Genomic DNA, 72089 nt, shown 5'->3' on the forward strand with positions numbered 1-72089 from the left:
CGAGTCTATATTCTTAGACTCGATGAGTCTACTAGTCTGGATAAAACCCTAATTTCAAGGGTTTGCGCCCTATTTAACAACCTTATGAGCCCTAAACCAGCCTCCATCACCTTCAGAACATCCCTTGTCAAACCTTAGCATTTCCTTTAGCATTTTTGAACTATTTTTCACCTTGTGAATGATTTTGGTGCATTTTGGGGGTTAGAAGAAGAAGAAAAAAAAAGGAGGTATTTAAAGAGCGCAAAGAGGATCCGAGTTTCTGGTCACATTTCAATTCCCATTGAGGTATGAAACTCGAATCTTTACTTCCTAGCTTTTAGATCTCCTTAAAATCTTGTTATTATTAATTTGAGTCATTTCTGGACCTTGATGTCGATTTGAGAAGTAGTTGAGATGAATGGGCTTCAGATCTAGGCGTTTCAGAGTTCAATGAGCTAAAGATTTCCACCTTTATTGAGCCATGTTCCCATTCCAAACCTAGAACTCCACTTTTAGCTTATTTTGGGTATTTAAGCTCTATTTGATCTTGCTTGCACGTAAAGTTGGAAACTTTACGTGTAAAACCAACCCTAAGGATCCAAATCTATGGATTGGATGCACTGAAATCGACTATATAGTATTAGCATGCATGATACTCGACGGGTCGTCCTTAGGACTCGACGTGTTCATATGATGAAGGAGCACTCGACGAGTTGTTCATACAACTCGGTGAGTCGGATGAAGTTAGACTCGATGTTAGTATCGAAGAAGATCTCGTCGAGTCTTTGCCAAACTCGATGAGTGGAAGCAGGTAGAGGATTGGAATGGATGATAGTGTAACGACCCAATTTTCACGTCCAAAAAATTCATTTTTGATTAAGTGATTTACAAACCATTTGTAACAAAATATCATCCGATCATATCATTTGATGAAACATGTCTCGTATCTGAAAATCGAATCGTAAAAACATAATAAGGTCAGAGTACAAATCCTAGAATAACTCATGGTGCGGAAAACAAAGAGTGTGTGTTTGATGTGCCGCTACCGCGCCAGCTCCTTCCCCTTCGCTTAAGAGGTACCTGAAACCAAAGCTATAAACTATAAACACGAGGCTTAGTGAGTTCCCCCATCGTACCATATAACATGCAATCACATAGGATACATACTGTTGGACAATTATGGGGTGCCCGACCTACCCGATACGGTCATTCTGGGGTGCCGACCTACCCATGCGGCCATTCTGGGGTGCTGTACTACCTATGCGGCCATTATGGGGTGCCGTCCTACCCATGTCAAACCATTATGGGGTGCTGACCTACCTGTAGGTCCTAATAACCGACCCCCGGGGACTATTCCCCTCCTACTACCGCTATCACATATAACAAATCATGCCAGCACATAAACATATTAGGTAGTAGCAAACCTAGATGATATCACAAAGACAATCATTTAATCATACAACTCCTACTGGTGGGTCAACATTGTGTCCATAGACCCACCGCTACTGGAAGGTAACTCACCTTGTAGTAGCTGTTGATCTGTGCGGGAATCCTCTGACTGCTATCGCTGCTGCTCCGGAAATCCTCTGACTATAATCCCCACAAAACATTTAGTCAAACACTGTTAACTGTTCTTAGGTAAAATGACCATTTTATCCCTGACCAAGTCAAAGTCAAAGTCAACTTCTAGTTGACTTGACTCGCTGAGTTGGCTCGCCAACTCGTCGAGTCCATATGCTTCCATTTGTCCTTATACTCGTCTCTAATCATTGAGTTAGGCGGTGACTCGACGAGTTTTCCTTCTAAATGAACATCGACTGAATCCTCATCCGACTTGTCGAGTTGTCTGAACAACTCGTTAAGTTCATCTTCAACTGATACACAGGTCCTGTCCTTGACTCGCCGAGTTGTATGAATAACTCGTCGAGTTCATCATCATTCTTAAGAAGTTTGCCTTGGACTCGCCGAGTCTGCTCATGCACTCGCCGAGTCCTATGAACTTTCAAAACAATGGCTTAGTCCATAACGTTGGGTCACTCCCCGGGACTCCTTAGAACCTTTCCACACTCAACTGGGTTCTTTTGACCCTCAACTGATATGGGACAGCAACCTTGGACTCGCCGAGTCCAAGAATGGACTCGTCGAGTTGGTTACATCCACTCACTAAATCTTCGATTTCTGACGTACAACCCTTGATCAAAAGGTAGATCTATGCTTCTACAATCGATCTAACACGTAAAGTTACAAACTTTACGTGCATGCATGTGACTTTGAGCTCAAAAGGTCCTAAAACAATCTCTTACAATGCATGGGGCCTTCTTTGAGTGCAAAAGACACTCCTTTATGCCTTGTAACCCCTCTAAGGACTTAGATCTGAAATATCAACTCCTAACCATGATTGCAATCATGGTTGGTGACCAAAATGGATTCGAAAAGCCCTAAAACTCCACAAAATGGGATTTATCAAAAGAACAAACAAGGTATAGACTTTATACATTCTGAAGACTGCAAATGATGCTCAAAATCGGATCCTTCTAGCCTCCTCTTGACCCTTTAAGCTTTTCCTTCCTTCCTTGGGACACAAATTACCAAAATCACACCAAATGCTTTAGATTGCTTCAATAACGGCAAGGGTTTGCTATGGGGGGTCTTTTGGGAACAAATGGTACGAAGGAGGCCGAGTTAAGGTGTTTAAATAGGGTGAAAACCCTCGAGTTAGGGTTTTTGTCCAGATAGGGCCTACTCGTCGAGTCCGGGACCCGACTCGTCGAGTCCACACCTTAAACCCTACGTCTCATCCCGCTTCTACTCAGCGAGTTAGTCCCTCAACTCGCCGAGTCCAAGGCCAAAATGCAAAATATAGATAGAAGAATACATACCAAGAACCATGTGCTACAGATAGGGACTTGGCAAGTCCGGTCAACTGAAAGTTGACTTTGACCTGGATGTTGACTTTAACCAGGGGTAAAATAGTCTCTTTACCATGAGAATAGTTATCAATATTTGATTTGGTGTTTATAGGATTTGTAGCCGGGGAGTTTCGGAGCAACAGTCAGGCAGTTTCAGATTTAGCATCTCAATAGCAAGCATCACAAGGTGAGTTTTCTTTCCAATATGAACGAGTCTACAGCCACAATGGCGGCCCGTTTAGTCAGTACTAGTTCCGGACTTCGATCTGATGCAATAGTTCAGTGTGCTTGATGTCTTTGTGATTCAAGTATGTCTTTGTGTTATGTGTTCCGGACTTCGGTCCGATGCACTTTGCAGTATATGTCTTTATGCTAGTAGTTATGATTATGCAATGCTATGTTCAGTCAGCTTCTGGACTTCGATCCGATGTAGAGGGCAAGGCCCTGTTTAGTTCCGTACTTCGGTTCGATCCAGTTTTCCGGACTACGGTCCGATGCAGAGGGAAAGACCCTGGTTAGTTCCGGACTTCGATCCGATGCAGTTTCTGCACTATGGTTTGATGCAGAGGGCAAGGTCCTGGTTAGTTCCGGAGTTTGGTCTGATGCAGTTCCCGGACTTCGGTCTGATGCAGTGGGCAAGGCCCAATATGTGTTTATATGTTTTTGTATGGTATGTGGTAGATTGGGCGAGCTCACTAAGCTTTGTGCCTACAGTTTCAGTTTTTCGTTTCAGGTACTTCCGCAAGTAAAGGGAAGAGATCAGGTTGATGGCATAGCATACACCACAGTTACAGTTTTATCCTGGGGGTTTATTCAGATGTTTCGATATGATATTAACTTTAGTTTTTGATTTGATACATTAGTATGGCATTTTGAGACATAAGATGCATGGTCTTATTATATAACATTCAATTTTGTGGTTTTTAATAATGTTAAAACAAAAATTTTTGGATTGTATTTTTGGGATATTTCAAGTTAGGCCAACTTGCATTACAAATAAATGAGAGGCAACCAGGTGGATTTCCTAGTAATACTGAAAATAATCTGAAAGGCACACATATAAACATTGTGACAACTAGGAGTGGGAAGATTATAACTCCTCTGGCCCTATTCAGAAAGAAGATCCTAAGATAGTGCATGAGGAAGAAGCAGAAACTGAAAAATTACAAATTCCCGATCTGACTCGCTGAGTCCCAGATATGGACTCGATGAGTCCCCCACTTAAATTGAAAGACAAGCCTCCTGTTAAGCCATATCAACCTCCACTGCCATTTCTAGCTCGAGTCAGACAAGAAAAGCATGATGTTGATTACCAAAAGTTCCAGGAGCACATAAAGGCCCTTCAAATCAATATGTCATTCATCGAGGCGGATGCATGATATGTGCATATTTAGTGTGTATTAAGTGTAGTTTAGTATTCATATATTAGCTAAATTGTTTCATATTATGGACAAAAGGTACTTAAAAGTGTTAAATTATGTTTTTCAGTCCAAAGATGAAGCTCGGAAGCGAAAGGAAGCAAGAGAAGCGGTTTAGGAGCTCAAGAGTGGAAAGAAGAAAGAAAACACCCATAAAAAGCTTCTACTCGTCGAGTTGTCCCTTGACTCGACGAGTCCGGTCGCGGATTCAGAAAGATAAGCATTCGGAAGTCAAGATAGTTATCGGATTACGACTAATGTGAGAGGGACTCGACGAGTCACCATATGACTCGACGAGTCGGGATGCATATATAAAGATAACTCTATAATGCGAGAGAAAAGAATTCTGGGAAGTTTCAGAAGTGCTTAGCTGCGAATAAGAAGCCAGAAGAACCCTAGAAGTCGACCAAGGAAGCTAGAATCCAATCCCGGGAGTAATTAAGGCGTAATTTCACCATTCTACTTAATTCTTTTGTTTTGTCAACATGATTAAGCAACTTGAACTTATTTGTTTGCTGTTATTTACCTTAGTTATGAACTAATTTCTTTAGACTTCTGTTTGGGGATACAAAGTTGACAATATGGTTTGATTGATTGGTAGGATTAATTCTAAGTTGGTGATTAATTGTTATTTTAGCTTGCTAAAGAACCTTGTGTATGAATGATAATTAATTTTCTGTTAATAGGAAGATAATTGATTAGTATGAACATCTATTGATTATCAACCTCATGTGATATGTGACCACTATATCATATGTCTAGGATTAATGAATATGAAACTAGGATTAATAAGGAAATTAAGTAAATTCATGTACAAGCTTGTAAGATGACCATCGAACAAGAGGTTAATTAAGAGTAACGAATTAATTAGCTATTGCAAGTCTAACTTAACCCGAATAATTAATCTAGTAAATATAATTAAATTAAGCAATTGGCCACTGTTTGAATTAGTTTATTTGCTAAGGATTAGGGTAGTGAACACAAACTTAATCACTTGAATCGGTAACCAACGAAAGAATTAATCCATTGCACTATTACCTTAAAATCAACCATAAAGTTAACCGAGTTGAACTAAACAGAAGTTTCTTTCCCATTATTGAATCTAGTTAATTTGTTCTTTTCTAGTCTTGCATTAGTTTTAGTTAGTAAGTTTCTAGTCTTGTAAAACTAGAGAAAAACCCCTATTTGCTAAAGTAACTTAGATAGAATTAGTTTTTAATTTAATTTGCCGTTCCCTGTGTTTGATACCCTGCTTATTTAGCTATACCACAATTGATAGGTTCACTGCCTTTTGTGTGTTATTTGATAATTAAAGTAGGATTAAAACTAAGTGAGTTTTACACACATCAAGTTTTTGGCGCCGTTGCTGGGGAACGGTTCTAAAATTAGCATTAAAATTCTAATTCAATCGATCCTTTGTGTAAGATTCATCTTACACAAAGTTAATTTATGTTTCATTTTTTTTTAAGTTTTAGTTTAAAAAAAAAAATAATAATAATAATAATCGCTGATTTTAACTTGAACTCGCCGAGTGCATTCGCCCCGACTCGGCGAGTCTGACGCTAAATCAGGTTTAATTTTTGTTCTTTTTTACGCGCTTTGTTTTGTTTTAGTTTGCAGTTGGTTCATGACCCGAGGATCTGCTACGCCTCTAGTTCCCCCTCTTGAAGATCCGGAAACCGCATTAAGAAGAAACAAGGGCAAAACCGTTGGAGAAACCGCTTCTTCAAAGAACTCACCACTCAAAAACCTCAAATCCGTTTTTAAGAAGAGGAGCAGCAAAGCAGGAGCATCCAGTGCATCGTTGACAACCGAAGATCCGATCCCAAAAGACACCGATTACGAGACCGAAGAAGAAAGCGAGCACACATCCGAGTTTGAAGACGACTTAGCCACCGCTATGGCTAATATTGACGAAATCCCCATGGGGGAGTGGAAGAAAAGGATGCGTGATGACACCGGCTCGGGACTTGTGCAACCCGCAATCCCCGCTACCGCTACGTTTGAACTAAAGGGCCATATTCTCGCTCAACTCAAGGAGATACCGTTTCACGGGAGAGATCATGAAGACGCCTATAGGCACTTAGATGAAGTAAATGACGTGGCGGATTACTTCAATGTACCTAATGTGCCCCGCGAGATCCAGCTACTACGCATGCTTCCTGTCACATTTAAAGGAGCTGCAAAGGATTGGTTGAAGTCACTCCCTCCCGGATCAGTTACCACGTGGGCCAAAATGAAAGAAGAGTTCATAGATCACTTCTGCCCACCTTCCAAGATAGCCAAGCTAAAGAAAGCCATTGCCAACTTCGAGCAACAACCCGGCGAATCCCTATATGAAGCTTGGGAAAGATACAAGAGCCTACTTCGAAATTGCCCCCACCATGATCTCAATAGCCAACAAGAGGTCTCTATCTTTTATGATGGAGTAAATGTCACCACGAGGCAACTACTCGATTCACAAGGCCCACTCACCCGAAAGCCACCTCCGGAAATAAAAGAGTTAATTGAAGAATTCTCCAGGCACTCGAGAGAATACCACAACCCGAGAAATGAAGTGAGTCGCGGAGCAGTAAATTCGGTAAACGATGGTATGGCGGCGGTGATAGCTAAACTCGATAGCCTAGACCGAAGAATGACAAAAATGGATCAAACAATCCATGCTATTCGAGTTGGATGTGAAAATTGTGGCGGTCCCCATCTTACCAAGGAATGTGATCGAGACGAGAATGGAAATAAAAAGGCTCAAGTATTTTACTCCAGCGACGATAGATACGATGAAGACTGGAGGAAACCGAAGAAGGAATGGCTCCCATACGAAGAGTACAGAAAGGCTAAGGAAGAGAAATATAAACAGAGGGAGAGAGGATATTATCAAAAGGAAGAACCGGTGACGGACAAGAAGACGAATTTAGAAGAAATACTTACAAAATTCATAGCCGCGTCCGAGAAAAGACATAATGATCATGATGTGGCAATGCAAGAAACCAGAAACATGTTGAGGAATCAGCAAGCTTCTATTCTCAACATTGAGAAACATCTGGGCCAACTTGCACATCAAGTAAACAAAAGAAGACCGGGCCAACTTCCGAGTGACACCCAATCCAATCCAAGAAATGAGAACGTGAGCGTAATAACCTCCAGCGGTGAAGAAGAATTGGCAGAAACACTAAGAGTTTCCAAGAAGAAGGCAGAAAAGGAAGAAAAACCATAACAAGAAAAACTCGATCCGACTCGCCGAGTCACCAAAATGGACTCGACGAGTCCAGTCAGGAATGAAGAAAATGCCAGTTTTCTGAAGCCATACAATCCTCCTTTGCCATACCCATCCAGAGCCATGCCGTCAGAAAAAGTTCAAGCCTATAGAACCTTCATGGAGCATGTTAAAGCTTTACAAGTCAATATGCCATTCGTCGACACAATGCTCCAAACTCCTAAATACTTTAACCTGCTTAAGGGTCTGTTTGCTGCTAGGAAAGATCTTGCTGAAGTCGCGGAGATACTGATGAGTGAGCTGCCTGAGAAGAAGGGTGATCCGGGTAACATAGTAATTCCGTGCCAATTTGGTAATGAAGTTTCTACACAAGCATTGGCTGATTCAGGGGCAAGCATTAATTTGATGCTCTATTCATTCTTTAAGAAGCTGAATTTGCCAGCACCAAAGCCGGTAAATATGAGAATCCATTTGGCAAATAAAACAATAATTCATCCACAAGGCATATGTGAAAATCTCCTTATCAAGGTAGACAAGTTTATTTTCTTAGTAGACTTCGTGGTGGTGGAGATGAAAGAAGACCCCGAAATACCAATTGTTTTGGGAAGAACATTTTTAAACACCGCAGGTGCCCTAATAGACATATGTGAGTCCACTTTGACATTAAGAGTGGGTGATGAGTCGGTGATGTTTAAAGCTAATCCAGAGGTCAAGCAAGAAGAAGTAAAAGGAATGGAGGTCCAACACGCTGATGTGGCATGCCTTGATACAATGCCAATTGGAGAAGAGTCGAGCATAAAAGAGGATGAGGACATAAATGGAAGCAGAGCGGAAGCTGATCACCAATTCACTACTAAACCTAGAGCATGGACCGCTATGAAATATGAAGTTATCAAATTTAAAGAAAAGGAGGTTCAAAAGTTGGTGAAAAAGCATGGGTTGAAAAGGAGGAAGAGGAAAAGAGAGGCCCAACCAGCTGAGGATGATACAGAGAAAAAGAGAAGAGACGAATTGAAAAGGGCTTACAAGAAGAAGATTCACGCCTACAAGACTAAGTATAAACCACAAAAAGTGAGGCGTACATTCCCGATGCTTGAAGACGACAAAATGTAAATGGGAAGGAGTCTAGCTAATGACTCCTCAAAAAGAAGCGCTTGGCGGGAGGCAACCCGTCGTTAGAGTTTGCTTTCTTTTACTCTTTATTTTTTATTTTTGTTTTGTGTTTCAATTTTAATCTTTCAAATCATCGGACTTGTCTGCTTAAGGGAGCGCCTAGCTTAAGAGTGGGGTGAAAAGATTTTGAATAAATAACAAAATTTTAAAAATTAGTAATGTTTTACAAGAGACTCGCCGAGTCTGACCCTGACTCGACGAGTATATACTGATTTCAGAAAAAAATTGTAACTGCGCGATTGGACTCGCCGAGTCTGACCCTGACTCGACGAGTCGATTTTATTTACAGAAAAAAATAAACATTTTCGAAATTACTTTTACATCTAATAGGGTTTTAACCCTAAAAATTCAGTTTCCACACCACACTCGCCGGGTACAACTCTCTCCCAAGCATTCAAGAGTTCCTTCAACTTTTCTTCCAAATTCTCAAGGTTTAAACTCAAAAGGTAACAACTTTCTTCTTGATTTCTAGATAGAATGTGATTATAAGGTCATCTACACTTGCAATTTCATGAAAAAAACCCGTTTTTGAAAAAGTGACTAAATTCTAGGTTTTCGATTTTGTCATGAATATTGTTGTTTTGAACGTTTATTGTGGCCTTATTACTTAGTAGGAAGTCCCTGAACAAAACCCTTGCAAGAATTTAAAGGTTACATGGTTCAATTTTGTGAGACCCGTCGACCGACTCGTACAGGTCGCGCGACTCGCCGAGTCGGGCATGGACTCGACGAGTCCAGTCGATTTGCAGAAACAATTCGTTTTTTTTTTACATTCTGTGTTTTCTGGGTATGGTTTATATGTTTTGCAGGAATCATGTTTAGAAGAGGACAATCTTCAAGTGGTAGCCAAGGGGAATTTCCGTGGTTAAATTTCCCACAAATCGAATCCGCTTCAACAATGCGGAAGTGGAAGAAGAAGCTTTCCGATATCAAAAAGAAGGAGGTCTATGTACCGAACAGAATTGATTGGGAGTGGTTGCAAAATGTGCGATATGAAGAAGAATTAGCTCCGTACCTTTTAAAGGAGTTTCAACATAACGGCGAGTCAATGATATGTGATGGGTGGAGTCGGGTCTTCCGCATACAAGAGCCGGTATATTTGGAGCTTTGCTTGGAGTTCTTCTCCACGGTATCATTTACCGGTGGAGTGGATTTATATCATCCGGCAAGCTTCACTTTTTGTCTTGGGGGCGAGTATCGTCAATGCTCGGTGGTGGATCTTGCTTGCCGACTAGGGATTTATGATCAACCTTTGGTTTCAACAAACCTCTTTCGGGCCTTTTTGGCAACCACTCACATGGTGTTTCCCGATGGGGTTACTAGCACGGGTTGGTGGAATACTATAGGGAATAAAGTTTATATCCCGAAGTCAGCACAAGAAGGGAGCATCCGATCCCCGACTCACCGCCTCATTCACCGCCTTATTTCCTCCACCATCAACCAAAGGAAGGACGATGACAAGGTTTCCAACCTTGATGTTTTCTACCTTTGGAGCATTATCACGCCCGGAATCTTTTGCAACATCCCGTGGTGCATTGCTTCATACCTCTCCGCGGGTGCGGTCAAAGATCGCAAAACATCGCGTATCAATGGAGGCATGTTTGTCACTCGATTGGCTAATTCATTCGGGTTGATGAACCGTGGTGCCTGGAACCTCTTGACATTGATCCCGACACCCCCATTTAATCCCATTCTTTTCCGCAGAGCACGAATCATTGAAGACTATGGTGGTGGCCATTATGCCATCCCAAATGATGACCCAGTTGTAGGTCCCGAAGCACCGGGAAGGAGGGTGAGATCGCGAAGGGAAAGGGATGTGGAGGATGAACCGCCAGTGATTCCGGTAGAGACTGAAGACGTACCAATGGACTGGTACAATATAGAGATGAGGCGGATGCAAGACCAAATGGCTAGGGGGCTAAATTTTAGCAACCAATCCCACATAAGACTTTTTGACCACTTCAATATCCCACATATTGATGGTGGGAATTACCCATACATTCCATCGTGGGACGAGAGGATTAGTGCACGCCAAAGCGGAGCTGGGGGAAGTGGAGCCAACGATGATGAGGAGGAAGATGAAGATTGATTTTTTTTTTGTTTTTGTGTTCAAACAATTTCAATTTTTATTTTGTTTTGTTTTTTGGTGTGTATGCTTTTTGATATTATTTTGTTTAATAGTTGTTTGCTTTAGTTATTTTCAGGATTGCATTTTGATTGCTTAGGATGAGGTAAAGCATGGATGTTTTTGCGTGTGAGAGCGAGTTAAGGAAGCGAGTTTTTAACGTCAAAGTGTCAAGTCCGGTCTTAGGGGTATGAGCGATTGAGTCCGCATGTGAGGAAGGGTTAACGGAGTTGTGAGAGGCTAAAACAGTTGCCACATACCAAGATTTTTCATTCAGGTGCCAACTCGTCGAGTGCACTAAGCTGACTCGACGAGTCGCTTTGTATTTCCAGATATTTTGAGACGGCGCGCTGCTACTCGGCGAGTCCATCATCAGACTCGACGAGTCATTCATTTTTTGAGCCGAACGACTGCTGATTTGATGCTAATACTTATACCACTTGCATCCTTCTACTTCCATATCCATTCTTCAAGATCTTACGCCGATTTTCGCATATTAGAGTGACCCACACGAGGGATGGATGAGATTTTTCCATGTATGAAGTTTATTGAAGATGGAGCTTAAATGAGAGTGATCAACCTATCCACTGCTATCCCAGGGGAGTTTGTTCCAATTCCCTCTTTATTTTTCTGTTTTTATGCATAATATGCAATGAGGGCATTGCATCACATTAGTGTGGGGTAGGGGTTGGTTACATAATAGTCAAATTTTTAAAAATTTTGCATACCAAAAGGATTATTTAGGATTTAATTTAGAAAATTTTGGTAAAAAATTAGGATTCCATGTTAGAATTGTGTTGATAATTGCATGACAACCCAAATGTTTAGTTGAGCCTATACACGTTCTAGTGCATTTGTGGCTTCCTTATTTCAGTGAAATCATGAGACAAAAACACGACTTTGCTCAGCCTGAGGGATGTAATATGTTTAGCAGCCTAAACCTGAAATGTATCCAGGAAGATTTTTATCATTAGCCAATAAAGGTTGAGATTGAGCGCCCCTGCTTAAGCATGTAGGGATTTGAGTGAAAAAAGTGAGTTACATGTTAAAAAAAAGAGAGAGAATTACAAGAAAAAATTTGAAGGATTTTTGGAGCGTCAAAGTTAAGTATCAAATTTGAAGATCGAAAATTCCGAAGAATTCAAAAAGTTGAAGATACCAAAAATCGAACAACAAAGGTGGTGAATTCAAAGATATCCAAGATCAAATTATCAAAGAAGTGAAGAATTCCAAAGAGCTCCAATGTGGTATCATAAATTGTAATTGTCTAGATTATGTATGCTTGGGTTGCTCAATTAAAAATACCTTGAGGGTAAAGAGGTTTTCTGAGGATGGATTCGGAGGGTTGCATAAAATGAGCATAGTTCGGGGTGAGTGGGCGAATGTTTATGAGGATTGTGAGTATTTGAAGTATGGGGGGTTTTTAGGAATTTTAGACACAAATGCATGCGTTGCGGTCTTGGCATAATGGCTGGGTTGGATTGGAGTTATTATACGTGATTCTAATGTGTTAAAATTCAGTTTTGCTTGAGGGCAAGCAAAAGACAAGTGTGGGGTATTTTGATATGTGCATATTTAGTGTGTATTAAGTGTAGTTTAGTATTCATATATTAGCTAAATTGTTGCATATTATGGACAAAAGGTACTTAAAAGTGTTAAATTATGTTTTTCAGTCCAAAGATGAAGCTCGGAAGCGAAAGGAAGCAAGAGAAGCGGTTAGGAGCTCAAGAGTGGAAAGAAGAAAGAAAACACCCATAAAAAGCTTCTACTCGGCGAGTTGTCCCTTGACTCGACGAGTCCGGTCGCGGATTCAGAAAGATAAGCATTCGGAAGTCAAGATAGTTATCGGATTACGACTAATGTGAGAGGGACTCGACGAGTCACCATATGACTCGACGAGTCGGGATGCATATATAAAGATAACTCTATAATGCGAGAGAAAAGAATTCTGGGAAGTTTCAGAAGTGCTTAGCTGCGAATAAGAAGCCAGAAGAACCCTAGAAGTCGACCAAGGAAGCTAGAATCCAATCCCGGGAGTAATTAAGGCGTAATTTCACCATTCTACTTAATTCTTTTGTTTTGTCAACATGATTAAGCAACTTGAACTTATTTGTTTGCTGTTATTTACCTTAGTTATGAACTAATTTCTTTAGACTTCTGTTTGGGGATACAAAGTTGACAATATGGTTTGATTGATTGGTAGGATTAATTCTAAGTTGGTGATTAATTGTTATTTTAGCTTGCTAAAGAACCTTGTGTATGAATGATAATTAATTTTCTGTTAATAGGAAGATAATTGATTAGTATGAACATCTATTGATTATCAACCTTATGTGATATGTGACCACTATATCATATGTCTAGGATTAATGAATATGAAACTAGTATTAATAAGGAAATTAAGTAAATTCATGTACAAGCTTGTAAGATGACCATCGAACAAGAGGTTAATTAAGAGTAACGAATTAATTAGCTATTGCAAGTCTAACTTAACCCGAATAATTAATCTAGTAAATATAATTAAATTAAGCAATTGGCCACTGTTTGAATTAGTTTATTTGCTAAGGATTAGGGTAGTGAACACAAACTTAATCACTTGAATCGGTAACCAACGAAAGAATTAATCCATTGCACTATTACCTTAAAATCAACCATAAAGTTAACCGAGTTGAACTAAACAGAAGTTTCTTTCCCATTATTGAATCTAGTTAATTTGTTCTTTTCTAGTCTTGCATTAGTTTTAGTTAGTAAGTTTCTAGTCTTGTAAAACTAGAGAAAAACCCCTATTTGCTAAAGTAACTTAGATAGAATTAGTTTTTAATTTAATTTGCCGTTCCCTGTGTTCGATACCCTGCTTATTTAGCTATACCACAATTGATAGGTTCACTGCCTTTTGTGTGTTATTTGATAATTAAAGTAGGATTAAAACTAAGTGAGTTTTACACACATCAATGCACAAATGCCTAAACATACAAAATTCCTAAAGGAGCGTCTAACTAATAAAAAGAAGATAGAAAAGGTGAAGAAAGTGGTCTTAAATGAAAAGTGTTCAACTGCCATGTTGAACAAACTACCTAAGAAGAAGGGTGATTCGGGAAGTTTAACATTACCTTGTCAATTCGGGAATTTAGCAACTATACATGCATTGGCTGATTCGGGGGCAAGTGTTCATCTCATGCCATATTCATTATTCAAGAAATTAAATCTTCCGGAGCCAAGGGCAATTCAAATGGCAATTCACTTAGCAAATGAGACGGTCACATTTCCAAGGGGAATATACGAAGATCTATTGGTGAAAGTTGACAAGTTTGTGTTCCCCGCAGACTTTATAGTACTAGACATGGAAGCGGACCCTTAAGTCCTGATCATACTTGGAAGACCTTTCCTCAACACGGCGAGTGCTATAGTAGACATGCGAGATTCTAAAATTACCATCTGGGTGGGAGAAGATTCATTTACATTTGGAGTTGATAAAGCAATGAAGCATGCAAGATATAGTGATGACACGGCATTCTCAGTTGATATGTTGGAAGAGTTAATGGAAGAATGGAAAGAAGACAAGTCAAACAAGTCCACTGTTATCTTTAAAGATTAATTTGATGCTGAAAGAGACCTGATGGAGATAGAGAGATTGCTAGAGGAAGCCAACTATAATGAATTAATCAAAAGTGTTGGAAGTCTGACTCGTCGAGTAGCACCCACCGACTCGGCGAGTCCCCTTGAAAATTGCGATCAATCGCAAATTTAGCCTCGGGATCGACGAGTCCCCTCACTGGACTCGACGTGTTCAACATTTAGAACACGAAATACGAACTAAAATCCTACCTGATCATCTAGAATATGCATTTATTGAAGATGGCCAACAAAAACTCGTAATTATAGCTTCTGATCTAGCTAAACATGAAAAAGAAAGACTTATAGGAGTACTAAAGAAAAGACAAGGGGCCATAGCATGTAAGATAGCCGATAAAAAAGGGATAAGTCCAACATATTGTTCTCATAAGATTAACCTAGAAGATGGAGCTAAACCGGGAGTTTAACGCTAAAGAAGACTTAACCAAAATATGCAAGAAGTGGTGAAGAAGGAGGTGGTTAAACTATTAGATGCAGGTGTCATTTACTCAATCTCTGATATCCCACGGGTAAGTCTGATGCAAGTAATGACGGTGGTTACCAATGAAGATAACGAGTTAATTCCAACAAGAACAACAACCGGGTGATGCGTTTGCATCGAAGGGCAACCGATTTAGGTTGATACTTTATCACTCTCTCACTCCCAATACTCTCTCTAAGCCCTATTTTAACCCATCGAAGCCCCAGTATCATCCCGAGACACGAAGCAAGTACCGAAGCCCGAAGATCCTGAGAAGAAAAGAGTTTCCGAGTCGAACCTCTGCCTGCGAGAAGCCCGGTGTGTGAAGATCTTCTAGGCTGTGAAATTGGGGATGTCACAGTTGGTATCAAAGCATTAGTTTAAGCGAATTAGGAATTTGTAGGAAATTTCTAGACTTAAACTTATAAAGCTAAGTCATGATCGTGAGGATTGTGTCTAAAATATGTTAGTTAGTACACCTAAATTGACACAAGCACTAGTTTATTTTAGGAATAAGTCCTAAAATGCTTTTATGTGCTAACTGTTTTGTGTGATAGCTATATTGATGCTATTTTGTTTGGATCTATGGTCTGTTGCCGACCGGATCTGGAAACTTTATGTGTGTAGGATTCTAAGCGTATGACTACGATATTAGAACTATCATGTAAATGTTTCGGAGTGATAAGGATGATTTAAACATCTATCGTGATTGAGGATCTGAATTCACCATATTTGGTGTGTAGATCAAAAATGGTAAGAACCAGAAGTGGAGTTGGAAACGTGAACAAAGACAAGAATCAACCACCTGCGATTGAGTGAGTGCCTGTTGTAGCAGCAGCACCAGAGCCAATGACGATGGATGGGGTGCAAGTGATGATGCAGATGATGTTGGATCGCCAAATGGAAGAGACAAGGCGATTACTCCAACATAATCCTGAGGAACTGTCACTTCAAGTGGAAGAGACCGAAATGAATAGAGGGCATTCGGAGGGAGGTAACTATAGTGGGACTGTTGGACAAGCAGAACCCCCAGTGACAGAAAGGAATGGCCCGGAAAGGGAAAGAAACAAAATGGGCGTATGTATAAAAACTTCTTGGGTGCCAAGCCGCCAAGTCTTTCTGGAAGCCCAAAGCTCATTGAGATTATGGACTGGATCTCTGAAATGGAGATGGTGTTTGAGAGTTGCGACTGTAGCAACAAACAGAAGACTGTCTTTGCAGTTAGACAACTGAAGGTCGGAGTCTTGAGCTGGTGGAAGTTACTGGCAGATATGATGCCTCGAGGGGAATCCCTGAGGATTTCTTGGGAGTCAATCCTGGAGCAGTTAACGATGCAGTACTGCTCATAGATAGATTTGAACAATGAGTTCCAGAAACTTGAAAAGGGGGAAAATGAGCATTGATGATTATACTATTGCGTTTATCGAAAAGATGATTGTTTCCATACTTGGTGCCGACTGAGCTCGCCAAGATTGAAAATTTTGCTAACGGATTGCCATCAGACTTTGGACCAACGGTCAAAATGGCAAGTATGTTGAAGGCTGACGTTAAAGCTGCTAAGAATGTTAAGACTCAGATAAAAGAGAAGGGTCTAGATAAGGTTGAAATTGGAGAAAAGATGAAGTCTGAAGGATCCTCAATACATGACAATAAGGGAAAGTTCGCAAAGTCTAACCTAGATGACCAAAGGTATGGACCCAAGTGTATGAAAAGTGCAAGAAGAAGCACTTTGGAACATGCAACGAAGAGGTAACCTGTTACAAATGTGGAAGGATTAGCCACTATTCCAAGAACTGTACACACAATGATAAGGTGTGCTATGGATGCGGAGGCAAGGGGCACATGTCTAGAGACTGCCCAAAGAAAAATGAAGCAGCAAGGCTAGAAGCAACACTAAAACCAAGGGCATTCCACATGATCCTTGATGAAGCATAAAACAACACGAAGATTCAAGATGAAGACTTCATATATATATATATATATATATATATATATATATATATATATATATATATAAAGTCTGTAGTAGGAAGTGTAGCCTAATAGAGGCGTAGTATAGGGTGATCTTGAACCTTTGTGTAGTCGTTTCAAGAAATAATATAAACCCTAGTTTTGCTATCTAATGTGTTTTATGATTGTGTAATTTTCTTGTATGGTGACTTGGTCAACTGCGGGACAATACTTGGGACGAGTATGAGTAGGTATGAAAGGTAGTAGATGCATATACTACCGGAAGCACATGACTCACACTTGGATCAGGGAAAGTCACAAGGTTACCAAGAAGCTAGTCATTGACCTCGTTTTATTCAAGTATGTCGTTACCATTGTTTTGGTAGTGACTACGAGGATGATTGATATTATGGCCCTAGCCGTCATATCAAATTGAGTCCGACTACGATGAGTTTGTTACATGGTTCATAGAACCAAGTTCGAGGTAGCATCTGACTCAAGTCAAAAGATTGAAATCAATGCGGTCGATAACATCGCGCTCATTGTTAAGGAAGCTTGTAGCTAGAAATGATACATGTAAAAATGTGATTATATCACATTAGAATATGAAGGCAGGTATATTCCATTCCGGAATTTGACTTTATGAGATCGAGTCTAAGTGTCGCATCATGCGATGAGAGGTCAATAGAGCATGACCCATCAATCTGTTGCAATAGATAAATGAAAGTATTTATCCTAAGAAGAAGAAGGAGTCCAAAATAAGGACTTATTTGGTAACTCAAAGGTTACGATTGAAAGTACAACATGGTAAGAAAAACAGATGCTAGATTGAGCATTGTCTGTAGTCATGAAGCCCTAGAGTTAAATACTCATTCGAGGTAACATGGATGTTATGATTATTACTTAGGATGAAGAGGTAATGTATGGAATCATTATCCAAGCCCTATTTTCGTTGATGATTCCGGGACGTAATCATCCTAAGGGGGAGTGTTAGGTGCTATTTGTGCACCCTTTTTGCACACCTTTTTGTCCCATTTTATGCATATATTTAGCAAAATTGTTCTTCCTTTTCCTTGCATTTTATCATATTCATTTTAGTCTCTAGAACAACCTTATTTGCACACTTTTATATCTTTTTCAGGTAAACCGGAGGTTGGAACGCGCTTTGGGAAGTGTCGGGAAGCATTGGTGGAGATTTCGGGACGATCCGGCGAAGAACTAAAAAGTTGGAAAAATCAAATTTGGAATTGGAGTCAGAGAGGTACACGGGGCGTGTTGAATTTACACTAAAAAGTGGGCACGGGGCGTGTTTGACCAAAATGGGAGCTATTGACCATGCTGAACACGACCCGTGTCAATTTAGTGCAAATCAACACGGGGCGTGTTGCTGAACACGACCCGTGTCAGTTTAGCCTATTTTAACACGGGCCGTGTTCGACCCAGAAACCAACTTTTGGCAGTTTTTCCTATCTTTCATATTACGGGTTAAGGGTCATTTTTAGAAAAACACAACATACCAGAGCACCATTGGAGGAGGATTTTCAAAGGTTTTTGCAAGGGTTTGATTAGCAATCATTTGGAAACATTATTTCTAGTATTTGTAAGTTGTAATTGCACTTTAATTCCATCTTTTATTCTTGTGATCTTGTTCTAGCCATGTGTGGCTAGAACCCTAATTTCTCCAATTTCATGTTTTGACTTCTTGGTAGTGACTTCATTCATATGACATGATGTTTGTTCTTAATTTCTATTTAATGAATTTGATTTTGCTTCAATCGAATGTTTGATTCTAATTATGATTCTTATTGGCCATTTGAATTAGGGTTAGATCATTCAAGTTATCTCTTTTACAAAATCCGTAATTGTTTTGTGAAATTGAACAAGTAACAAGCATTAAATTAATCTCTATCGAATGAATTTGGTGTAAATCTTATTCATACACTTTTACACTCCCGAGCTTATGAGGGGTATTGGGTGTTGTTGGGAACATTCACATAAAGCTTCATGCAATATTATAATCTAATCCTAAGAGCTTGTTTAGATTAGGTTAATAAGGTTAGGGTTAATCAAAGAGCTTGTTTTGGTTAATTAATATGGTGAATGGGAAGTGTTAGAGCTTATTAGCACTTTCAAGTACCAACTTATATAGAATTGAATGAATATTGTGTCATCTTGGAGTCACATTGCTAAATTGTCATACATGGGGTTGGAGTCCTCACAAATTCTGAACTTAATTCACGCACTTAATTGACTGCTTATGTTTTTAATTATTTGTTTAATCATTACATTCTAAAACCCCCCTCTCTTTTTACTATTGGTGACTATAGTACCTTGTGCAAATAGGTATAGACCAATTGTCCTGTGTCTCTGTGGATCGACCCTGCTTACCTTGTACTACCTTTTTAGTGCAATATAGTGGGATTATTTTGGAGTATATCGTACCCCTTTATTTGTTGGGTTTGACACACCTAACAGGGAGATAATTGTAACGCCTGCAAATTCAGGCTAGTCAATTAAGAGACAATAAGTGTCGAAAACGATTTTTTGATAGAATATTATTTAGGAGGATTAGTCTTAACTAAGTTATAGCATATTTTACAAGGATTTCGTACATATAAAGAATGTTGAAATCCGAGTTATAATGAAGAAGTTATGACGTGTCGAAGTTTCGCGACAGAACCGGCACGACGCTGTGTGACGTAAAAAGTGAATTTACGATAGAGCGATATTTAGACTTACTGATCTAAACGAATGTTGTAGAGTTCGTTAAACTGACAATGTGCATAAAAAGAACACTCAAATCTGACTTCGTATGAGCAAGTTACGATTTTTCGAAGTTTTGGCTTAGCAGTGTACAACCCAAAGTTCGAATATGAGATCGAGTGATATTTAGCCGAAACAATCTAAACGAGAATTGAAGATCTCATCAATAGTAGTCCAACGGTGAAAAGACAGACGAAAACGGACGACATATGAAGTACAACGAATGAACACTCTCAGTTCATTAACACCTACAGGTTGCGAACCTGCTAATGTTTCCCACTGGACTGTCTAGAAAGTCCGTGGTCGTCATCCAAACTCCGCTAGATGACTGGATTTCAAAACACATCGAGGCCTCTCATCAATTTTATTTTATCACACATCACTATCTACCCACGTTCTACCCAACATTTTTGTAGATAAAAATACTTATATAGTTTAAAACTTGTATAAAACATCAACTCAACAGTTACGCCAAATAAACAATTAATATATCTACACATAGCACGTATTATAAGGTAAATACTTCATATATATATGTGTAAAATGAAAGTGACTATACATTCACTTGATTTGATGATAATCGGGCAGCAATTTGTTTCCTAAAACGATCGTTTCTAATAAAACCGGGAGTTTTATTGAGAAACCGGGATTTGCAAAAGTCAGGCTTCGAAACCGGAAAGATAAATTTTCCGGGCTTCTCGAGCACTTCGTGGCGTATTTCGGGTTTACAATCAATACCGGGGCTTTGGGGGATTCTAAGATGAAGAAAATATGAAGAGAGGGGTGAAAGATGGTAAAATCTCAAAAGTACACGAGAGGCTTCGCAAGTACCCTTCTATTTATAGGGTCCGAAGTCTTGATCCAACAGCTGAGAAGGTTCTGATCCGACGGCTGAGAGGCTTCGCAGGGGGGTGGCTCACACGAGGGTTTCACATGCGAAGGGCTCGTTGGCAGCTTCTGATTGGACCGCGGTCTACTGGTGCACATGCGATGTTCGGAGATAGGCTATGCGAGGCTCGGAGCTAGGGTGGTGCGAGGCTCGGTCCAGCTGCGAGCTTCGGATTAGGCATCCCTTTGGTCGAATCAGAAGAGGACACGGGGCGACACGGGGCAGTCTCGCATGCGAGGTGACTCTGCAGCTCGGATACGTGGCGCATGAGGAGCGAGGACACGTGGCAAACATGCTGCAAGGGTGACGTGGCGAAGCCACATATGCGAATTTTCTCGGTTTTTTGTACAAAAACTTCTAAAATCCATAACTTTCGCATACAAGCTCCGTTTTTTACGTTCTTTATATGCACGTGTAGCTAAAATTACGCTCTACAACTTCCATTTAAACTTCGTCGGCTAATTTTGAATTTAAATTTTATATTATTATTTTTAACAGACCGGGACAGGAAATCCGTTAAAAATTCATAACTTCTTCATCCGACGTCCGTTTTCGTCAGACTTTTTACCGTTATGCTCCTAATGACGAGACCTTCAATTCTCGTTTAGGTTGTGTCGGCTAAAAATCGTTAGATCTAAAATTCGAGTTTTTAGCTGTCTACTACTAAGCTGAAACTTCGAAAAATCATAACTTCATCATATGAAGTCTGATTTGGGCGTTCTTTTTATCGAACTTCTCAGTTTAACGAATACTACATCTTTTGTTTATATCACTAAGGCTAAAAAGTAGTTTATCAAAAACTCACGTTTTACGACACTCGGCACCGTGTCGGTTTATCGCGAAACTTCTACAGGTCATAACTTCTTCATTATAACTCGGATTTTGGCATTCTTTATATCTCTGAAATCCTTGTTTCAAGCACTACAAGTTTATGTAAAGATATCAGGCTTATCTTAAACTTTAATTTTGACGTTTATTTTTATTCTTAATTAAATAAATCCTAATAATTAAGCATAAAACACATAATTCACATAATATTCACATAATTCCTTTTCATTTCTTCAAAATGAGTTACAATGGTTAGCCCAAACTATCAACTCAATATAAATGCCTAGGCTAGAAACACGAGTGTTACAATTCTCTCCCCCTTAGGATGATTCTGTCCCCAGAATCACATATCACCAAACAACTGCGGGTAGCGACTCATCATGTCACTCTCTGTTTCCCAAGTGAGATTTGGTCCATTTGTATGTTTCCAACATATAAGCACTAAATTAATCATCTTGCGTCGCAACTTCATAGTCTTACGGTCAACGATTGCCTTAGGTTCTTCGATCAACCTCTTATTTTCAACCAACCTTAACTTAGAAATCGGAATTATGTCGGGCACATCTCCCATGAAATTTCTCAAGTAATACACATGAAAGGTGTTATGAATACCCTCCATTTCTTCCGGTAACTCTAGCTTGTAAGCTTGATTCCCGATCTTCTGAAGAACTTTGAACGGTCCAATAAACCTTGGACTCAACTTTCCTCGTTTCCCAAATCTGATAAGTCCCTTCCACGACGAGACTTTAAGTAAAACCGAATCTCCAACTTCAAAGGTTATCGGTCGTCTTTTCTTGTCAGCATAACTCTTTTGTTGATCTTGAGCAGCTAACATCCTTTCTCTTATCACTTTCAACTTTTCGACAGTCTGATGGACTATTTCAGGTCCCATAAACTGCTTTTCCCCAGCTTCCAGCCAACATGATGGCGTTCGACACTTTTCCCCATATAAATCATGATAAGGTGCCATCTTAATGCTTGAGTGGAAACTATTATTATAGGAAAATTCTACTAGAGGTAAGTGTTCATCCCAATTACCTTGGACTAGGGTACATGCTCTCAGCATATCCTCCAATGTTTGAATCGTTCTTTCACTCTGACCATCGGTTTGCGGATGGTAAGTTGTACTCAAACACAACTTGGTACCCAATTCCTCTTGTAGACTCCTCCAAAACCTTGAGGTAAAACGGCTATCACGATCGGATACAATCGTTAGCGGAACACCGTGAAGCCTCACAATTTCCTTCACATAAGAATTCGCAAGTTTATCCATGGACCATTTCTCTTTGGCTGCTATGAAATATGCACTCTTAGTGAAGCGGTCAACGACCACCCAAATCATGTCGTGACCGTTCCTTGGTCTGGGTAGTTTAGTCACAAAATCCATGGTTATGTCTTCCCATTTACCTCTGGGTATGGGTAAAGGTTCTAAACTCCCATACGGTTTCTGATGTTGTGCTTTAACCCTAGCACAAGTTACACACTCGGCCACATACTTAGCAACATCGAGCTTCATCGTCGGCCACCAATAATAGGGTTTTAGATCCCTATACATTTTTGTACTGCTGGGATGAATCGAGTACATGGTCTTGTGAGCTTCTTCCATCAGAAGATCTCTTACTCCGCCCGTCTTAGGTACCCAAATCCTATTTTGGAATACCTTCAACCCTTGGTTGTTTGTATCGAACACTAACGTTTTGCCCAAACGTTCTTCTTTTCGGTCACTTTTCTCTAAAACTTCCTCTTGAGCTTTCTTTATACTTTCCACAATTGTCGAGACAGCTTCAATTCTCAACGCTCTTGGCCTTTTCTTTTCAAGGTTTACCTTTCGACTGAGAGCATCAACAACCACATTTGCTTTACCAGGGTGGTAAAGTATCTCACAGTCGTAGTCCTTGAGTAACTCTAGCCAGCATCGTTGCCTCATGTTCAATTCCTTCTGATTAAAGAGATATTGGAGACTCTTATGACCAGTGAAAAGTTTACACTTTGTGCCATAAAGATAATGCCTCCATATCTTTAGGGCGAATACTACCACTGCCAACTTCAAATCGTGAGTGGGGTAGTTCTTTTCATGTTCCTTCAATTTCCTTGATGCATATGCTATCACTTTATCCCTTTGGGTCAGAACACAACCTAACCCAACTCCAGATGCATCACTATAAACTGCAAAGTCATCAACTCCTTCAGGCAACGAAAGAATCGGTGCTTCACACAATCTCTTCTTCAACTTCTCAAAGGCTTCCTTACGCTTCTTATTCTAAGCATAAGTAGCTCCTTTGTGGGTCAAAGCTGTTAATGGAGTAGCAATCAAAGAAAAGCCTTGGATAAACCTTCAGTAATATCCAGCTAATCCTAAAAAGCTTCGAATCTCCGTAGGACTTTTTGGTTGTTCCCACTTCATTACAGCTTTAATCTTTGCTGGGTCAACCATTATGCCTTCTTGGTTAACCACATGACCTAAAAATTGGTCTTCTTGAATCCAAAATTCACATTTGGAGAACTTTGCATACAACTTCTCCCTTTTCAGGACTTCTAGCACTTCGCGCAAATGCTTTTCATGATCCTGCTTGCTTTTCGAATAAATCAACATGTCGTCTATGAATACTATCATGGATTTATCTAGGAATGGTTTACAAACCCTATTCATCAAATCCATGAAAGCTGCTGGGGCATTGGTTAGTCCGAATGACATAACCAAAAATTCATAGTGTCCATATCTTGTTCTAAACACAGTCTTTTCGATATCATGCTCTCTCACCTTTAGTTGATGGTATCCCGACCTAAGATCGATCATCGAGAAATAGCTCGAACCCTGTAACTGGTCGAACAGGTCATCGATCCTTGGCAACGGGTACTTGTTCTTTATCGTCACTTTGTTCAACTCTTTGTAATCGATGCACATTCTCATGCTCCTGTCTTTCTTCTTTACAAATAACATAGGGGCTCCCCAAGGCGATGAACTAGGTCGAATGAAACCTTTGTCCAATAATTCCTGAAGTTGTGTCATAAGTTCTTTCATCTCTGTTAGTGCTAATCGATAGGGTGCTTTTGCTATCGGCGTCGTTCCTGGTAACAAGTCGATACGGAATTCTACTTGTCGATCAGGGGGCAATCCGGGAAGATCTTCAGGAAAGACTTCCGGATAATCACACACCACCGGAATATTATGCACCTCCTTATTTCCATCTTAGCATCGATCACGAACGCTAAATATGATGTACATCCCTTGGCCAAACACTTTCTGGCTTTCATTAGGGAAATGATTCCAGAATTTACTCTGTGTTTGTCTCCATACACCATAAACGACTTTTTCCCTGGCGGGTTTACTTTTACTGTCTTCTTTCTACATAATATTGCTGCATCGTTGGCACTAAGCCAATCCATTCCTAAAACTATGTCAAATCCATTTAATTCGATAGGCAATAATTCCTCTTGGAACTTATTCCCATCCAAGTCAATGAGGATGTTTTTCATACGATGGCTAACAGGTACAAACTTGCCACTAGCAATCTCGACTAATAAGGCATTAACTAGCCTATCTACAGGCAAAGCTAGCTTTCTACCAAATTCATGCGATACAAAGAGTAATTGGCTCCATAATCAAACAAAATTTGGGCAGGCAATTCGTTTACGAGAAAGGTACCTGAAGCGACATCGACTTCTTCTTTTGCAACTTCAAGTGTCATTTGAAAGGCTCTCGCCTTCGGCTTTGGTGGTAGATTGGGTTTTGCTGCATCCTTCCTCTTTGGACAGTCTTTAAGAATGTGCCCTACTTCATGGCACTCAAAACATACCCTCTTTTCGGACGGACACACATTGGCATAATGCCCAATTTTTCCACATTTGAAGCAAGTCACCTCCTCACTGCATCTCCCAGAGTGCTTTTTCTTGCACTTCTCACACCATTTCACTTCACCTCCTCCTCCTCCAAACTTCTTGGACTTAGAAAATTTGCTTTTCTTGTTGGAACCTGAGGTTCCTTCAAATTTTCTCTTTTCACCAACTTCTGCCCTCTCCAGACCCTTCTCTCTGATCTGAACCTCAACATTCTTAGCAGCCCAGATGGCGGCTTTCAAAGTGGTTGCTTGCTTAACCATCGGACCAAAGTCCGTTGGAAATATGAGGGCAAACTTGTTGACCTTAGAGAGTTCAGTTGGAACTAGATGAGGAACAAGCTTCATATTTTCCATAAAACTAGCAACGTATTCAGTAACACTCATCTTTCCTTTCTTTAAATTCTGGAACTCATTGTTGATTTCCAGAAGATCCTGCTCGGAGCAGTACTGCAATTTCAGTTGTACCACAAAATCTTGCCAAGACATCTTACTAGCTTCACCCTTGGGCATCGAATCAGCTAGTAACTTCCACCAACTCAACACACCAGACTTTAACAGAGGGATTGCAAGTGCAGTATTTTGTTTGTTGCTGCACTTGCAACTTTCAAACATCGTCTCCATTTCGGAGATCCAATTCATGACTTCCACTGGTGTCGGACTCCCAGATAGACACGACGGTTTAGATGCCATGAAATCTTTGTATTTGCATCCGCGTCCATCAACTCCTCCATCCTGGTTGTTTTGTCTAACTATCAGTGGGTTGGCTTGACCAAGAGTCCCACTGTAGTTCCCTCCTACTGATTGCCCTTCATTCAATACGGGTTGTTCAATAAGCATCGTGGTCTCTTCCCTATGTTGTTGTAGTAATCTCCTTGTCTCCTACAATTGTCGATCTAACATCATATGTATCATTGCTTGTACCCCACCCATCGTCATTGGCTCAGGTGCAGCTCCTACAACAGGTACTTGCTCAACTACTTGAGGTTGAGGCTGTTGACCCCTGTTTTCGTTTGCATTTGCAGCTCCTCTACGAGTCCTGTCCATTACAATCTATATAACGAATAAGGCGAATTTAAGTCTTTATCCTTGTTAGACATGTCAATTCCCTTATAACGAATCTATATAACGAATAAGCTGAAACTTCGAAAAATCATAACTTCCTCAAACGAAGTCAGATTTGGGCGTTCTTTTTATCGAACTTCTCGGTTTAACGAATACTATGACTTTTGTTTAGATCACTGAGGCTAAAAAGTAGTTTATCAAAAACTCACTTTTTACAACACTCGGCACCGTGTCGGTTTATCGCGAAACTTCGACAGGTCATAACTTCTTCGTTATGACTCGGATTTCGACATTCTTTATATCTCTGAAATCCTTATTTCGAGCACTACAAGTTTATGTAAAGATATTGGGCTTATCTCAAACTTTAATTTTGACGCTTATTTTTATTCTTAATTAAATAAACCCTAATAATTAAGCATAAAACACATAATTCACATAATATTCACATAATTCCTTTTCATTTCTTCAAAATGAGTTACAATGGTTAACCCAGACTATCAACTCAATATAAATGCCTAGGCTAAAAACACGAGTGTTACATGAGTGTATAGTCACTTTCATAACACGATTTTAATACAAGTATTGTTTGAATGTATTAAGTATATGTTTTGTTGGAGTGTGTCGTCACTTTCTTCTAACACATAAATATTAAATATTTGTTATGAAATATGTGTTATGTGTTTATATATTGTTGTTTATTTGATATGAGTGTGGAATGGATATTTTATATAGTTTTTAAATGAGTTAAACTGTATATGTATTTTATATATACAAATATGTTGGGTAGAAAATGGGTAGTGGAGATAGTTGGTGTGTGATAAAAGGATGAGTTGGGTAATGAGATAAGAGGTGATATAGATATTGAGATGAGGGTGACAAATGGAAAATGAGTGAAACCTTTACCCAAATGATGGCCCCGGTCATTCAGCAGAGTAGGGATGACAACCACAAACTATTATAGACAGTCAGTGGAACACTAGCAGACTCGCAACTTGTAGGTGTTTGTGAACAATGTGTTCACCGGTGTACTCTAAAAACCCATTGACATGTATTGCGATAGGGATCTCGAGAATGATATTGTCAATAAACAAGATAAACTTGTTATTAGATTTGGGAGTGTGGATCAGATCAGAATTTAGGTATAGTAAATTGTCCCTAGTCCGGGAGTATGGATTGGGCACAGGTTTTAGATCCGAAAGTATGGATCAGACCAATAGGTTAGTTTTAGATCCGAGAATATGGATCAGGTGAAGAGATTAGTTTTAGATTCGTGAGTATGGATCAGGTAAAGAGGAAAATTTTAGATATGAGAGTTAAATTGTGTCGTTCTGGGGATCGATGGGGTAGGATAAGAGTTGTTTTTATATGGTGAAATTATATAAGTTTGTGAGTTCTATATGTATATATGTATGATATAACATTGTGGGTTGAAAACCCTATATGCTCACCAGGCTCCAAAGCTTGACCCATTCAGTTTTCTGTGTATCACAGGTATCAATACGAAGACATATTTCACTTGAGAGATTAAAGGGGATGTAAATCACTAGTGTAAATAAATGTATGTTCTGTTTATGCTTATGTGCCTGTATCGGAACATGACATCCCGATATTTTGTTATATAATGAAAATACATTTCTTTAAGAAATGCTTTGATAAATTCTTATCACATTTTGTTTTCGGAACAAATTCCGCAACTGTTTTCTTTAAAAGATTACTCTGATTTAAAAAAAACAAAGCATAAACAAATCGGTCTTTTCTGATCGTGAAATTGGGGATGTCACATAGAACACTACTTTTATGGTCGTTGAAAGCGCACCATAGTCTGCAGGAAAAACACAACAACTCTGTCTTCCTCTTTACTCGTTAAAACTACTACTCAACATAGGTGATTCTGCAGGTAAAAGAGGAGTAGCATAAAGGAAAACAATATGTAACCAAGCTTCACGGGAGTAACATTTGGACTCCTTCTCATCTCTCTTTCTATTACTGACCATGTTCAACAGAGAAACTTAATTAAAATCTCATGAAAACACAAAAAAATGGTTTGTGAAGAAAAATATCTTGCTTTCACTCTTCTCCACCTCGAAAATATCGATCGACATCTCATTGAAATATTCTCCTAAATTCTCTCACTCCTTTTGCACTCTAAATTTCTCTTTAGCAAATGCATGTAAAACACACCTAACACTAAACCTTCATTGCTAGGGTTTGGTTTTTATTCAATGGATAAAACAGAGCCTTGTGTTGTTTCTTTATGGAGAATATGATGCAAGTTCAAACAAAATGGTGGGGTGGGGGGGGGGGGGGGGGGCGGGGGAGGAAAGCCTATAAGTTGTTGGGTGTATGGAGCAACATAACACCATATTTTTGGAAATAACATGATTAGCTCATTGAATTTTCGGCATGCTTATATTACACCCCTAATCCTTGATTTCAATTCAATACAAACTTCTTAAATTAAAATTTAATAACTTTACTTAAATCTTCTTAATTAATTTTCAATACACCTTATTTTATCTGATTAATCATCATCATCATTATTAATCGTTTATTAGATTTAAAATAGGCTCTAACACCTCCCATTCTCCAATTTATTAGATTTAAAACTAACTTAATATTCTAGTTCGAATCTAAATAAGCTCTTAGAGATAAACCAAAAGACTGCATCAAGCCTTATGTGAATGCTCCCACCAACACATAATATTCCTCACAAGCCCGAGAGCGTAAGAATGTGTGAATAATATTTACATTAATAACATTCATCGGAAGTCAATTTAATGCTCGTTACTAGTTCTAATTCACAAAAAAATTACAAAATTTGCAATTTGATAACTTGAATGATCTAACCCTAATTCAAATAGCTAATAAGAATTAAAACTTAAATCAAACTCTTTGTTGAAACATAATCAAATTCACTAGATAAAAGATTGAACATGAACATTAATTCATATAATTAAACCACAAATGGCAGGTCAAGACATAAAATTGGAAAACCTAGGATTCTAGCAACACATAACTAGAATAAAATCAACAAGTCTAGAAATGAAATTAAAGTATCAAAGTTTCTTACAAAGATGAAATAAAATGTGTCCAACTGATCTCCTCAAAGTTAATAGCTAAACCCTTCTGCAAAAATCGCCCCTTGGTCGCCCTGGATGAGAGATAATGTCCAAAATGGCTAAAAGTCCCACAATAGGTCATAAAAGAAAATTGCCAAAAGGCAGTTGAGACGACCCCATGTCAAATATAGCTAAAATGACATGACCGCATGTGGTTTCAAAGTATATTGCGTTATTTTGATCTATCTCCAAAGTTTAATGCTGAATTTGGCCCAACTCCTCGTATGACACGACACCATGTCGAATTATACTGGAATGACATGATCTGTGTCAAGTAGGACACGACTCGTGTGAAGCCTTATGCCTAATTTGACATGCCCTGTGTTAAACATTTTATGATGAAATATTGAATTCTTCGTTTGAGTTCCGAAAATTCCGTCACATTGCTACCGACCTTTTTCACAATTCTGAATCACCTCCAACCCCCGTAATTGCCTGAAATGGTATAAAAAATATGGAAATGAAGTGTGCCAAATTTTATTCAAAAAACGATTAAAATACATGATTAATTATTGAATTGCAATGCAAAAGAGTGAACTAAACATGCTAAACAAAGTGCATACAATGAATGCATCTTACAATTATACTTTCACCTCTTCCTATTAGAGCATTATATTTTGAAAAATATATTTAGGGGTGTTTGGATAGGAAAAAAAGAAGTGCTTATTGCTTATTCTCACAATAAGTTAATTTAAGTGTTTGGATAAAATCCAACTTATTAGGCTAAATAAACTAATTTTAATAAGCATTCCTTCCCATGCTTATTGCTTATTGCTTATTCCCACCACAAATAAACTATAAGCAATAAGCTAAAAATCTAATCCAAACACCCTTTAATTATAGCAATGTCATCCAAAACAAAACAATTTTGATTGCTATAATTTGATGAATTTGTCAAATATTTCTGTTTGATTTTGGTTTTTGGTTAAATTTGGATTTATATTGTGTTTATATTTATTCAATAAGTTAGTATGGTTTTTTTATAAAAAAAATTCAATTAAACAAAAAATAAAGGTGAAATGATCCAGCACAGTGACACTCTCTTACAAATTTTGAGACATTTTAAAAATTTGATCCTATACAAACTGCCCTAAGTTTTTTCCAAAATCAAAATAGAGCATTGGATTAGCATTCGGAGTTTTGAGGCCCAATATCGTAAAACAAAGTCGTTTCTAAAGCTAGAAAAAGTGTGAACTGAGTGCTCCCCTAGTTATCCGATCCTCCCCTAAACCTTCAGCTCTCATCGCCGCCGCATCACGTAGCTGAACTCCCGCCGGTCAACACGTCTACCTAACCTTGCTGCCGTCGCTTCAGTTGCTGGAAATCGTATACAGATGGATGAGGGTTCACATCACTCGTAATTTTAATTTAGCGTTGGATTGCCGTCGGGTCGTCACTTGTTCGTTTGCATCTCCTTTATCACTCCGGGCGGCAGCAGCGGCAAATTGTTTACTAGTAAATCTTCGTAGGAAGAATTACCTGTCTGCTTTAGGTAGGTTTTATTTTTCGACTGTTGCTTCGGTGCGAGATTCCTCCCGCGTGAAGACCATGGGTTCGCAAGCAGCGGCGGAGGTCGAGTGGCCGGCCAACAAAGTAAGAGATACCTTTGTAAAGTTTTTTGAAGAAAGGAATCACGTTTACTGGAAATCAAGTCCTGTGGTTCCTGTCAATGATCCCACCCTTCTCTTTGCGAATGCTGGTTTGTTAATCTCGTCTCATCTGATTGATTGCTATATGACTGTATTGTTAATTTCACGTAATTTTAGATAACTCATATCTGTTGAATGCTAATTTGACAACTGATATTTGGAATCCAGACACTGATCAAGTAAATAGAACATGTCTACATATATGGTACTTAGTTTTGAAATTAATTATCCATCATGATATCTAAACAACAATAACTTTGAATTACAGGAATGAACCAGTTTAAGCCTATCTTCTTGGGTACTGCTGATCCTAACACATCATTGAGCAAACTGACTCGTGCATGCAACACTCAAAAGTGCATTCGCGCTGGTGGGAAGCATAATGATCTCGATGATGTTGGCAAAGACACTTATCATCATACCTTCTTTGAGATGCTTGGTAACTGGTCATTTGGTGATTATTTCAAAGAAGAAGCCATTGGATGGGCATGGGAGCTTCTAACAACGGTAATGTCCACAACTTTTTATCTCATTTTACCATTACTCTTTCATGTCCATGAGTTGTGCCATTTATATTGGTTTACAGGTTTTTAAGCTACCTACTGATAGAATATATGCTACTTATTTTGGTGGTGATGAAAAACTGGGCCTTCCTGCTGATAACGAAGCCAGAGAAATATGGCTCAAATATCTTCCAACCGAAAGAGTTTTGCCTTTTGGTTGTAAAGTAAGTTTTTTCATCTGTTCTAATCATGCTTAGGTTTCAGCTAACTAATCATGTTTGCTCCATTAATTTTCTGGTAGGACAACTTCTGGGAGATGGGTGACACTGGCCCATGTGGACCCTGTACTGAAATACACTTTGATAGAATTGGTGGTCGTGATGCTGCAGATTTAGTTAACAATGATGACCCAACATTGATCGAAATATGGAATAATGTGTTTATTCAGGTAAAGATCTTGAAGTTTGTCTCATTTGTAAGCATGCATAGTTTTTATGTTCCATTGGCATTGTGGTTCATGTTTGTTTTTCCTATTCCACAGTTTAACAGGGAAGCTGATGGATCCTTGAAACCTCTACCTGCCAAACACGTGGATACTGGAATGGGATTTGAAAGATTGACTTCAATTCTTCAGAACAAGCTGAGCAATTATGACACTGATGTCTTTCTACCTATTTTTGATGCTATCCAGAAGGTAATATAAAAACTGCAAGAACACATACAAATACACTCCTTTACATATGTTAGTTGCAAATTGCAATATACATTGTCTGACTTCCATTGCTTTTGACTAGTCAACTGGTGCCAGACCATATTCTGGCAAAGTGGGGGCAGATGATGTGGATGGAATTGACATGGCATACAGAGTTGTTGCTGATCACATCAGAACTCTTTCATTTGCCATTGCAGATGGTTCTTGTCCAGGTTAATTCCACTGTCTGAATTGTTTGCTTTAGTATTACTCAATAAGATGTATGTTTAATTTTCTTTATTATTTAACCATAATGACTAATTGTGCTATATAACTTGTTCTGATTTTTATAATAATATAAATTTTCTCGTCTTATAGGCAATGAAGGGCGTGAGTATGTTTTGCGCCGCATTCTTCGGCGAGCTGTACGTTATGGAACAGAAGTATTGAAAGCACAACAAGGATTTTTCAATGGGTAAATTTTGAAAGTCTGATTCAAAATCAACAATATGATGTATATATGTTTTTTTTTTTTCTCTCAATGGAAATATTATCATATTGAAGGGATACAATATGGTGTATATTATAGTATATGCGGCTTTTGGTAATATTTTGTCATGATGGAAACAGATTGGTAAAAGTTGTGGTGGATGTAATGGGTCATGTTTTTCCTGAGCTAAAGCAACAAGAGGCGCATATCAGGGAGATTATAGCAGAAGAGGAAGCAAGCTTTGGGAGGACATTACTCCATGTAAGCTTAATCTTTATTTACAATCCTATTTTTTACACAAAAAGTTGAAAATCAAATTGGAAAAGAATGAAAATGGTTGTGAATGAATCGACATCTATCCTTTGTTTTGCATATAGAGAGAATTAAACTAGGCTATTTTTTAAACAGTATAAAAATTTCTTGTTTTAACAAGGAATAACAACAAAAATGAGTTTATACAATGACTAAATTGGCCATGGTTGTGTATATAGGGAATTGAGAAGTTTAAGAAGACTGTTCAAGATGTCCAGGGAAAGATATTTAGTGGACATGATGCATTTCTGTTGTGGGACACTTTTGGATTTCCATTGGATCTAACTCAGGTGTGTGGAGGGTTCTTTTGACTACTTAATTTTATTTTCATTTGTTTTTCTATTATAAACATATATGTTTTGTTTTTCCAGTTGATGGCAGAAGAAAGAGGTTTGACTGTTGATGTTGATGGGTTTAATATTGCAATGAATGAAGCCAGAGAAAGATCAAGAAACGCCCAGAATAAGGTTCCTCATTTTGTGTTCTTTTTTCTTATCTTGTGTCCATGAAAAATAACTGAATCTTTGTCTGGTAGTTTCATTGCTAATGTAATATTTGTGACAGCAAGCTGCTGTTACGATTGTCATGGATGCAGATGCCACCTCAGCACTCCATAAGAAAGGGGTTGCTACAACAAATGACAGTTTCAAATTTACATGGTTTAAGGTATGTAGGCAAGCCTGTTTACTTATATAACTTCATTCACCATATGCCAAGTTAATATTTTGCTAAGAATATAATTTTTTTTAATAAAAATTCCAGGACCATAAAACTGTGATAAAAGCCATTTACACGGGTAGTGAGTATGTGGAACGTGCTTCTGTTGGTGATGATGTTGGTATAATTCTTGAAAGCACAAGTTTCTATGCTGAGCAAGGTGGTCAGGTTAGTCATTAGTGTTTGCCTATTGACCTATTCATCACTATTGTCTCAGTCAAGTAAAATCATCTTTTTAGAAAAATGATGAGATATGCAACAGTGTTTTTTTTTTTTTTAAATGTAATTTACGCCATAACATAATTTATATGTTTATTTTTATAAAATGTGACATAGTTTACTGGTGTTTTAGATATTTGATACTGGAGTACTTGGAGGCTCATCTGGATCATTTGAAGTTGTGAATGTTCAAGTTTACGCTGGTTATGTGATTCATCTTGGTAAAATTAGTGGGAAGTCTGGCACTTTCCATGTGGGCGATGAAGTAATTTGTAAGGTTAGCCAAATTGCAGGAAATAGCAACATACTTTATTACGTTTTTTTTGTTTACCAATATAGACAATGTGCATTAAGTTTCTACCCATAATAACTATATGTTTATTTTCTTTACACATATTAGCAACAAACTTACATATTTTTACAAATAATGGACATATGTAAAAATAAAGTACAATGCCCTTACTGATAGCAAAATGTAAGTATATTGCTATAATAGCTGAAAACTGAAGCAAGGTACATTGCTATTATTGGTTACGAAATGACATATGTTGCTATTATGGGTAAGTAATAAACTAAATTGCCATATTGGTAGTAAGGGTGAAGTATGATGCTATTCTCCATACTTTTCTCATTAATATTTCTGTGGTGTCTTGCTTGTACTTTGTTTCACCTTTTTGGTATTGGTATCTTGTTGTTTAGGTTGACTATGAAAGGCGTCAGCGCATTGCTCCCAACCATACCTGTACACACATGTTGAATTTTGCCTTAAGGGTAATTGAAAAATTATTGATTTTATAATTTTTCTTTATTGTCACCTTTGTTGATCATTCTCAAAACTCCCTAACACTGCATTGTTTTTGTAGGAAGTACTTGGAACACATGTTGACCAGAAAGGATCAATTGTTCTTCCTGAAAAACTAAGATTTGACTTTTCCCATGGTAAAGCTTATCATTCTATGCTCTTGTCACAACATCATATTTGAAAAATCTACACATTTATAGAGATACAAAGACTTTCACTACTATAATTCTGTAGATGTTTTAAAAGTGCAATGCTATAATTTTGTAGTTTCTTTGAAGTACTATATACCATAGTAAGAAAAAAGGTGTATAGAAAGAACCAAAAGTAGGATGCTATAGCAAAAAAATATTTAAAATTACATTGCTATTTTGCACTAGCAATAAAAAATACATATAAAATTTGTACAGGAAAGCCAGTAAAGCCAGAAGATCTTCGCAAAATCGAATCCATTGTGAATGAACAAATTAAAGCCGAACTAGAAGTTTCTGCAAAGGAGGCAAGCCTTGCTGATGCAAAACGTGTAAACGGATTACGTGCTGTATTTGGTGAAGTAAGCAGTATAAAACTATTTAGTTTTTGTTCTTTTTTTTTTTTTTTAAATCACAGAAAATAAAAAAAATTACTTGGTGATATATACAGGTGTATCCTGATCCAGTTAGGATTGTTGCTATTGGTCGAAAAGTTGATGAACTCTTGGCTAATCCTGAAAATGATGAGTGGCAATCCATATCTGCAGAGCTCTGCGGAGGTATATATGCATTTTAATATTGATGACTTGAGGGCATTAATGTCTTTTGTACAAATGAGAGGTCGAGAGCAAGTCCGTGTCCTACCTTATAGGGCATTAACCACACTCTCTCCTTTAACCGTTTTTTTACTCCATTAATCATCCTTGAGTCTTAAATCTTTTTTCTTATTTACTAGTTAATCTATTTTATTAATTTTACAAAAGAATAATGAATATGTATCTAAAAAGTCTATCATTAAAAAACATAGTAACACCAATATTGAATATTTGAAATTAGAATGGTGCTTTTTTTTTTTTTTTAATAACTGACATACATTATGATGTATTTATTTATTTAAATGTTAACACCAAGTAATGTTTCATTGAGAAATATGTTGTGTGTTGCTTGATAAAATATCTCATATAGAGAAAAATAAACTTTTGAAAAGGTTGTGCATTGGAGAAGGTTTGTGTTAATACAGGTTAATCGAAATCTGATGTGGCAAGAGTAAAATGTTTTTAAATCTTAGTAATTTTTCTCCCATTATCATTAATCTAGACCAAAGCATGCTAAACACAAATGGGGCTTTATAGCGCTCTTTTTTTTAATAGAAGTCTTTTTGATATATTTTAGGGACGCATATTTCAAATACACGCGAGGCAAAGGCATTTGCACTTTTATCTGAAGAGGGAATTGCAAAGGGGATTAGGCGAGTTACTGCTGTTACTACAGAATATGCTTTTGAGGCTATCAAAAAAGCAGCTACACTCGAGGAGGAAGTCAATCAGGCATCAAAGCTGGAAGGAAGTCTCCTTGAACAGGTTGCTTGTTTAGTTTATGGAAAATTAAGGGGAAGTCTCCTTCAATTTAGACAACATACTCTATAATTTTTACCTTTGATAGTAATGTTTTTATATTTTTGGGAAATTTTTTTTGTTTCAGAAAGTATCATCTTTGAATGGTCAAGTAGAGTCTGCAGCTATTTCATCAGCAAAGAAGGCTGATCTAAAGGCAAAAATCTCCATCCTACAGGTAAGAAAAACACAACCTTTTTTTTAACAACATAAATATTTTCTCTAGTTAAAAAAACTAATTTTTGGTTTTTTAAAAGAGATAAGCATAACTGCATAACACAGTTTCACTAACTTATCGATTTAGCCACTGAACTATCATTTTTGGATACCAATAACAGCAATATGTGAAATGACTATGTTCCAAACTACTTATACTTACAATTTCTTACAATTCTATACCAATAACAGCAATATGTGAAATAAGCATTTTATAAGCTCAAGGTATAAGGTAAAAAAATATCAGCAGGTGGCTATTATGAGTAAAAGATTAACTGAGAAAATAATTGTTTTTCTTTTTCCTTGTTTCGAAACAGTGAAAAAAATTTATGACTGTTTTAAACAATCAGTAGAGAAAATAGCTTAATTGTTTTTGTATTTGTGTTTAAGTAAAAGTAAAAAGATAAAGATGGGTTGGGTGGTTTTGTATTTACAGAATCAAGTGATAAAAAATAAAAAGAAAATGGGTGAAGAGAACATACAGAAAGCTGTTGAAAGTGCGACTAAAGCAGCAGAAGTTGCTTTATCTGAAGGAAAGGCTTTCTGCATTTCACATGTTGAAGTTGGCTCAGACACTGCTGCCATTCGTGAAGCAGTTGTCAAAGTCATGGAGCAAAAGGTAGGTTGTCCTTTTTTATTTAAAAAAAAAAATACATTTTTTTTTAATTACTAATTTTGGTTTTGTGAGCAGGGAATGGCGGTGATGGTTTTTAGCACTGATGAAGTATCAAAGAAGGCTTTAATTTGTGCGGGTGTACCAGAAAAAAGTGATAAAAGTCAGCATTTGAAGGTGTTGGAGTGGCTCAAGGCGGCACTGCAGCCGCTAGATGGTAAAGGCGGTGGAGGGAAAGGCGGTCTTGCTCAAGGCCAGGTAATTATTGCCATTTACATTCTGTGATTATTGTTGAATAATATAATATAATAATAGAATAGTTTTGTACTTTTGTAACATATATAAAAATATTCATTCCATTCCTATGGCATGGGTGAACCATGCATGATCATGACGGCATGTAATTTTCCTTCCTTTTTACCTTAAGTTTGATGCTATTTTATTTTCTCAAATATTTTTTAATCATCATTTATGCATACATACATACATTCAGCACTTAATAGGAGGATCTGTTTATGACAATAATATTGTACTTTCTTTCAGGGACCTGATATAAAGCATGTGGATGAAGCAATAGATGTTGCCAAGTCGTTTGCTGCCCTCAAACTCGGCTGAAAAGTATAACACTTCTCTTCTCGTATTGTTTTAGTTTTATGGTTTCCTTATTTCAATATACGAATCTACAGAATGGTCTTGAAACTTGAATCTTCTCTTTCTTTTTCATAGTTGAAACCATGTTGGTTTGTGTTAATATTTTTCAAATTAGAAAACCTCTATTTATGTGTTTCTTATATTGTTAATTGGTGCTTTTTTTAATTGCATTGTCATGTTGGAAATTCACTTATTAAATAAACTACTACTAGTACCCTCAAAATAAAACAGGGGTACCTATTTAACATAACGTAGTTAATAATAAAGGTAGAACTTTTTATTTTTTTTATTTTTTATTTTTTTGTGTGTGGGCGTGTGTGGAAAATAACCACAGTTTGGATTGGGTCATTTAGAATGTTTCTTTTAACAAAAAAAAAAAAAAACATTTTGAATCTAAAATCCAGGAGACGGAAAAAAAAAAAAACTGTTCCAAAGATTAAAAAATAAGTTCGAAATATAATGAATATATCTATAGTTTTGAGAAAATTCTTGTTTACTTAAATCTAACAAAAAGTCTGTCAACAAATAAAAAGTATATAAAATACAATAACTTAAAATTAAACATTTTGATTGAAAACATCTGTAATTTTGAGAAAATATTTTGTTTTTTTTTGCTTAAATTCAACAAAAATTCGGAGACAACAGATAAGAACTATATAAAATAATGACTTAAAATGTGAAAAGGATGATATGAGACATTTTGATAATGAACATTTTAGACATGAATAAAAAAGGTTTTTTTTTGAAAAACTTATGTGCAAATGAGAAAGAATTTCAAGAACAACTCTAGAGCAGCCCATTTAGGAGAAGATAATCATTTTTGTAAAACATAAAATTTTGTTATTTATCAATATCCCAATATATAAAGTAACAACGGTCTAAATTTTCTTAACATTTGTGTAGATTCAAATTATCTAAAACGATAAATTTGATTAAATTCAAAATCATAAAATTGGAGAAAATGTTAATTTCAGACATCATAAATAAGGAAACTTTTTTGAAACTTTTTTTTTTTATGAAAATAAGAAAAAGACATACTTTATTTATTTTTGATTAGTCCGAGTATTTTTGGACAAAATATCATTTTTGTTAACAACTATGTTCATAATTAGTTTAGTTCATATCCTTTATTTTAAAAAGATAATATAAAATAATACCAACTTTTTTATTTTTTATATGTATTCTAATAAATAAAGATTTTTTTTGACACATGTAATATTTTAATTCATTTTATGGTTATTTTAATTTTTTTTCCATGTGATATATATATATATATATATATATATATATATATATATATATATATATATATATATATATATATATTAAAATTAAATTTCACATAATATTGATATCTAATAGTTATAATAAATTGATATCAATTTTATTAATGTAGACTTTTATTCTAATTTTAAAATTCCTAAATTAGTTTAACGACATAATTTATTAGAATTCACTAACGAATAACCATGACATCATAAATTTCAATTTTGTCTTTGATTTTATGCTTATGTACAAACAAGCTTATGAACAATTAGTTTAATGATATAATTTTTAACTATGACATCATAAGACGACAAACACAAAAACACGATAAACAAATGCTAAATCGTGTCAATTTTATATCGAATTTTGAATACGGACACGACACAACACGACATCGTGTTTTTTACACTTGATACGAAAACGAATTCGAATTTCAATTTTGTTCAAATTTCGTTTATTTTCGTGAAAATTTATCGTGGCATGCCACTGGCTCATAAAACATCATTTTAAAAATCTTTTATCTTCTTTAGTTAAAAATCTTTTATCTAACTTTAGTTAAAAATAAATAAGTTTTATTATGAAAGAATAAAAATTAAAAATGTAATAGGATACTCACACTCCCACATGCCAAATGAACAGAGAGACAACAACCATTGTAATTATCCATTTCTCCTGTTTTAATTTCGTTGCATAACGTATTTGTTTGGGAAAATCGAAAACCTTCTTACAATAAACGGATACTGATTTTGTGCTTCTGGGTTCATGGTGGATTTTGAAGCACCTTCATTCTCTTTAGGGCTTGATTATGACCTACTCGATTCAGAGCCCCAAATCACTTCTGTAAGTGAAGATGATGATTATGAAACTCTAATTGTCGATGATTCGGAGCCTGAATATTCGGATCCTCCTCCGAAGTCGAAGCGCCTCCGGCGTGTACTTACCAACGATGTGACAACATCATCAACGGTTTCAGCCAATCCTGAGGTGGCATTGCGTTCCAGTGCGGTTGTTGATGATGAAGATGATGACGTGTTCTGTTCAAAGGAGGATATGCGTACTGGTGACAATCTACTTCCAGTAATTGTTTCTCATTTCTATGAACATATAATGATAAATTATTGAATCAAATTAATTTGAACAACCAACATCTATCAGTCGATTGCATGCCCTCATGAAAGAAATACACTTGGAGCACCATGAGAACACTTCCAACTTTGCAAAAAGTTTCATGTAGGGATTTGGTCACGACTAAGATCAATGTCGCCTTAAATGATATTATTTGCATTCAATCCATTTTGAAATTATGATAAGTGGAACAATGTTAATCAGCCGAGTAAGTATCAATATACTCATTATAATCCATGCTTAACTTTAGCTCATATCCCAATCTATTAAGATCATAATTAGTAACCTGAAGTTGTATGTTCTTGACTGAAGTTATTTCTTCAATGCTACCTTAAACAATACGTGATTCTTTGGTATTCAATAACCCTTGAAACCCTAATTGTCAGATTTCTGAAACACGTGTTTCAGAATTGTTAATATTAAGCTTTTTAATACATTTGGTGATTCTCTTATTCATAACGTTCTTACTGAAGATCCGTAGAGGCCTAGATTGTGTTTCTGCTTGATATACGTTTCAGAATTGCCCATTTTGAGACTTCTGTTCACTTGTTTGTTAAATTATCTGTTGTTTCTATCTTCAAATTGTCTTCACATCATTCTTCTCATACATACTGTTTTTATTTCTAATATCAGATGAACATCTGCATACACAAAACCATCCTCTCTCCACCAGTTCAAAGTTACCAAGCACGCCAGGAGTTTTGACTAGTCAACCAGGAAACGAAAGTCAAACTTTCCGTCCTCGTAGACGACTTCTGTTGACTGGTTCTGACTCTGATTCAGATGATCCTTCTGTCAGTGACAATGTTAATAATAACAAATGTAACATATCAGAATCAATTGATTTATCCACTACAAAAAGAGAAAGTCCATGTGAAGATTTCAGATCAGAGAAAAGTTCATTACATTTTGATGACTCTCTTCCTCCTGCTGTTCGTTACTTTTTTCACGATGATTTAAGAATCCAAGAGCTTGTTCAAAGTCGCCTTCCTAATTTTTTTCCTCTGTGTAAAATTTCAAATAGAGAGCTTGAGCAACCCAGCACATCAGAAATCGATTACATGTAATCTTTGCTTCCAGTTCATTTAACTATTTGACTGATGGCTTTTAAGCTGCCATTTGTTACACTAAATAGGACATAAAGCTGCAAGTTTTGTCTCATTTTGGATGACAAAAACAAAAAGTCAAAAAGTTGTAGTTTTTGTCCCATTATCTTAATCCCACCTAATTCCATATTTTTGAATGACACAAAAAAGTTGCAATTAATTGGGGTTTATGGTGTAATGACATATTCTTGTTAGAGTGACATGTTTGTGTGTTTGTTACAGGGGTCAATTTAAGTGTGGTGCAAGCTCAAAAGAAGGTGTTAGAGATATTAAAGACAAGAAAAGCTCAAAAAGTAGGAGTAAAATTTCAAGAAAAGAGAATGTTGAAGAGACATCACAAGGATGGGTGAACCCAAAGCTTTGTGTTGATAACAAGATTATAACAAAAAACACTCCAAAAAGAAAGACTCATGCAGCTCAACAATCTGCTGGATATTGGGTAACAGGTCAAGATGGAAAAAGGGTAAGTTTAATTGGTTAAAAAAGTTCTTAATTTACAAAGTTTTACTTATTTGCTTATAACAACTATTAAAAATTAATTCTACATTTGGTTTAATCATCATTTTCAAATGCTATCCAGTTTGTTATGGTTGACTTCAAGTTCTAAGTGTTTATTTTAAATAATTTGTTTGATATCATCATCAGAAGCCGATGGTACTATAAAATTACTTATATACACATTTTATCTTTTTTCTTTCTTAAATAATCAAAAGATTTCAAACATTTGACACCTTCAGAAGTTATTGTTTGTGGTTTATACTTGAATACATTAAAATGCAATTCTTGAAATACTAGTTATTCTTTTGTTGTTTTAAATGTTTTAAAGTATTCATAATCCTTCAGGTTTATGTTGGTAAAAGGGGTCAGGAGCTGACTGGACGAGTTGCTTACATGCAGTACAAAAAGGTATGAACTCCTTATTTTATGTTACCTAGTTTTTTAACCAATTAAATTTGTCAAAATTCACCATTATTAAATTTATCTGATTATGATTATTCATTATCACATGGAAAACACTCATCTAAATAATGAATTTTTTGCTAGTTTCTTATTGTGAGTGAGTGTTGCTGAATATTTGTATTATTGTGGCAGGAGAGTGGATCATGGTTTAAAAAGGCAAAGAGGAAATCTGCTAAGAAGAATAAATGAATTATATAATGGTAAATACATTAATCGAAAAGAGAATGGAATGGAATGACAAAATAGTGTTTGCTTGTCACAAAGGAATGGAATGGAATGGAATATATCTTACAGGAATGCGATTTCTTCTTTTGGGCTGATATATTATTATTGTAATTGTCAGTTATTTTTATTCATATAATCTTTAATAACCCTAATCAATTTAAAAATAAAAAGATATGTTTTAATATAATTTTATGTAAAAATTTCATGGTATTTTTTTTAAAAATTTTGTAAACAGTTTTTTTATTGGTATATAATTCTTTTAACTATTAGACATATATTCTAAACGACTAGTCGTACATGTCATCAATTAATGAAACATGGAGAAAATAATCAAATCATTACTTAATTTTAGTTTGAGATATATTCGTAAATCAGATTAAAATAATGAAACTTTAATGGAATCAAGTCAACAATAAAACCGGGAAAAAATGTCAAATTGTCATTTTTACTGGTACTTTATGTTTTTTCGTAAACAAATTTTAGTTTGAGACTTATTTATAAATTATGGTAAAATATTGAGAATTTTGTGAAGATTTTTCTAACTAAAAACAATAAGCTCCTATCGCCAAATAAATGTTTTTTTTTTTCCTTAAAAGCTCCAAAAAAATCGTGTGCCAAATATAGGGACGAATAAAAACTGAACCGAAAACAAAAAAAAAACCAACATAACCAAAACCGAAACGAAAGTAATAACCGACGGTTTAGGTTTGAATTTTACAAAAACCGAAAAATAACGGTTTGGTTCGGTTTTGACGTATAAAACCGTCCATAAAAACTGATCCGACACACATATATATATATATATATATATATATATATATATATTATGTTTTAAACTTTTAGTTTTAGACTTCAGACTTTATCTTTTTAGTACTTTATGTTTATTTTCAACAAATTGTTAATGGTGTTAAATTTTGATCTTTGAACACTTTTATATTTTTAGAGTATTAGAATCCGTATTCTTTATTTTAATATATTTGAAGTAGATAAAATACTATTTATTACAACGTACTTTCACTGGGTTTGAACCCAAAAACTAGAAAAATACAGGAGCTAATAAACCCACGTTTTAAAACTGAAAACCCAACCCGGAAAACCGAACCATGCAAAAACTGAACCTATATGGGTTTAAAAATAAAAAAACCGCCTTTCTAATGTTCTTTGGTTTGGTTTTAACCAAAAACCGATCTAAACCAACCCATGCACCCTAGCCAAACATGCCCTTAACGATCTAAGAATAAAGTCCATGTACCAAATTTGAACTATCTAAGACGCTAAGAACAAGTGGTATGATGAACCAATCCACAAAATAAATGATGCTGATGCATAACCACATTCAATTTAAAAATCTTTAAACCTTCGTTTGCTACTGCATAAAGAACCATGATCTTCTTACAACCAATTTGAACCCCATATCATTTGGTTGAGCAGATTATTTTTGAAAATATTCCAGTGATTTTCTTTGACATATTATTAGGGTTGTAAACGAACTAAACGTTCGGCGACCCGTTCGTGAACTGTTCAGCGGGAAGTTCGTTTACGTTCATTTATTTAATAAATGAACGAATATGAACACAATTCGTTTAGTTAAACGAACGAACATGAATAATAGTCTCGTTCGTTTATTTATGTTCATGAACGTTTGTTTATGCTGTTCGTTTATTTAAATTTATTTATGTTCATATATGGTCAACTATTTTTTATTACATTACTATATTACATGTTCGTTTATGTTTAAGTATGTTCATTGTATTTGTTTATCTTTGTTCATTTATGTTCGTTTAACATGTTTATGAACATAAACAAACACATGAACAATGTAATTTGTTAAACGAACGAACATGAACAAGAACACTTGTTCGTTTATCCGTCGTGTTCGTTCGATTGTTTGGCTAACTTAAACGAACGAACATTAATAATGCATTGTTCATGTTCGTTCGTTTCGTTTATAACCCTACATAGTATTGTACATAATTGTATGAATACCCAATAAAATTATAATTGAAGTAGTGTTTATATTTGTGAATATACTAAGAAAGGATGGGAAATCATTTGCATAGTGATGAAAAAGACAAAATACATACATCAACCTATTCTTTCATTTTCTCTACCATGACAGATTATTTAGAGAACTTTTCATATATGCTAAAACCCTTTAAATAAAACCTTTTAAAGTAAACCTTATGTCGATGCTTTGTTAGTTACATTTATAAAATAACATATGTAACATCCCATTTTTGTTATTCCATTAATTATCGTAATTTCATAATGAAATAATAATAATAATAATAATAATAATAATAATAATAATAATAATAAATAAGTAAATAAAATAAAATAAAAAATATTAATTAAAAAAGTTAGCAATGATCATTTAACATAAAAAGAATTCATATATAGTGAGAGACTAAAATGGTTAAAATTAGAAACTTAATTTATTAAGACTTTTGACTTTAAGGGTTGTTTTTTTCAAAATGGAAAGTTAAGAGGACGAAGTAAAAATGTGGGGATAAACCTATGGACAGCTAGACAATATCCAAGACGCCTTATTGCCCAATGGGTCGAACCCTAGCCCACTTATAGAGGGGTGTCGACAATTTATAAGCTAAGAGGGGGGGGGGGGGATGTGTCATCAGGAAAAGAAGGAGAAGTTACGAGTTGGGTGGTGACTGAGTGGAAGTTCGCCGAAGAAGAGAGGGAGGAGGAGGAAGTGATGTCAATGCATGACGTATGTATATCTTCTTCTTCCTCTAGCTTATTTTTTCATTTCTATCTTCAAACACCACACACTACCACCATTACCAATGGTTGTAGCTGCCAAAAATTCATCTTATCAAATACTATGTCCAAATTGGATGGTGGTAAGGCCATGAATCCTTACAATTTCCATGGATAGAATTTTAAATTTAGACATTTCTTCTTCTTTTTGGTATAACAATGGTGTGGAGGTTTTTATCACCCTAGGACAACCATTAAACCACCATGTCACCAACAATTCATGGTGGTTGAGTGGTGTTTTATTTTCCAACTTAAATCTGTAGGGATTAAGTGCTTAATGGGTGTGTATTGAAGACCAAACCCATGATTTCCTTCTAAGGACCATTAAGTGAAAAAGTGTGGGTTGTATGATTGATTTTAAGCATAGTTCTTAATCCATTAAGATTTTTATCTTATACATCTAAAAATACATGGTTATAGCTTGATTTTCATTGAAATCAATAGTCATGAGCTTATTCATTAAGTTTTTAATGAGTGGGGTGAAAAGTATACTTAAACATGTTAATGTATGAATTTAAGAAATCTGTCCCTCATCTTTCAAAAATATTATAAAATTAATGGGATATCCAATTTGTATGAAATTTATGTCCCTGAAAAAGTATGGATGTCTAGTTTCTTCCATACAAAAGGTTTGACCGATTTCCAATTATAAATGTTGTAAATATCACTTCCAATGTAGATTCATCCATAAAACCTACTGATCGTATTTGTTATCTTTTAAAATTCAAGATTAGATATAGGGAAATCCAATTTGCATGAGGTTTTGGTCCGGAGCTTAAGAATGTCTAATTTCTTCCTCCAAAGGTCTTAGGTGGATTCCACTCCCAAGTTGAATGGAATTTGCATTCTATACAAATTGGTCCAAGAAGATGGCTAATTGCAATAACCATATTGTAAATGCATCATTAATTCTATAAAATTCCAAATGACATGAGGTCCTTGGATTGTGTTTAGAGAATGAAGTATAGTTTACCATATATTTTATCAATGGAAGGATACCCACTATTTCTAGGGTGTTGGTGACCATATTTGCAAATTGGTCCAGAATGATGACAAAATTTTAAAGTATGTTTCGTGTCCGATTTAAGTTGATGCTCTTTCTTGGGGATTATCCCATCCACTTTTGTGATCCACATGCTCTCTAACCACAGTGTTTGCATCAATCTAAAGATTTATGAAGTGAAACTATGTTTTAAAGCAAAAATCCTTGTTTAACAACTTTATAACACTTGTAGTGTATAATTTATGTGCAAAAATATATTTTTCTATTTATATGATATTTGTAGTTTTATGATTTTAATGTGTAGAGCTATTTTACAATCAATCAATTGTAATATCATTTTCAACAACTTTATTAACATATAATCCTAAATCTAAATACCGCAACTAATTAATCAGACCGTAGTATATTCATTTGTCTAATTTTCCTTTGAATAAAAGGAACCTAAAAACAAGAGAATTATCAAAAACAAAAGAAAATGAGGTCGATTAAAAATTGATACAATGTGGAAAATGGAATTTGAAAGAGAAAGATGAAGAGGATGATAATACATTTTTTTGGAACCAACAAATATATTATAGAAGGCCATCTCCGAGCAAGTGGCTACGCGGGGCAAGAAGAAAATAGGGAAAAGGAGATTACATCATAGTTTTTTGATTTTATAAACATCTAAGTAGACATACATACCATTTAACCCACTTATAGTGACAATATGATCTCCTATGTTTTACCCACATATACACTAGGTACTTGACATTATCTGCTATCTTAGTTAGAGCTATACAAATGTTTTTAAATACTCAATAACATATTGATTTCCATATCAACCATATAGTACCATTGCATACACTTATGATATTATTTCTCTTATTTGGGCATCTTCCCCAGTTCTTCGCGAAAATGATGAGTTATCTAATGGTGTCAAATTGTGGGTCAGGAATATTACACCATTTGAAGATCCACTCCCATACTGTAACCGACAATGGACACCAAATCAGAATATTCCCAACAACTCCTTCCTTATGTGAGCAATATGTACATGTGGTGTTTGTAATTTGTAACGCTCGTCTTTTAGGAACCTTTCAAATTTATGGCTTAACTTAAATATTTTTGCAAATCTAGTCCTTACGCATGGTGTAACTCATTAACAAGGGACACATATTTCTTTGAGTACGTCGGGCGTACATATGGGTACGTAGGGCGTACTCATGCTAGTGGCAAACCCTAATTTTTTGAGTTGAGCCCTATTTAAACACCTTATGTCCCCCTATGGCCTCTTCATGCTCAACCTCCTTTCACCCAAAGCTATTATTTGAAACCCTAGCCCCCATTTGTGAAAGTTTGTGACCGTTGAGTGTTGTTGTGGGTTTTTGGTACTCTTAGAAGAAGAAGAAGTCCACCATTGAAGCTTGGTGAAGATCAAGCTCCTACATCCAGAACTTTAATCATCCTTGCAAGCTTATGAAGGTATAAAGCTTGTACCTTTATGTTTCTTTTTCTAGATCTAGAATTGGTCCATGCTATGTTATGCTTTTGGTCCTAAGATTTGGATTTTTGAGGTATGGGTTACTCTAAATGTCATGAATGTCATTTCTGGTCATTTCTAAGTTGATGAAGTCATAAAAATCGGAGCTTGGACACTCCCATTCATCCAGACATGATATTTTGGACATTAGAGTGTACTTTGGACTTAGGGTTTGAATTTGTGCCTCATTGAGCCATGAAAAGGCATTAAGTTGTCGAATTTATTAGTTAAAACATTCCTGAGGTTAAGATCTCTGAGTTGGATGAAATATCTTTAAACATTAAGAGCTTAATAAAAAATATGGGCAGTTGGCGAGTACGCTAGGTATACCCTCTAGGTACGTACGACGTAACGGGTTTAGCCCGTGTACCCATTCGATGAAGGTTCAATATGCTAGGCATACACAGGGTGTATGCATGACGTACTCACCTAAAGCCCATTTGGGTCATTTTGGGCCTTGGTTCATAGCTTGTTGGGCCCGAAGTACGAAGGGTAAAAGGGTCTTTTACCCTTTGTGAGAGGGTTTATGACTTGGACCTTTATTTGTGGGTTATTACCCTAAATAGTGATTATGGTTGGTTAGAATGTGTTCAGTGTGAGGAGTCGTTGTAGCTGCCGCTTGTGTGTATGATTGCTCTGTTGGATAAGGTGTCTAAGTCCATAACTATTTCTGGTATGTACTTGACCTGGTTTGGTATGGTCCATTTGGGTTGCATGACATCATGCATTTGGATAGACTAAAATGAGAGGAATAACACTTATGGTTTATTAATATATTATAAGTTCCAAGATATTAATAATATTATTTAATTAGTATTGATCAAGAATTAATTTAGAATTAGTTAAGTGATAAAAAAGGTGACTAATTAAATATATGGGTTGATTGTGTGAATCATCCATACTTGTATAGTGGGCTAAATGCTCCATGGATTATCAAGTTGGGCTAAGACACATAGGATGCTCCATGGAGGTGTAAACCCATTGATCATGGAAATGAAGAGTCATGTCACATTATGGTTTACATGGTGTAACCCTAATTGTAACATACTGTATAAGTAACATGAAGCTCACCAAAATCGGTCACTATTTTGGTAAGCTCAACACACTCAAAGTCTCAAGGAAAGATGAAATAAGCTCTAAAACTCCATAAAATAAGATCTAATCAAACTCATGAGCAAGGTAGAGACTTTTTGCCTTCAACATAAGCTCTAGATGAAATAACACCAGATCCATCAGTCTCTTCTCATTCCTTGCTTTGATACTCCACTCTTCTCTTCAAAAGTGCACTAAAATGCCCAAAGACTCTCTCTCTCTCTCTCTCTCTCTCTCTTAGCTCAATATAGGCGATTAGGGTTTCACAAAAAGGAGTAAGGTGGCTGGTGAGACGGAAATGGGGGCTTAAGGTCCTTTAAATAGGACCCAACCCCGAAGATAAGGTTTCCTCTCACAGCGCCAACTCGCCGAGTTGGTCATAAAACCCACGTGATCAATCCACCTCTACTCGACGATTTAGGGCATCCAACTCGTCGAGTTGGTCAAACAACTCATAAATAAATATATAAATATTATACCTGAGAGTCGGGATGTTACATATAATAATTTTTTATTTATATTTTTGATTTGTCATAAATTTAATAACATTATACTTATTTATATTGATTTTGCTTTGAAGCTTTGTTTTCGGCCTCACTAGTTTGATTGTTTGTGTTCCGCCCTTGAACCCAACGCACTCAAGCACCAAGTAATAGAAAAGAGATGGCGGCGGCCAAATGATGGGTACCCGAAGAAGTGTTAGTATTGGCACAATCATGAGACGATATTTCAGAAGATGAGAAGACATAAAGACAAAAAACATAACCATTTTTGGAGGCGAGTTACAAAAAGGTTCTACAAAGGCATGAATCTTCTAGAATATCGTTCAAAACACCAAGTGTACTTCAAATGGGGGTAAAACAAACAAAGAAGTCATGTTGTTTAATGATTTATATAACAAAATGAAACGTCAATGGAAAAGTATAGAGAGTGATGAAATGATTTTGAAGAAAACTCTAAAAGTGTACCATCAAAAAAATAAGAAGGCGTTCAAGTTTATTGAGTTTCGAAATATCATAAAAGATAACAAAAAATTGGAAAATGTGCAAAACAACCGATGAACATATCGATAGTGGTTCAAAGCTCTCAAGAACATCTGAATATGACTACACTACATCAAATGCTCGTGTTGGGTTCGACCTCAACGATGATGAATCCGTTCAAGTTACACCATTTTTCCGACCAATGGGATGAGACAAAGTAAAAGGCAAAGACAAATGCAAAGCGATAGATTCCGATGACTTGAACTAAATAGGGGACGATACGAATGATATAAAACGAAGAACGATTTTTTTTGGCAAATTGCTTTTGAAAGAAAGTTTCAGAAACAAAAAAATAGTAACATGCAAATACTAATGATGGACACATCGTGCATGACCGATGATGAACTTGAAATTGATTTGACGATGAAGGTCGACGTTAAAAAACGTCACGCTAAGTAGGTTTAAAATTTCTAGCCATTTTTAATCGTTTGTTTGTTGTGTGTGTTATTTATTTATATTTTTTTATTTTGTAGGTTTAAAATTTCTAGTTTTTTATTTTATTTTCGAAGTGTTTAGATTTTTTTAATGTCATGTTTTTTATTTATTTCTATATAGTACAACATAAGATTTTATTATTATTATTATTTTTTTAAAATTTTGATGTAATGAGTTGTTATGTTTTTTTTTATTAAAATTGAAAATTTTATTTAATTAAATTGTTAAAAAAAATATAACATCACACCTAGTGGCTAGTGTGTGGCAAAAACCACACTTTTATGTTAAAAAACATATGATAAAACGACACCATTCCTTCGACCTTAACCATCAATTCTTTTAATCGGATGCTCCATAATTATCATCCGAAGTTAAATCTTTAGAAACTTCGTGGGTTCGGCTCCTAAACTAAAGACATGACCTTGCAATTAAGCCACACCTCCAATTATTTACAGCCTTTGTTTTAATACATAAAAATCATGTACAGTTCAACTTAACATTGAAAATGATTTATATCTAACATCATCAAAATTCAACGGCCGAAAAACGAGGTCATGCCATCATTTTCTTCTCATGCACGTATCTGAATATTCACTTAACCTTCAATGCATTTTTAATCATTAACAAAATAATAGCATTATTAAACTAGTTTAGGCGTGTCTATTTTGTCATTTTTAAATCCATTTTATTTTAATTTATAAATTGCTAAAAAAAATCGCATATTCTCGATTTTATGATTCATACTTGAAAAAACAAAATCCCACGGTTCACGTTTTCATGTTTGCGTCATTTTAAGTGGCATACATTCATTTATTACTCACTCTCTGTTCGTATTACGTCAGCATTTAATATACATTTAAATTTAGATGCATCCTTTAAAAATAGACTGAATATATTGTATATAATATACTGCAAATTCTTATATATATATATATATATTAATTATAAACAAGAAATTGTCTCAAATAATGCAACATGTTTATGCCTTTATTTTAATTCTGTTATAATTGTATTAGACAAATGAACATTAAACGTTAAACGTCGCCTCTACAGATGGGGCAAGAACCCTGCCTAATAAGCCATTCGTCTATGCATTCTAAGTGAAATACATGTCTGCAACTTGGTAGCTCTCTTCCTTCTTCTTCGTTTTCAAAATCCTGCAAACAAATCGCACAGTTTATATCATTGAATTCATCTTCCCTTTGATTAATCTTAACTCGATTTGCAAATCGGCATTTTGGTAATCTGCTAAAAGCATCTTCCGATAATCCTCTTGTCCCAGTGGTTTCAATGTCGAACATGTCAACCAAACTCATCTCGATTGCATTCGTCTGCCATTGATAAGCTTTAAGCATAGCTGGACTAACCCACTCAACGAACACTTTCCCATTTAGAAGACTACACAGCAGTGCTACCTGTACAACAACCACAAGTTCGTTAATTGCTGCTTAAGCACAATTGACAATACAACTTAAACTGCACAAAGTACAAACGAAAGTCAAAAACCTTCGAAAATGGTTCGCCATTAGCCATCATATCCATGATCTGTAACGCTGTTATCGCACCAGTGACTGCACCCACACCGGCTCCACGAAGTAGCCCCGTTTCCGTCGTTTGCCCTTTGATTGCGCCGGTGATTATTCCGATAAGTGCTCCTCCTGCATCGTATACTCAATTTCGTTAATGAAATTTCTGAATCGAATTGTGAAATTGGATTTAGGGGAAGAATGAAGAATGAAGAAACGAACCTAATGCGAAGGCGCAAGTGAGAAACGCTGAGAAGATTCTGTTGATGAGATTTAGAAGAGTCTCGATTTGGAAATCAGGCATGGTGTTCGCCGGCTGGAGTAAGATGCGGGAGGAACGGAGGGGATCGGTGGAGGTGGGAATAACGTAGAGGAATGGGAGTGGATTGGCATTGAAAAGGAGAAGGGAACGCATTTATAGTGGAAGAGAGTATAGAAAACAGAGGAAAAGGCATTTAATATCGAAGATAGTTTTCAATCTCTATAAATTTATTGAATCAACGTATTTTACTTTATGTTGTGAAAAGATCATACTGTATCTACTTAAGTTGATATGTTACTTTTAAAATTTATATTTATAAGAGTAAATTACTGAAATGGTCCTTATGGTTTGGTCAAAATTGCACGTTTGATTTCTATTTTTTTTTCAGATCGTCCCTGTGGTTTGATTTTGTTGCGTTTTTCGTCCCTTACATACATAAAGTTAGGGACCAAACGTGTAATTTTGACCAAACCGTAGGGACGAAAAACGCAACGAAATCAAATCACAGGAACGATCCGAATGTCAAAAAAAAGTTAGGAACCAAACAATTTTGACCAAACCATAGAGACGATTTTAGTAATTTTTTTTGAAGATAAATTCCATTTCCATTAAATAAATTTAGTAATTTACTCTATTTATAAACATATATTATTACCTTCCCGTTAGACCGGAGGGTGTGCGAGGGATTCTTCCCTCACTTTTGGTGGACCATACCCCTCTTTCCCTCACCTAAAAGTGAAGGAATTGGTGGGAAGCTATTCCCTTACTTTTTTTTTTTAATATATTTCATACATATATTATACTCATTTTTGTAGGGAATTAAAAACCATGAATTTTGATATATATATTTTTTATATTTTTACAGTAGGTATATAATTTTATAAATATTAAAAAGATAAAAAGAAAAAAAAAAACTGGCCAATAGCATGAGGAGAGAGAGTGCGACACCCACTCTCCCACCTTTTTTCCCGTGTTTCTTTCCCTCACCCACGGAATGGTGTGCAGGAGTGAGGGAAGCTTCCCTCACCCCTTTCTCGCACCCATTCAGTCCGCCCTTAGAAACCAAGGTCGGTGGTAGTTTTTTTTTGGCATTTTTATTATTCTTAATTATTTTTTTTCTTTTTTAGTCAATACCTGTCAAGTTTAATCATTGTAAAATTTTTACTTTTTTATCCTTGCTTTGAAATTTCAATCACTACGACTATGACAATTTCAATCCTTGCCTTAAAGCTTTTTAAAATGAATTTGGAGACCATAGAAGTTTCAAATTTATTCAAAAAACATCATTCAAATATTATATATTCAAAAAACACTCTCAAACTAAGACATATATATATATATATATATATATATATATATATATATATATATATATATATATATATTCATAAAACACCAACGAAGTACATATTCTATTCAAAAAACACCATGTTATGGTTTGGGTAACTTACATGTATTGTCACTAACTTTTTTTTCTTAACTCGGATGGTCCCTAGTGTTTATATTTCTTTTGCCTTTGGACAATGATCGAATTAAAAGACTAATATAATCTTATTAGCATTTAACATTTATTTTTATTACTTTTTAATTATTTATACAATTGATAGATTTAAAATAAATAATAACAGAAATTTTATTTTGCGTTCGGACAATAATCGAGTTAAAAGACTAATATACCCTTATTAGTTTTATTTAACATTTTTTTTTGTTACTTGTTAATTATTTATACAATTGATATATTTAAAATAAATAATAACATAAATTGTATAAATGATTAATAAATAATAAAAATAATGTTAAATGAAAGTACTAAGGGTATATTAGTCTTTTAACTCGATCGTACGGTCCCTAGCGTTTATATTTATTTTGCATTCGGACAATGATCAAGTTAAAAGACTAATATACCCTTATTAGTTTCATTTAACATTTATTTTTATTACTTGTTAATTATTTATACAATTAATATATTTAAAATAAATAATAACATAAATTATATAAATAAAAAAAATGCTAAATGAAAGTAGTAAGGGTATATTAGTCTTTTAACTCGATCATGGTCCGAAGTCAAAGCAAATTTAAACTAAAGGGACCGTCCGAGTTAAGAAAAAAAAGTTAGGGACAAAATATGTAAGTTACCCCAAACCATTGAGATGATGTTTTTTGAACAGAACGTGTACTTCGTTGATATTTTTTTAACATATGTCTTAGTTTGATGATGTTTTTTGAACATGTGATACTTGAATGAGTTTTTTGAACGAATTTGAAACTTCCATAGTCTCCTAAGTCATTTCCCCCTATTTTATTAAAGTTTGTTAAAATTTCAATTTCATCCCCCATTTTATTAAAGTTTGTTTATATAATATGAATTTTCTATAGTTACCATCCCTTAACTCTAAATGTCATTTTTGTCTCTTCAACTTTAAACTTTATAAAATGTCATTTGCATCCCCTCGACTTTTTAAATTTTTGTGTCTATCCTATTCACCGACATTTTTGTTAGTGGTATCGACATTGTATATTTATTATTTAAAAAATACAACGCTATCTAATTTTTATCAATATAATTATCAAAATTCAATTTACAAAACATAATGGCGCCACCGCAACGTGCAACAGGAAAAATACTAGTTATAAATTTAGAATCAAATAAAAAGATTGTAACCTTAAAAAATGATTCTTGATAATTGGTTTTTAGTTATTTACCCTTATCTATTCTTAGAATGATCAGACCGGAGGATAGTGCACACCACGGTGGGTTATGTGTCACCTGTGGTGGTGCAGTGAACACGACATTGCCTATATATATGTGGTGGTGCGGTGGAGCCGCCACAAGAGGGAAGGTTACCACACCCAAAAACCCAACAGACATATACCAACGTTCAAATTAACGACTACTTTTCAAAACCTATTTTTTTCTTTTAAAAAAGACTATAAATACCATACTCCATTTCATACATTTCACACCATCACAGTACATTTAATTCATACAAAATGTAACATCCAATTTTTACAGAAGAAATCCTTTTTAATTAAGGTAAAACACCATTTTCATAAAAGCCGAGTTAGGAAAATTCATTTGCTTAATATACAATTCTTTAAAAATTAGAATAATATAATAACTGCGGAACCCCAATGTTGCTGATATGTGTGTTCAATCACATCTTTGCCTTCCCACGATCATCAAAGGTACCTAAAAAACATTTAATCCACAACTATAAACCAAAGCTTAGTGAGTTCCCCCAAAATACCACACACCACAATATACATACAATGCATGCACACATGAGCATGCAGTTTGATTGGATCGTCTCGCAAGGCCTATAGTACACTTGGACCAATCTCCCGAGCCTCAAGTCTAAATGGACCGCCTTGCAAGGCCTACAGTACACCTAGACTGCTCTCATTGGCCTCCATTCCATGACTGGCCCGCCTTCCATAGCATACAACTAGTCCTCATCTGGTCTATACTATACTGCTAGCCTGACCCGGGTGTCTTGGCCTACTACACATATTAGGATCTGATGGGTTTTAAGCATATCTACAAATGCTATATGATCATGCAACCCTAATTGCTTTGGATCTAAGTTTTTCACTAGTTGAACATGCAAATTGAATACCAAAGCAAAACCCTAGATCTAGCATATAATTTTGAAACTCATATATAATTAGGGTTTAGAAGATTACCTTGCTTGTTATGTTGTAATAACAAGAACACCTTGTGGATCTTGACTCTTGAAAGCAAAGTGCCTCAAATGTTGCACTTCTAATGGCTTACATACACTTGTAGCAAAAGGATGAGAGGTGAGAGGAGGGAATGCACTTAGAATTTCGGTTAGGGTTCCAATTAGCAAGCATAGGCCGAAATCCCTAAGTGGTGGGGTCTTTATATAATTGAGGGTTGCTAGGGTTTTCAGTTGGAAACCCTAATTTCCTGCTTAATGCTTAAGCAACCCATGGACCCTTATTATGGAGCCTTGGACGAAAATCTTATAGGGCCTCCTATAATTTTCGTCCACTCCATCATAAGGAGTCCAATAGCCCAGTTTCACAACTATCAATAATTTGCAAAAAAAACCTTGTTCCTTTAATTAGTTCCTTCAATCCCAAAATTAATTCCAAATTAATTTCTGATTAAATACTAAGTAAATAATATGATTTCTAATTAATATATTATTTTCATAATACATTAATAAATCATTTATCAATCTCTCTCTCCAAAATTCATCTTGTCAAGTTGCTAAAATGAAGGCATCCCAAAAGGACCATACTACTATCAAATCAAGTACATACCAGTTATAGTTATGGGCTTAGACACCTAATCCAATAGTCTCCCACTTGGATAAATATAGTAACTATGATTGCAAGTATGACTTCAAAATTTGACTAGCAATCGTAGCTTTCAAAAATCGTTGTCATACTCTGACCTAGTCAGTTACAAGTCCTAAGATAAGGGATCATATAATCCTCCGTTCTGCAAGATATCATGTGGACAAATGACATGGAATAGAATCATTCTTAATGTCCAACAGTTTGTTTCCCAATTTCTGATTTGTTTAACGATGAACTTAATTAAACACATCAATTCAGTCTGACCGGGACCAACACATAAGTCAACACAAAATCATCGAGGGGCCCAAGATGTAACACCGTAAATTTCAAGACAAAATTTTCATTTAAAATAATCATTTTACTCTTAGAAACACTTGTTTAAAATCTTATTCATAGTCGATTTACAAAACATAACTCCATTTTCACTTGCATAGAAAACCTGGATCCTCCAAAATATGACTCTTTCTCTGGTGTGTACAATCAAGCCGGTGCCGTCCCGTGATACTGAAAGAAACCTAAAAAACATCAAACAAAACACTGTAAGCACGAAGCTTAGTGAGTTCCCCAAAAAACCACACATAACACATATTAGCCACTCGAGGCTATAACTCTGTGGGTCCGTGCACCCAAACTCTGTGAATCCTCAGGTTCTAACTCTGGGAACCTTCCGGTTCCAACTCTATAAACATGCACAACATAAATCACATAGAAATAATGCAGTACAACACATCACGTACATATAGCATACAAATACTCTAATCACATAACTCTGGTTACCTACTCAAGGTAAAGTATAGTGAGAAGACTCACCTGGCAAACAGGAAGCAGATATCCCCACACTTGAATCTCGAACTCGCCACCGCCTAACACGTAAGGCAAATACTCTCATGAATATAACTCTCGAGACTAGAATAAATCCTCTCATAACACCCTCTTATGGTTAAAAGACTATTTTACCTCTCTCTTGGCCCAAAGGCCACATCGCTGACCAAACCCTAAAAGTCAACGGCCAACCCTTGGTCGAAATCAAAGTCCTCAATCTAAGTCAACCCCTGACTGACCCTACTCGCCGAGTCAACCCTGTGACTCGTCGAGTTCCCATAATCAGAACTTCATTCAATCTGCGACCTAACTCGCCGAGTCACCCCGAGACTCGCCGAGTCCAACAACTCTGAGTCCACTCGCACTCGACTCACCGAGTCATCCCTCGACTCACCGATTCTCGGCTCAACCAGAGAATATTTGGGACTCTTCGACACGACTCGTCGAGACCAAGGCTATCTTCAACCTACTCGCCGAGTTGTTCTTCCAACTCGTCGAGTTCCAGGCCATCTTCAAGCAACTCGTCGAGTCGACCCATGTGACTCGCCGAGTACCACCGTTCTGAATCCATTTAGAAGCACTCCAGGCCATGCAATTGATCCAAAACATAGATCTAGCCTCCTACAACCCATCCATCACGTAAAGTGGCAAACTTTACGTGAATCCAAAGAGATCTAAGCCGTTTGCACATTGGGGCTAGGGTTTGGGACATGTAAGCTTCACTAAACACTCCAACACAGGGACTTTCATGCTCTCTGATTCTTCTCCCTTCCAGATCTGAGGTAGCAACCTCAGATCTAACCTCTAGACTTCCCATTTCATCCATAGACAATTTCTCACAAACCCCAAAATGAAGAAACAACATAACAACAGGTCAATAACGAGATATTACCTCTAAGTGATGCCCCAACTGCAATGAAATTCGAATCCAAGCAAATCCCCTTGCTCCAAGCCTTCAATCTTCCCAAAATTCCTTCAACCATTACTTCTCCAAGCTCCAATCCACTCAACAATGGTGCTTCTCCGTGATTTAGGGTTTTCTGGGGCTCAAGGGGTGATAAAGAGGCTGGGAGGAAAACATAGTGATCTTTATATAAGGCTCAACCCCGAGAATTAGGGTTTTCTCCACTCAGCGCCTACTCGCCGAGTCCATTACACTGACTCGCCGAGTCGGCCACTTAACACGCGACCAGGTCGCGACTCTACTCGCCGAGTCCGCACATGGACTCGCCGAGTCACTCTTTCCCAATTTACTCTTTTAGCCCTTCAACTCTACTCTTGATATTTCGGGATGTTACAATTCTCCCCCACTTAAATTAGGCTTCGCCCTCGAAGCCTACAACAACTCAACTACAGAAATACTCCCACAACATGCCACCTAGCCTTAATCGGACCCACTCTTACAAGGCATACCCATCGAAACTCGAACACACTTTCCCTTTCCTTACGGTGTCCTGACCACTGTCTCGAACCGGGCACCGGATGTACCCTCAGATAACCACACTCAACGATCCGAGAATTACCCATGAAGCATCACTGATCCAAATCTCAACAATCACTTGACCCATAAGGGTTAGAAGCCATGAACCATCGGATCCCCGATCCAAATCCCATCCTATCCAATCCGTGACGACAGAAAGGCCCACTCTTCAATCCCAGAGCAAATATCATGAGTCCTCTTCTTGCACTCAAGCACCCAAGCCGCACCAACCTTCGCACTCTCGGGTTAGGAGAACCTGTCGCACTGATGACATCTCTAACGTCCCCAGGAGACACCACCACTACGCACACGACCCTTGATCAGAATCAAGCTGGGAGTCCCAGACTCCATCCCTACATCCAACCGAGGATCGTCTCCACTCTGATCTCTGGGAATCAAGCTGGGAGTCCCAGGCACCAGGTCAGCTTTTGACTCCATAGCTGAGCCTCCAAAGGTCACCCAAATCATGATCCAAATATCCCACTAACTTCCTCCCTGTGACCACTATCCCGGCCCCGTGACACGCAAGTCACGAAATTCTCTTTTCCTTATGCAAGAAAGTACAATCCAACCGAGGATCGTCTCCACTCTGATCTCTGGTTTCTGCTGCGCATATCCCTTGCCATCTCACCACATTCCCCGACAGAGACGGGGACCCCAGTCTCGCCCCCGGTCCAACATCCAGGCTCCAAAAACTCAATACTAGGGCTACTCAAGCCCAAAACTCTTCCACATCATACACTGATCGGAGAACATTCCATCATCACACTCTCTTGCCATCTAGTGAGCACTACGGCTCCCCGCGGTATCACAACACCCTCTGACTAGTGAGTACTACGGCTCCCTGCAGTATCAAAACACCCTCTGACTAGTGAGTACTACGGCTCTCCGCAGTTTCACAACACCCTCTGACTAGTGAGTACTACGGCTCTCCGCAGTATCACAACACCCTCTGACTAGTGAGTACTATGGCTCCCCGCAGTATCACAACACCCTCTGACTCCACTAGCTCGTGCTCCACAGACTATCATAGGCGGCTACCCATACTCGTCTCGAATATTCATCATAGACTCTGGAGGCAATCGTCATAACAGATGCCCACCCTTGCGCAGATCCACTCTCCCAAGTAATCTCCCTGGATGCCCATACTCGAAGGGCTATCACTAGTTCCATAGATACCTGATATACCACAAGTCGTCTCAACTCAAGATTCACGAATAACTTCGAAATAAAGATATCAATACCCGGATACCTCAGAACACCCCCACCGAACATCACAAGATCCTGCCACAACCACAGATCTCCTGCCCCAAGCACCATATAGATGCAATAATACATTCCCTCTGAACCCCATAACTAGATCTTCATTTTTCCCAAGTTGCAACTTCGGTGTATTCAATTTCTCAATTGCAATACGAAGAAATGCTAACGCTACGAAATACGCTGATAATTCTCCGAAACCCTTTTTCCCGCCGCTCAAAATCCAAACAAGGATACGCATACCGACCCGGGAGTTGGCTGCCCAATCATTCTTTATCTACTTGCCCCAACACCGACCAATACCAGATTCCTGACTAATAAACACCTGTCGTGGAGACATTCATCCTTTTCAAACAAGTACTTCCCGCATTAACTCACTCTGACCCCTTTCCTCGATCACCGACATCTCTGGTCTCATGATTTCTTACCGCATATCTATATACTCCACTTATACCTGCTCTTGACAAATCTCTGCTTTCTTACATACGGCACCCGGTTCTCCCCCACTTAGGGTTCGAACCATCACCAAATAGCACGCAACTAACCCATAACTATATTCTCCAGCAAAATCGCACCTGCCCCCAGAAAGTGCTACACAACGCCCGATAATCCCCCCTTAAGGAAATGAATCGACCTCATATACTCTGAACCTCTGGTGAACTCCTCAAGAACTTCTCGTCACGTCTTCCTCTAGCCATTCCAAATCTCGTACCAATTTAGTACCAAACAACTCAACTGCTCGATAACATCCCTGGCTCATAGACTGAACCATAAAACCATCATACCCCTCACCTCAACTCATTAACCAACGCTCCAACACCGGGATCATCCCAAGAACAGGAACCCACTCCCAAATTCAACACCCATGGATAGAAAACTCTCGGCACCGCTGAACTCGACTGAACTCCCCGCTGATACCACTACCGTACACCCGACTAAACTCAATTAGGTATAGCGTGGCCCTCGACTATCTTAGTCCCAACTGACTATCTGCTCATGATAGATCACTGCCTCGCGGCACACATGCTACCTGATACTCTGGTGGGAAATCATCGTCAATGACGACCTGCAGGGTTTACCCCTAAACCCAAAACTAAAACATCATGCTCCTCATTTTTTTTTTCACACGTACATAATCAGTACCTCCCCGATCATAGGAGGTGACATCTCCTTTATCGACTGATTGCCCAAATCAGATCGAAATTCTCCCTTCTCACTGACTCCTTAATAAAATACTCTAAGGGGCTCTCGATCTCCCTCTCAAGGGACGCCTCATCGAACTTACTCATGACCGAATAACCAAAGAACCACAAACATCCTTCACTATGACCCATGGTACTCATTCCATGACATCTCTTCTCAATATGCCCCGGTGTATGGTACCCTAACCATAACATCACTCCCCAATCCGCTCCGATGTATGGTACCCGGACCATAACATCACTCCTCAATCCGCTCCGATGTATGGTACTCGAACCATAACATCACTCCTCAATCTGGTCTGATGTATGGTACCCGAACCATAACATCACTCCTCAATATACTCTGATGTATGGTACTCGAACCATAACATCACTTCCTCAATCTGCTCTGATGTATGGTACCCGAACCATAACATCACTCCTCAATCTGCTCTGATGTATGGTACTCGAACCATAACATCACTTCCTCAATATGCTCTGATGTATGGTACCCGAACCATAACATCACTCCTCAATCCGCTCCTTAGAACCTTCAGAATACTCCCTGTATCAAGTATGGGTCCTCTGCTTTCAGTAGTACGGGCCCATACTACCTGCCACATCTACCCATACTTTCCACACGGACCATCCCAGAGCTTCTAAGTAGCTGCTCGACCTGCCCTTTCACTAATCCCATCGCGCGCGCTCGCTCCCCAGCGAAATTCTCTACTCTGCAAGCGCATTCATCTGGCTAGGGTTACTCCCTAGGCTCTTCCGTTGTCCTCCCCCTTCTTTGCTATCAGCTGCTGAAGAGCTCCTAATGATGCCAGCCATCTACCTCCTAAATATCGTCATATTCACTTGGTAGCTGACTCCCATCATCGAGAGTTCCACAGCACAAAGCAAGCAGCATTCGAGCATCGAAGAATACATAGGACTCCCTCTCTGTGATAACTCCACCTTCTCGGCTCATCCTCGAAAGTACCACCAAACTCTGTAACTCTACCCCTCATGGGTTCTAACTGGATATTCTCACTCATCACATACTCAAAAGCATAACACATATAACAACGAGTCCTAGGCTAAGGCATCACAAATCAGGCCACTCTAGTCCTAACATATGAAATACCTAGCCTGTCTCTAGCATGCAATAATATCTCATAAAGTGCATCATAAATATCTCATAACACAAAATAAGGGTATTTTGGGAAATCACCGTTCGGGCTCTGGCTGATTGTACACACTGCTCTTTCTTGCTTCCTCTTTGAACCCTTATTCATTTTTAGAAAATTATTTCCTTAAAACTTTTCTTACTTCCTCAGTTTGAGTCCAGATTTACCTGAAGGCGCATCCGAATCCCTCAAACCAAGGCTCTGATACCAACTTGTAACACCGTAAATTTCAAGACAAAATTTTCATTTAAAATAATCATTTTACTCTTAGAAACACTTGTTTAAAATCTTATTCATAGTCGATTTACAAAACATAACTCCATTTTCACTTGCATAGAAAACCAGGATCCTCCAAAATATGACTCTTTCTCTGGTGTGTACAATCAAGCCGGTGCCGTCCCGTGATACTGAAAGAAACCTGAAAAACATCAAACAAAACACTGTAAGCACGAAGCTTAGTGAGTTCCCCAAAATACCACACATAACACATATTAGCCACTCGAGGTTATAACTCTGTGGGTCTGTGCACCCAAACTCTGTGAACCCTCAGGTTCTAACTCTGGGAACCTTCCGGTTCCAACTCTATAAACATGCACAGCATAAATCACATAGAAATAATGCAGTACAACACATCACGTACATATAGCATAAAAATACTCTAATCACATAACTCTGGTTACCTACTCAAGGTAAAGTATAGTGAGAAGACTCACCTGGCAAGCAGGAAGCAGATATCCCCACACTTGAATCTCGAACTCGCCACCGCCTAACACGTAAGGCAAATACTCTCATGAATATAACTCTCGAGACTAGAATAAATCCTCTCATAACACCCTCTTATGGTTAAAAGACTATTTTACCTCTCTCTTGGCCCAAAGGCCACATCGCTGACCAAACCCTAAAAGTCAACGGCCAACCCTTGGTCGAAATCAAAGTCCTCAGTCTAAGTGAACCCCTGACTGACCCTACTCGCTGAGTCAACCCTGTGACTCGTCGAGTTCCCATAATCAGAACTTCATTCAATCTGCGACCTAACCGAGTCCAACAACTCTGAGTCCACTCGCACTCGACTCACCGAGTCATCCCTCGACTCACCGATTCTCGGCTCAACCAGAGAATATTTGGGACTCTTCGACACGACTCGTCGAGACCAAGGCTATCTTCAACCTACTCGCCGAGTTGTTCTTCCAACTCGTCGAGTTCCAGGCCATCTTCAAGCAACTCGTCGAGTCGAACCATGTGACTCGCCGAATACCACCGTTCTGAATCCATTTAGAAGCACTCCAGGCCATGCAATTGATCCAAAACATAGATCTAGCCTCCTACAACCCATCCATCACGTAAAGTGGCAAACTTTACGTGAATCCAAAGAGATCTAAGCCGTTTGCACATTGGGGCTAGGGTTTGGGACATGTAAGCTTCACTAAACACTCCAACACAGGGACTTTCATGCTCTCTGATTCTTCTCCCTTCCAGATCTGAGGTAGCAACCTCAGATCTAACCTCTAGACTTCCCATTTCATCCATAGACAATCTCTCACAAACCCCAAAATGAAGAAACAACATAACAACAGGTCAATAACGAGATATTACCTCTAAGTGATGCCCCAACTGCAATGAAATTCGAATCCAAGCAAATCCCCTTGCTCCAAGCCTTCAATCTTCCCAAAATTCCTTCAACCATTACTTCTCCAAGCTCCAATCCACTCAACAATGGTGCTTCTCCGTGATTTAGGGTTTTCTGGGGCTCAAGGGGTGATAAAGAGGCTGGGAGGAAAACATAGTGATCTTTATATAAGGCTCAACCCCGAGAATTAGGGTTTTCTCCACTCAGCGCCTACTCGCCGAGTCCATTACACTGACTCGCCGAGTCGGCCACTTAACACGCGACCAGGTCGCGACTCTACTCGCCGAGTCCGCACATGGACTCGCCGAGTCACTCTTTCCCAATTTACTCTTTTAGCCCTTCAACTCTACTCTTGATATTTCGGGATGTTACACAAGATATCTATTTTACCCTTAGTTTAAAAGGTGTTGGGTTTTCAGCATTCTAACACTCCTATGGTGTACATGAAACCCTATAAACCTTGGATCTATGTTTTACTATGATACATGCAAAATTGATTTTCCAAGGTTCTTAACCTATCTAACATACCATGGGAAACTTTTAAACATAAATGCTAGAAGAAGAATATACCTTTTTGTAGTTTGGATTCCTTAAGAACCTTGTTAGCCTAGCACCTCAAGTGTGATGCCTCAAATGTCTCACACAATACTACAACTCTTGGAATAGGCTTAAGAGAAGTTCACATAACCTCAAAATCGGATAGCCCTCTATCTTGCACAAGGAGTAGTGCCGATTTTGCTTGCATGGGGTTCTTTATATAGTTGTGACACAATTAGGGTTACATCATGTAAACCCTAATTGTCATGGCTTTTCATATTCCATGATCCATGGGTTTGTAACCTCCATGGATTATCCATGGAGCACCTTATGGGTTTTAACCCAATCCATACAAACCATGGATCATTAGCCCACTATATAAGAATAGATTATTTACACAATCGACCCTATATATTTAATTAGTCTCTTTTTGATCACTTAATTAATTTCAAATCAATTCTTTGATCAATACTAATTAAAAAATATTATTAATATATTGGAACTTATAATATATTAATAATCCTTAAGTGTCCTTTCTCTCATTTAGTCTATCCAAGTGTTGCAATGCCATGCAACCCAAATGGACCATGCCAATATGAACTTAGATACCTAATCCAACAGTCTTCTACTTCGATAAGTCTAATAACTATATTTGTAAGAATAACTTTAGGAACCGATCAGCAATCATAGCTCTTTCAAGGTCTCGCGGAACCGAGATGATAATGATGTGTCATTTAAGATAAGTGATCATATAATCCTCTTTTCTAGATATCAGCCAGACAAATACATGGAACAATGTCTTACTTATTGTCCAGTAGTTTGTTTCTCGATGTCCGATTTGTTTGACATAGAACTTAATTGAAAACATCAACTTAGTTTTGACCGGGCCCGGTACATGGGTCAACACAAAATCATTGAGGGGCCCAGATATCGATTCTAATCCAAGAAGGAACAAATAAACTTCAACTCATATGCTTGTTCTACTACTTGTTGAATCATACACAAAGGCACGTTTTATAACATTGAGTTACCTATGCGTTTTCGTACAATCAATGTATAACCAAATCATAGGCAACACGTCATATCTCTATGTTTGAAGACTTATATGATATTACCGTGTCACGATCACTCGAGATAAATTCCATGAAGTGATACCAGTGAGCGTGGGTTGAATCCAATACTTATAACTTATGAGCACTCATGAATGTTGCAGCAACTCGTGCTATGTCCCATACCTTGGACATCTACAATCCAGCTTCATGACAGTCTTGATTCAGATTTACTTCCAACATATGGCCGACTGTGGATGGTTTGAATAACTAGTCATTCGGGAAGAATGACCTAGTTATTCTGGAAGTCAAAACATGCAAAGTGAAACACAAGAATAATCGAATCAAATATGGTCTCATAACTTATGAATATAAATAGAACATTTTTTATTTATCACCATATTTATTACACATTATTCATTGCATACTGTTTCAAACTATCAACTTTATACTTGAATTAAAAACTATAGTTGTCCCATGCTCCAAGCATGTACACTATGGTTTTTTTCTTAAACACTAGTCTTGCCATACACCAAGTATGCACACTATGTTTTTCCAAACATTAGTTATGCCATACACCAAGTATGCACACTAAGTTTGTTTATAATATTTACTCTGTGAAATAGATCGATTGAACATAATTCCAATGATACTCATTTCACAATCCCAAATCCTTATTGCAAATGCAAGAATTCCAAACTCCTGCCAGTTACCTAAATCTATTAGATTCTATACTTATATGCTTTGATCCTCTTGTAATGATTATGCACAAAGTCACCAAGACTTGTCAATAGACATTACAAAGTATTCCAATGGAGATCAAATCCATGGAAACGAAGTCTAATATTCAAAGTTCATTGCCTTTGAACATTCTTCTTACATTAAGTTTCCTAATCTTACATAGATTTAATGAATAACTTCCACCTATGGGAACATTTCCATATTCCCCTTTTGACTTTTACTCCTAAAAAAGAGTTGCCCCTTTTCAGAATATGTCAATATGGTCCTTCCAAAATTAACACTATACTTTTAACTATCCCTGAGCAACCAATCTTTGGTAAACCTTAGATTGTCCTCGACAATTGCTTATCAAATTAGTCATATCTAGTTCTAGTACTTTTTCCCTCTTAATGCTCTGGGCATTTGGAAAAATTTAGAACAAATGAATATTATAACACATGCAATCGATCCTATATCCGAAGCGTATGGGACACGATTCATAAAGACATGATACTAGACCAGTCTTTTGCTGTAATATTTCTATTTCTATTTGCCAAGTTCTCATAATTCATATTATGAAAAGGGATGTCGTAATCATAATCGAATTATAGAACGCAAATAATGGACCCATATATAGAATTTCCTTATGTTGAGCCATTCCAACATAAAATTTATATATATATATATATATATATATATATATATATATATATATATATATATCCTTGACTAAAGATGATTAAAACTTCAATCTAAGCTTTTAGAATTGAAAATGAAGTATAATTTCCTCTCCCTTAATTATAGCAAAACAACTTTTTCCCAATTGAAACCTTTTGTTTTCTATAATTAACATTGTTAACTTTCAACACTTATTATAATTATCATGCTCTCACTTGTATGATGATTATTAGCATAACACTTATGCTCCCACTAGTTTTGACATGTACTCATAAATCAACTAGACTTCTAGAAATCAATACTTTATTGACCTTCTTACCAAAGTTCATATTTCTGATATGAGATGCTTTGATAAAACTTTATCAAAATCATAAACCTTTCCTTAAATAGCACACATATGTGTCTAAACAATTTTAGAACTTTGAAAAGGGATGCCATAATCATAGTCACAATTGTTTAGACATTTGCCATTCTTACAAGTCCATGTTAGTGTGCCGGTTAACCACACACACTCCACTAACGACTTTGAGAATGAAAATATCACAATTGCTATCTACTTAAAATCTACTTAGTGAAAGCGTTTCCTCACCATCATTTTCATGAATCGGAGAGAAACTTTATGACACTTAGATTTTATGGTATATGTGTTCCTATCCAGGTGAATTTTTCAAAACCATAATCACAAGACAAGGTTAGTGACAAAACCAAACTCTTATGGATTGAACTTGTGCTGTCTTAACTTATTGCCACCTGGTAGCACAAGGGTCTGCCATTACTTCCAAGTTGTTACGCAACCAATTGAGAACTCTCAAAAATCATATGCAAAGCCAACTTTAACTGGAATGGGCACATAAATAGGAATATGTCAACGCGTTAGGTTATAAACCTCAAGTCGTGTGCTAGTGATAAACTATAAGTTTTTTTTTTATTCTTGATTAGATCTGGAAGCTTTTCCAAGATCTTTAAGACTCCCACTGTTCTCTTGACATATAAGACTCACTTGCCAAATATTCAAGAGATAGTGCGGATTCTTTATCAAGACAAACACTTCACACAATTGGCCTTAGTTGTCTTTGTTTTATCCAAAACATCACAACTTACCAATTTCAAATGTACAAGAGTAGGACACATTTTACTCTTACATTTGATAAGTGTTATAAACCTTCTTTTAAGATATGTCACTCAATTTACAATCTTTGAATATGACTCTAAGATTTGTAATGGAACAAAGTATGATTCATCTTCTTGATTTAACCACTTCAACAATTCATGATTCCTCTTCTTAGCCATAAGAATGCACTAAGATGTCCTTAGAGGACCATTTGTGATATGGTTTCTTAATTATTAAGATGATTACAAAACATGATACTAAAGTAATCTCCCATCTTTTCAGATTTGAGAAACTTTTATCTCTTTGCCTAATTTGATTCTTCTGATTCGTTCTGCTATACATCAAAACTTTTTCCAATGTTTCAGAATTATACTTATTTTGTAAGTATAACTATATTTACTAAACTTTGGTAAATCGTGACTAATAGTCTTATCGATCTTTTGTAGTGGAGCTTGACCAGTGCACAAGAATGTGTACTCGATGCCTTAGTCCTTCACTTGACTCACATATACATGTGAACAAGGAATTAGTCTTAATTTTCCAAAGCTGAAAGTTCTCTTTCATCATACTATACAACTTGTTTCGGTCCAATTGAGGCTTGGGTGATGAGAATCTTTCCTTATTTCATAAATTTAGACACTACCACAAATGAAATAATCAAATTCATATTTCCATTATTGCTTGAAACATATAAACATCAATTTTCCATAAAGCCATTGCAAGGGGATATAAACTAAAATAAATCAAAATTTTATTTATTTATAAAATGTGGAAAAACTTTTTCCTTACAATTCAACTTTAAAATGAAAACTATGCTATTACATATTTCATAGCAATCTATCATAACTCTCTAAGTAGTAGCTCAAGAATCCGATCTTCGAACCATGTGATTGAAATCCATCTTCGCAATCAGATTTAACATACTCTTTCTTTAAGTTCCCTTCCCTTTGCTTGATTCTGCCAAACACCAAAATGTAACCGAGTCACATTTTGTATTAAGAATCATCAATAAGGAACTTAACAAAGTTAGATAGTGGACTTACCAGAAGCAAAATTAAACATTCTGACTAGACCTTCTCTTAGATCTTTCAGGTAGTTAGGGTAGCTTTGCAACCAATGCCCCTTCCTTTTCGGTAATAGAACCATATGGACCCTTTGGGAATGGTACACAAGACTATCTCAGACTTAGCCTTTCTCTTTACCATTTGGTCAACAGAGTTGACTATGGCCGATCCCTTTCCATTGGGAAGAGAAAACTTTCTGGATTTCTAATGTCACAAATTGTCAATGTCCATGGTAGTTTGGAAAGTTGATCTACTAATCAAGAAGATGAATCATACTTTGTTCCATTACAAATCTTAGAGCTCCAAATCGCTGCTGATTCAGTAGCACCAAGCATATAGATAAGATCATTAAGGTTCATGCCATAGTTTGTTACATAGTAGTCCCAAAGAAACTCACTATGTGACTTAGAAAGTGATTGAACAACCAACTTTCTCAAGACTTTGACACCCAACTGTCCCGGCTTGTCAATATGTGACTTCATCTCCAAGATGTGATCACACATAGACCGTGCTTGCCAATAGGGCTTGAGTGACCTTGAACTTGTGGAATATGGAGAATAATTGGAGGAGGTGGAGGAATTGAAGTATGATTTCCATGATCCAGTCACGGGACATCATCTTCATTAGGAAAGTTTGTTCCAAGAGTTTTGGAAAGATCATAATTGTCTGAAACATACATCTTTTGGGAGATATTCAAGATATTTGATTTAAAGTCCTTAATATAACACCCAATTTGAAATATTAAGGCTAGGACCCAACACAATATTTTATAACTTGGAAGAGGGATGCCGTAATCCAAGCTATAAAATATTTGAAGGTAGGAGAATGAAGATTCACCAATTTCCACCATGAAAAACGAAATAAATTATTAGGTTTTAATTGGTTTTGAAACTCCTAGATTTTTTGAGATTCATTGAACTTTTCAATGGCATGTATCAATCTCGAGTGTGCCATTCAGGTTTTGTGACTGGGATTCCGAGGATCACAAAACAAGGTGTGAAGTAACCATGCAAATTACTTTGTTCCCTTAATGTTTACCCCTCAATCGATGAGCTGGTTAACCACATGCACTACTTCGATACTATGATAAACATTAAGTTACCATTTTCCTACCTTCTTAAGTCCAGCTAGTGTGCCGGTTAACCATACACGCTCCACTAACCTACTTAAGCAAAGTGAAAAGTGTAATTTCATGGGTTAGCACCTTATTCACATTTTCCTAAAGTAAGTAAGATTGGGAATTTATAAAAGCATTTAGTTAGTTTATGTTCATCATAATTTTAACAAAGATTAAAGGCCTTGTCTTACCCGTTCAGCTAACGACCCTCCACCGATCAAGGAAGCGGTGGGTGAGAGTGGACACCCATTAAGCTGCCATTTTATAGGCAATAACCTTATACCCTCCTTACAGACCAACTTTGTGAATAAGGCCTACTAACGGTAAAACAACTTTTTCTTATACATATATAATTATTATTAAAATTATAATATTACAAAGTATAAAGGTTCAATTTTAACTTTTAAAATTCTAGGGGTTGGAACTAAAGTTTTTAGAGTGACTTTACATGTTCCAAAACTTGAGGGCAAGTTTTGTCACTTTAAAAAAAAATTCATATTTCATAACTTATGAGTTAAATGGTTTATTAAAATGAGAGACTTTTCATTTTATGTAACCCATGTGTTTCTTTAATGGATTTTAAAAGGATGACTTTTAGTAATCCATAACTTGAGGACAAATTATGGATTCTATTAAAACACATAATGATCAATAATTAAACTAACAAGCAAGTTACAAATAATTCCTATGATCTTCTAAACTCATACATGCATATCAACAATTTCAAGAATCATAAAATTAACCATATAAAACTTGAAAATTTGATAATAGCTATTGAAAATGGATTAACATAACCATTAGACCATCTAAAACAATTTTTATAAGACCAAAACAGTTTAGGGTAATGTTTCTAGTCCATTTCAAGCAGCAAAATTTGAAAAACTGCACTCTGACAAGCCAACTCGTCGTGTGCATGAACTGACTCGTCGAGCTGGTTGAATATAGGCATGGAATCGTTGAGTCTCCCCATGGACTTGGCGAGTGGACTATCTAGACATCCAATTTTTCGAGTTTTTCAGCAAGTTTACATCAAATATCAAGAAAACAAGCCTAGGCTCTGATACCACTGTTGGGTTTTGAGCATTCTAACACTCCTATGGTGTACATGCAACCTTAGAAACCTTGGATCTATGTTTTACTATGATACATGAAAAATTGATTTTCCAAGGTTCTTAACCTATCTAGCATACCATGTGGAACTTTTAAACATAAATGCTAGAAGAAGAACATACCTTTTGTAGTTTGGATTCCTTGAGAACGTTGTGAGCCTAGCACCTCAAGTGTGATGCCTCAAATGTCTCACACAACACTACAACTCTTGGAATAGGCTTGAGAGAAGTTCACTTAACCTCAAAATCGGCTAGCCCTCTATCTTGTACAAGTAATAGTGCCTATTTTGCTTACATGGAGTTCTTTACATAGTTGTGGCATAATTAGGGTTACACAATGTAAACCCTAATTGTCATGGTTTCTCATATTCCATGATCCATGGGTTTGTGACCTCCATGGATTATCCATGGAGCACCTTATGGGTTTTAGCCCAATCCATACAAACCATGGATCATTAGCCCAATATATAAGAATATATTATTTACACAATCAACCCTATATATTTAATTAGTCTCTTTTTGATCACTTAATTAATTTCAAATCAACTATTTGATCAATAATAATTAAAAAATATTATTAATATATTAGAACTTATAATATATTAATAATCCTTAAGTGTCCTTTCTCTCATTTAGTCTATCCAAGTGTTGCAATGCCATGCAACCCAAATGGACCATGCCAAC

At 36.8% G+C, this 72089-nt stretch overlaps 4 protein-coding genes across 4 annotated transcripts; 3 read left to right on the top strand and 1 right to left on the bottom strand.

Annotated features, from left to right (window-relative positions):
* The first annotated feature begins 13777 nt into the window (after positions 1 to 13777).
* Positions 13778 to 14176, top strand: LOC145007490 (uncharacterized). The gene has a single exon (XM_078966419.1). The coding sequence runs from the start codon at positions 13778 to 13780 to the stop codon at positions 14174 to 14176; it is 399 nt and encodes a 132-aa protein (XP_078822545.1).
* Positions 14177 to 30512: 16336 nt separating this feature from the next.
* Positions 30513 to 37941, top strand: ALATS (Alanyl-tRNA synthetase). Its single transcript, XM_078962783.1, has 22 exons — positions 30513 to 31060; positions 31279 to 31517; positions 31597 to 31737; positions 31815 to 31961; positions 32055 to 32207; positions 32308 to 32437; positions 32583 to 32679; positions 32835 to 32955; positions 33186 to 33296; positions 33378 to 33473; positions 33571 to 33672; positions 33769 to 33891; positions 34076 to 34219; positions 34642 to 34713; positions 34806 to 34881; positions 35152 to 35294; positions 35384 to 35492; positions 36106 to 36293; positions 36415 to 36504; positions 36979 to 37161; positions 37234 to 37413; positions 37699 to 37941. The coding sequence occupies exons 1-22, from the start codon at positions 30700 to 30702 to the stop codon at positions 37768 to 37770; spliced, it is 3078 nt and encodes a 1025-aa protein (XP_078818909.1). The 5' UTR covers positions 30513 to 30699; the 3' UTR covers positions 37771 to 37941.
* Positions 37942 to 39693: 1752 nt separating this feature from the next.
* On the top strand, positions 39694 to 42615 carry LOC145004085 (uncharacterized). Its single transcript, XM_078962986.1, has 5 exons — positions 39694 to 40132; positions 40831 to 41260; positions 41526 to 41766; positions 42147 to 42209; positions 42396 to 42615. The coding sequence occupies exons 1-5, from the start codon at positions 39835 to 39837 to the stop codon at positions 42450 to 42452; spliced, it is 1089 nt and encodes a 362-aa protein (XP_078819112.1). The 5' UTR covers positions 39694 to 39834; the 3' UTR covers positions 42453 to 42615.
* Positions 42616 to 51327: 8712 nt separating this feature from the next.
* LOC145005394 (NEP1-interacting protein-like 1) lies at positions 51328 to 52335 on the bottom strand. Its single transcript, XM_078964473.1, has 3 exons — positions 52110 to 52335; positions 51868 to 52019; positions 51328 to 51776 (listed from the first exon to the last, which is right to left on the bottom strand). Exons 1-3 carry the CDS (start codon positions 52300 to 52302, stop codon positions 51396 to 51398), a joined length of 726 nt encoding a protein of 241 aa, XP_078820599.1. The 5' UTR covers positions 52303 to 52335; the 3' UTR covers positions 51328 to 51395.
* Between the last annotated feature and the right edge of the window lie 19754 nt (positions 52336 to 72089).

Source organism: Lactuca saligna, chromosome 7 (assembly GCF_052625555.1).
Source record: "Lactuca saligna cultivar CGN05327 chromosome 7, ASM5262555v1, whole genome shotgun sequence".
Classification (NCBI taxonomy): domain Eukaryota; kingdom Viridiplantae; phylum Streptophyta; class Magnoliopsida; order Asterales; family Asteraceae; genus Lactuca; species Lactuca saligna.

Coding starts and splice junctions, on each gene's coding strand:
- LOC145007490 (XM_078966419.1), top strand. CDS start 13,778: ATGCCTAAACATACAAAATTCCTAAAGGAGCGTCTAACTAATAAAAAG.
- ALATS (XM_078962783.1), top strand. CDS start 30,700: ATGAGGGTTCACATCACTCGTAATTTTAATTTAGCGTTGGATTGCCGT. Junction 33,297..33,377: donor TTCCATTGGATCTAACTCAG/GTGTGTGGAGGG, acceptor TTGTTTTTCCAG/TTGATGGCAGAAGAAAGAGG. Junction 35,493..36,105: donor ATCTGCAGAGCTCTGCGGAG/GTATATATGCAT, acceptor GATATATTTTAG/GGACGCATATTTCAAATACA.
- LOC145004085 (XM_078962986.1), top strand. CDS start 39,835: ATGGTGGATTTTGAAGCACCTTCATTCTCTTTAGGGCTTGATTATGAC. Junction 41,767..42,146: donor CAGGTCAAGATGGAAAAAGG/GTAAGTTTAATT, acceptor ATAATCCTTCAG/GTTTATGTTGGTAAAAGGGG. Junction 42,210..42,395: donor CTTACATGCAGTACAAAAAG/GTATGAACTCCT, acceptor TTATTGTGGCAG/GAGAGTGGATCATGGTTTAA.
- LOC145005394 (XM_078964473.1), bottom strand. CDS start 52,302: ATGCGTTCCCTTCTCCTTTTCAATGCCAATCCACTCCCATTCCTCTAC. Junction 52,020..52,109: donor CACTTGCGCCTTCGCATTAG/GTTCGTTTCTTC, acceptor TATACGATGCAG/GAGGAGCACTTATCGGAATA. Junction 51,777..51,867: donor ATGGCGAACCATTTTCGAAG/GTTTTTGACTTT, acceptor GTTGTTGTACAG/GTAGCACTGCTGTGTAGTCT.